The sequence below is a fragment of the Arachis hypogaea genome, chromosome 13, assembly GCF_003086295.3.
Source record: "Arachis hypogaea cultivar Tifrunner chromosome 13, arahy.Tifrunner.gnm2.J5K5, whole genome shotgun sequence".
Lineage (NCBI taxonomy): Eukaryota > Viridiplantae > Streptophyta > Magnoliopsida > Fabales > Fabaceae > Arachis > Arachis hypogaea.
In genome coordinates this window covers 61,768,247-61,840,335 of record NC_092048.1, presented here as the reverse complement: position 1 = coordinate 61,840,335, position 72,089 = coordinate 61,768,247, and the positions used below count along the sequence as shown (strand labels likewise).

Below are 72,089 nucleotides of genomic sequence, written 5' to 3'. Positions count from 1 at the left end.
TGATATCTGCCTCAAGTAGTCTGGTCACTTCCTTTTTGACAACCTCTTAGATAGTGGGATTCAGTCTTCTCTGGGGTTGACTAACAGGCCTTGCTCCCTCTTCTAAAAATATTCTGTGCTCACAAACTTGAGGGTTGATGCCTACTATGTCTGCCAAGCTCCACCCAATTACCTTCTTGTGTCTCCTCACCACACTAAGTAACTGCTCCTTGATGAGCGGATATTTTATACGCTTTTTGGGTATAATTTCATATAATTTTGAGTATGTTTTAGTTAGTTTTTAGTCTATTTTTATTAGTTTTTAGGAAAAATTCATATTTCTGGACTTTAGTATGAGTTGTGTGTTTTTCTGTAATTTCAGGTATTTTTCTGGCTGAAATTGAAGGAGCTGAGCAAAAATCTGATTCAGGCTGAAAAAGGATTGCTGATGCTGTTGGATTTTGACCTCCCTGCACTCAAAGTGGATTTTCTGGAGCTACAGAACTCGAAATGGCATGCTTCCAATTGCATTGGAAAGTAGACATCCAGGACTTTCCAGAAATATATAATAGTCGATACTTTGCATAAGGATAGATGATGTAAACTGGCGTTCAACGCATGTTCTCTGCCCAATTCTGGCGTCCAGCGCCAGAAAAGGATCAAAAGCTGGAGTTGAACGCCCAAACTGGCATAAAAACTGGCGTTCAACTCCACAAATGGCCTCTACACGTGAATTGCTTAAGTCTCAGCCTAGCACACACCAAGTGGGCCCCCAGAAGTGGATCTCTGCATCATCCATCATAGTCTACTCATATTTTGTAACCCTAGGCTACTAGTTTAGTATTTAAACAACTTTTAGAGACTTATTTTGTATCTCATGACATTTTAGATCTAAACTTTGTATTCTCTGACGGCATGAGTCTCTAAACCCCATTGTTGGGGTGAGGAGCTCTGCTGTGTCTCGATGAATTAATGCAAGTATCTCTGTTTTCCATTCAAACACACTTGTTCCTATCTAAGATGTTCATTCGCGCTTAACTGTGATGGAGGTGATGATCTGTGACACTCATCACCTTCCTCAATTCATGAACGTGTGCCTGACAACCACCTCTGTTCTATATACGATTGAATGAGTATCTCTTAGATTCCTTAATCAGAATCTCCGTGGTATAAGCTAGAATTGATGGCGGCATTCATGAGAATCCGGAAAGTCTAAACCTTGTCTGTGGTATTCCGAGTAGGATTCAAGGATTGAATGACTGTGACGAGCTTCAAACTCCTGAAGGCTGGGCGTTAGTGACAGACGCAAAAGGATAGTGAATCCTATTCCAACCGGATCGAGAACCAACCGGTGATTAGCCGTGCTGTGACAGAGCGCGTGAGCGTAGTTTTCACTGGAAGGATGGAAGGTAGCCATTGACAACGGTGATCCACCAACACACAGCTTGCCATAGAAGGACGTGCGTGCGTGAATCAGAGGACAGAGGAAAGTAGAGATTCAGAAGACAAAGCATCTCCAAAACTCCAACATATTCTCCATTACTGCACAACAAGTAACCTTTAATTTATGCTCTCTTGGTTATTCGTAATTCAACTGATAAACATAATTGACTTCCTGACTAAGATTTACAAGATAACCATAGATTGCTTCAAACCAACAATCTCCGTGGGATTCGACCCTTACTCACGTAAGGTATTACTTGGACGACCCTGTGCACTTGTTGGTCAGTGGTACGAGTTGTGAAAAGTGTGATTCATAATTCGTGCACCAAGTTTTTGGCGCCGTTGCCGGGGACTGTTCGTGTTTGGACAACTAACGGTTTATTTTGTTGCTTAGATTAGGAAAAATCTTTCTTTTTTTTTTTTTGGTTTAGAGTCTTTTATTATTTATCCCTTGTTAAAACACTTTAAATTTATAGCTCAATTAGTTAGAACGTGGTGTTTATGTTCATGGTAATTGGCTATCATATTTTTTAAAATCTTTTTCAAAAATAATTTTTTCTATTAAATCCTGTGCCAAACTTTAAGTTTGGTGTTTTCTTGTTGATTTCCCTTTGGTTTTCGAAAATTTTGGTTTGGTTTTGTAAAAATTTTAAGTTTGGTGTTCCTTGGTGTTTTCCCTCCAAAATTTTCGAAAACAAGGAGCATTAGATCTAAAAATTTTAAATCTTGTGTCTTTTTTTTTTGTGTTTTTCTCTTTCATCATAAAATTCAAAATTCAAAAAAAAAATAAATAAAATAAAATAAATAAAAAGGTAAATCAATCCAAGTTATATCCCTTTATCCATCATGGACATAAGTGGAAATGAACAGTCCAGGAGGACTCTGGGTTCATATTCTAAACCCTCTACTGCTTCATATGGGAGTAGCATCTGCATACCCTCCATTGGAGTTAGTAGCTTTGAGTTGAATCCTCAGCTCATTATCATGGTGCAGCAAAGTTGCCAGTATTCCGGTCTTCCACAGGAAGAACTTACAGAGTTTCTGGCACAATTTTTACAAATTACTGACACAGTACATGATAAGGAAATAGATCAGGATGTCTACAGACTATTACTGTTTCCATTTGCTGTAAAAGATCAAGCTAAGAGGTGGTTAAATAACCAACCTAAGGCCAGCATAAGAACATGGAAACAGCTGACAGAAAAATTCCTGAATCAGTATTTTCCTCCAAAAAGGATGACACAGCTAAGGCTGGACATCCAAGGCTTTAAACAAGGAGATAATGAATCTCTTTATGATGCCTGGGAGAGATACAGAGAGATGCTACGAAAATGCCCCTCTGAAATGTTTTCAGAGTGGGTTCAGTTAGACATCTTCTACTATGGGCTTGCAAAAGGAGCTCAGATGTCTTTAGATTACTCAGCTGGTGAATCTATCCATATGAGAAAGACAATTGAAGAGGCTCAAGAGCTCATTGATACAGTTGTCAGGAATCAGCACCTGTACCTAAGCAGCAACCCTTCCATGAATGAAGAGGTTAAAACAGTCAATACTGAATTCAGTACTGTAAAACAAGCTGCTGAATTCAATCAGCAATTGGATTTTCTAACAAAGCAGCTAGCTGAATTCAAGGACAGGCTACAAGAGACAAGGATAGCCAATATACATATGGACGAACAGTTTAAGCAAACAAAGCAGCAGCTATCAAGGCAAATAGCAGAAGAATGCCAAGCAGTTCAATTAAGAAGTGGGAAAACATTAAATACCCCACCTCAAGGCATCAAAAATTCAAGAAATGAGCAACCCACCAAAGATTCACCTGAGGACAGTAAGAGCCCAGGGAAAAATAATTCTGGCGCTAAAACGCCAGAAAATGGATGGAAGGCTAGCGCTGAACGCCCAGACCATGCCCAAAACTGGCGTTCAACGCCAGAAACAAGGCAAGATTGGCGTTCAACGCCAGAAATAGGCAAGAATCTGGCGTTGAACGCCCAAATAGGGCAGAATCCAGCGTTGAACGCCCAAAATGGGCACAGCTCTGGCGTTCAGACGCCAGAAGCAGACAAGGAGCTGGCATCCAGTTTCACTCCAGCTTCTGACTCTGGCACTCAATTGCCAGTGAGGGATCAGACACACACAAGTGCTGATAACAACCCCTCTAAAAAGGCTTCTTTAACCACTAAGGTTGAGGAATATAAAGCCAAGATACCTTATCCTCAAAAACTCTGGAAAGAGGAGCAGGATAAGCAATTTGCTCGCTTTGCAGATTATCTAAGGACTCTTGAAATAAAGATTCCATTTGCAGAGGCACTTGAGCAAATACCCTCTTATGCCAAGTTCATGAAAGAGATCTTGAGTCATAAAAAGGAGTGGAGAGAAACAGAAAGAGTTCTCCTCACTGAAGAATGCAGTGCAGTCATCCTGAAAAGCTTTCCTGAAAAGCTTAAAGACCCTGGGAGTTTTCTGATACCATGCATATTAGAAGGTGATTGCACCAAGACAGCTTTATGCGATCTTGGGGCAAGCATCAACCTAATACCTGCATCCACTATCAGAAAGCTTGGTTTAACTGAAGAAGTTAAACCAACCCGGATATGTCTCCAACTTGCTGATGGTTCCACTAAATACCCATCAAGTGTGATTGAAGACATGATTGTCAGAGTTGGGCCATTTGTCTTTCCCACTGACTTTGTTGTGCTGGAAATGGAGGAGCACAAGAGTGCTACTCTCATTCTAGGAAGACCCTTCCTAGCAACTGGACGATCCCTCATTGACGTCCAACAGGGGGAAATAATCCTGAGAGTCAATGATGATGAGTTCAAGTTGAACGCTGTCAAAGCCATGCAGCATCCAGACACATCAACAGACTGCATGAAAGTTGATCTTATTGACTCCTTGGTAGAAGAGATCAACATGGCTGAGAGTCTCGAATCAGAGTTGGAAGACATCTTTAAAGATGTTCAGCCTGATTTGGAGGATTCAGAGGACATGAAAGAGCCTCTGAAATTTCTTCTAAAAGAGGAAAAACCTCCTAAACCCTAGCTCAAACCATTACCACCATCCTTGAAATATGCATTTCTAGGAGAAGGAGATACTTTTACAGTGATCATAAGCTCTGCTCTAAGTTCACAGGAAGAGGAAGCACTTATTCAAGTGCTAAGGACACACAAGACAGCTCTTGGGTGGTCCATAGGTGACCTTAAGGGCATAAGCCCAGCTAGATGCATGCACAAAATTCTATTGGAGGATAATGCCAAACCAGTGGTTCAACCACAGAGGCGGCTAAATCCAGCCATGAAGGAAGTGGTGCAGAAAGAGGTCACCAAATTACTAGAGGCTGGGATTATTTATCCCATTTCTGATAGCCCCTGGGTGAGCCCTGTTCAAGTCGTCCCAAAAAAAGGAGGCATGACAGTGATTCATAATGAAAAAAATGAACTGGTTCCTACAAGAACAGTTACAGGGTGGCGCATGTGTATTGACTACAGAAGGCTCAATACAGCCACCAGAAAGGATCATTTTCCTTTACCATTCATAGACCAGATGCTAGAAAGACTAGCAGGTCATGATTATTACTGCTTTTTGGATGGCTATTCAGGCTATAACCAGATTGTAGTGGATCCCCAGGATCAAGAGAAAACAGCATTCACATGTCCATCCGGAGTGTTTGCTTATAGAAGGATGCCCTTTGGGCTATGTAATGCGCCTGCAACCTTCCAGAGATGCATGCTCTCTATTTTCTCTGACATGGTGGAAAAATTTCTGGAAGTCTTCATGGATGACTTCTCAGTATATGGAGACTCATTCAGCTCCTGTCTTGATCACCTGAAACTTGTTCTGAAAAGATGCCAAGAAACCAACCTAGTTTTAAACTGGGAAAAGTGTCACTTCATGGTGACTGAAGGAATTGTTCTTGGGCATAAAATCTCAAACAAGGGAATAGAGGTGGATCAAGCAAAAATAGAGGTAATTGAAAAATTACCACCACCTGCCAATGTTAAGGCAATCAGAAGCTTTCTGGGTCATGCAGGATTCTATAGGAGGTTTATAAAGGATTTTTTAAAAATCGCAAAACCTCTAAGCAATCTGCTAGCTGCTGACACACCATTTGTATTTGACACAAAGTGCCTGCAGGCGTTTGAAACGCTGAAAGCTAAGCTGGTCACAGCACCAGTCATTTCTGCACCAGACTGGACATTACCATTTGAGCTAATGTGTGATGCCAGTGATCATGTCATTGGTGCAGTATTGGGACAGAGACATGACAAGCTTCTGCATGTCATTTATTATGCCAGTCGCGTTCTAAATGATGCCCAGAAAAATTACACAACCACAGAAAAAGAACTACTTGCAGTGGTTTACGCCATTGACAAGTTCAGATCATACTTAGTAGGATAAAAAGTGATTGTGTATACTGATCATGCTGCTCTTAAATATCTACTCACAAAGCAGGATTCAAAACCCAGGCTCATCAGATGGGTATTGCTTCTGCAAGAGTTTGATATAGAAATAAGAGACAGAAAAGGGACAGAGAACCAAGTGGCTGATCATCTGTCCCGGATAGAGCCAGTGGAAGGGACGTCCCTCCCTTCTCTTAAGATCTCTGAGACGTTTCCTGATGAGCATTTATTCGCCATTCAGGAAGCACCATGGTTTGCCGATATTGCAAACTATAAAGCTGCAAGGTTCATACCCAAGGAGTACAACAGGATACAAAAGAAGAAATTAATTACTGATGCAAAGTACTACTTGTGGGATGAACCTTATCTCTTTAAGAGATGTGCAGACGGAATCATCCGTAGGTGTGTGCCTAGAGAAGAAGCACAGAGGATCCTGTGGCATTACCACGGATCTCAATATAGAGGCCATTTCGGAGGTGAGCGAACAGCCACCAAGGTCCTTCAATGTGGCTTCTATTGGCCCACACTCTATAAAGATTCCCGAGAGTTTGTACGTAATTGTGACAGTTGCCAAAGAGCTGGTAACCTGCCTCATGGTTACGCCATGCGTCAACAAGGAATCTTGGAAATTGAGTTGTTTGACGTATGGGGAATTGACTTCATGGGACCTTTCCCACCATCATACTCAAACACTTATATTCTGGTGGCAGTTGACAATGTATCAAAATGGGTTGAGGCTATTGCCACACCCACCAATGATACTAAAACAGTGCTGAAGTTCCTCCAGAAACATATGTTTAGCAGGTTTGGTGTCCCTAGAGTGTTAACCAGTGATGGGGGCACTCACTTCTGCAATAAACAGCTTTACTCTGCCATGGTTCGGTATGGAATTCGCCACAAGGTGGCCACTCCATATCATCCACAAACCAATGGGCAAGCTGAAGTCTCTAACAGAGAATTAAAGAGAATCCTGGAATGGACAGTAAATACCCGTAGAAAGGATTGGGCACGGAGCTTGGATGATGCTCTGTGGGCTTACAGAACAGCATTCAAGACCCCTATAGGGACCTCTCCATACCAACTCGTATATGGTAAGGCATGCCACCTGCCCGTGGAACTGGAACATAAGGCCTACTGGGCAACCAGATTCCTAAACTTTGATGCCAAATTAGCAGGAGAAAAACGATTGCTCCAGCTAAATGAGCTAGAGGAATTCAGATTCACAGCTTTCGAAAATGCCAAGCTTTATAAAGAAAAATAAAAAAAATAGCATGACAGAAAGCTGTCATCTAGAATCTTTGAACCAGGACAGAAGGTCCTGTTGTTTAACTCTAGACTCAGGCTATTCTCCGGGAAACTGAAATCCCGGTGGAGGGGACCATACGTGATTACAAGTGTGTCACCATATGGTTATGTGGAGCTTCGAGATATTGATTCTGATAAGAAGTTCATTGTCAATGGACAGAGAATCAAGCATTATCTTGAAGGCAACATCGAGCAAGAATGCTCAAGGCTGAAGCTAGATTAAAAGCTCAGCAAGGTCCAGCTAAAGACAATAAAGAAGCGCTTGCTGGGAGGCAACCCAGCCATGGGGCAACAATCCTCTAAGCATTTTGCCCTATTTCTATTTTTATTTTTATTTGTTTATTTAGAGTTCATTGACAACAAGGTAAATAATCATTTACAGAAGGCCTCGGCACACAAAATAGAGAAAAAGATCTCACTGGCAAGAAAACGCCAGTAAAAGAGAATTTTGGGCGTTCAACGCCCAAAATGGGCATCCACTGGGTGCTGAACGCCAGTGATGATAGCAGCTGGGCGTTCAACACCAGAAAGGGGCACCCACTGGGCGTTGAACGCCAGTAATGGCAGCAGCTGGGCGTTGAACGCCCAGGAGAGCAGCAATTGGGCGCTGAACGCCCAAAACAGGCAGTGTTTGGGCGTTCAAATGCCAGGAATGCAGGGAGGAGCCAAATTCATTTTTTCCACACGTATTTCCATTTTAATTTCAAATTTTATGCTTCAATGCATGATTTTTACATGAACATGTCAAGAACCCTGATTTCTAAATTCCATAATTTCTAAAAACCCTACCACAAAAAAATATCAAATGTATTTTAATCCATAAGCACCAGGCATCTTTGCAAATTCAATCCAACTCTTTTCAAATCTTTTCTGAAAACAAATCTATCTTTTCAACTAATCCATATCTTTTTCAAATCTCCATATTATCTTTTTCAAAATTTAGATTTATCTTTTTCAATAATCTATCATATCTTTGCAAAATTAAATTATATCTTCTATCTTATCTTTTTCAACTCAATCTTTTTATCTTATCTTTTCCAATTTTTCGAAAACCCACCCCCCCATCCTTTTAAATTTGGGTTCGGCCACCCCCTCCTCCATCAACAATTGCACCTAGCTCTCCTTCTATCCCTCTCCTTTCTTTTCTTTTGCTTGAGGACAAGCAAACCTCTAAGTTTGGTGTGTTTATCCGAGATCACTAAGATCATGGCTCCCAAAGGAAAACAACCCACTCCAAGAGGCAAGAAAAAGAGCGTTCCAAAACCACTTTGGAATCAAGGGAAGTTCTTATCTAAAGAACATTCAGACCATTATCTTAAAGTAATGGGTCTGAGATCAGTGATCCCGGAAGTTAGATTCGATCTGAAAGAAGATGAATATCCGGAGATCCAGGAGCAAATTCGAATCAGGAACTGGGAAGTCCTAGCTAATCCTGAAACGAAAGTAGGAAGGAACATGGTCCAGGAGTTCTATGCTAATATGTGGCAGACTGACAAGCAAAAACTATCTGGAACTGCCTTCTATGAATTTCGGACCATGGTCAGAGGGAAGATTGTTCATACCACCCCTGACAAGATCAGAGAGATCTTAAAGCTACCTCAGCTAAAGGATGATCCAGATTCCTTCAACAGGAGGATGATGAGAGCATACATTGACCTGGATAAGATTCTAGAGGACATATGTATCCCTGGAGCCAGGTGGACCACCAACACAAAGGGTGTTCCAAATCAACTCAAGAGAGAGGATCTCAAACCAGTCGCCAGAGGATGGCTGGACTTCATTGGGCATTCTCTGTTGCCCACTAGCAACCGTTCTGAAGTCACAGTTAAAAGAGCAGTGATGATCCATTGCATCATGATGGGGAAGGAAGTGGAGGTTCATCAGCTGATTTCAACTGAACTCTACAAAATTGCTAACAACTGATTTCTCTGCTCTGCAAGGACGCTGGATTAAGGATGGGAATAACTGAATATATCCTAATTGAAAAGTCAATCACCAAAGCATCAATGGAAAAACAACAAGCACAGGAGGATCCCATCAAGAAGAGAGCACAGGAATTCCTCCCAGAGATCCCTCAATCTGAATACTGGGAGTATCTTGAGACGTCCGTTACCAAGATACGGGAAGCTATGGAGCAAATAATAAAAGAACAGAAGGAACACAGTCAAATGCTGACCTATATGTTTAAAGAACAAGAGGAGCAGGGGCGTGACTTAAGGGAATTGAAGCGCCAAAAGTCTTCTCTTGTAGGACCAAGCACCCCAAGGATCAGAGGAACCCCCGTGCCCCCAGAATAAAGGTTGTTAATTTCCAATTTCTGCTTTAACTCTGTGACAGTGTCCTTATAAAAGTTTACCTTAGAAGTCATATAGTAGTAATTAGTATCTATTTTGATTTTATCTCCAATTAAGCTATAGTTTATTTTTCTCATCATCAGCAAACATGAATAAAGTAGTAGATTTTTTGAATAAGAGGCAATAAAATTTCGAGTTTAATAAGAGAAATTCTAATTAGTTAAATGTGGTGGCAATGCTTTCTGTCTTCTGAATGAATGCTTGAACAGTGCATATGTCTTTTGAATTTGTTGTTTAAGACTGTTAAATATGTTGGCTCTTGAAAGAATGATGAACATGAGACATGCTATTGATAATCTGAAAAATCATAAAAATGATTCTTGAAGCAAGAAAAAGCAGCAAAGAACAAAGCTTGCATTCAAAAAAAAAAAAAAAGCAAGCAGAAAAAGCCAATAACCCTTAAAACCAAAAGGCAAGGGCAAATAAAAGGGATCCCAAGGCTTTGAGCATCAGTGGATTGGAGGGCCTAAAGGAATAAAATCCTGGTCTAAGCGGCTAAACCAAGCTGTCCCTAACCATGTGCTTGTGGCGTGAAGGTGTCAAGTGAAAACTTGAGACTGAGCGGTTAAAGTCAAGGTCCAAAGCAAAAAGAAGAGTGTGCTTAAGAACTCTGGACACCTCTAATTGGGGACTTTAGCAAAGCTGAGTCACAATCTAAAAGGTTCACCTAATTATGTGTCTGTGGCATTTATGTATCCGGTGGTAATACTGGAAAACAAAGTGCTTAGGGCCACGGCCAAGACTCATAAAGAAGCTGTGTTCAAGAATCATCACACTGAACTAAGAAAATCAATAACACTATCTAAATTCTAAATTCCTATAGATGCCAATCACTCTGAGCTTCAATGGATAAAGTGAGATGCCAAAACTGTTCAGAAGCAAAAAGCTACTAGTCCCGCTCATCTAATTAGAATCTGAGCTTCAATCAAAAACTCTGAGATATTATTGCTTCTCAACCTATTAGTCTTCTATTTTATTTGTCTAGTTTCTTGAGGACAAGCAACAGTTTAAGTTTGGTGTTGTGATGAGCGGATATTTTATACGCTTTTTGGGGATAATTTCATATAGTTTTGAGTATGTTTTAGTTAGTTTTTAGTCTATTTTTATTAGTTTTTAGGAAAAATTCATATTTCTGGACTTTACTATGAGTTGTGTGTTTTTCTGTAATTTCAGGTATTTTTTTGGCTGAAATTGAAGGAGCTGAGCAAAAATCTGATTCAGGCTGAAAAAGGACTGCTGATGCTGTTGGATTCTGACCTCCCTGCACTCAAAGTGGATTTTCTGGAGCTACAGAACTCGAAATGGCATGCTTCCAATTGCGTTGGAAAGTAGACATCCAGGTCTTTCCAGCAATATATAATAGTCGATACTTTGCACAAGGATAGACGATGTAAACTGGCGTTCAACGCCAGTTCTCTGCCCAATTCTGGCGTCCAGCGCCAGAAAAGGATCAAAAGCTGGAGTTGAACGCCCAAACTGGCATAAAAACTGGCGTTCAACTCCACAAATGGCCTCTGCACGTGAATTGCTTAAGTCTCAGCCCAGCACACACCAAGTGGGCCCCCAGAAGTGGATCTCTGCATCATCCATCATAGTCTACTCATATTTTGTAACCCTAGGCTACTAGTTTAGTATTTAAACAACTTTTAGAGACTTATTTTGTATCTCATGACATTTTAGATCTAAACTTTGTATTCTCTGATGGCATGAGTCTCTAAACCCCATTGTTGGGGGTGAGGAGCTCTGCTGTGTCTCGATGAATTAATGCAAGTATTTCTGTTTTCCATTCAAACACGCTTGTTCCTATCTAAGATGTTCATTCGTGCTTAACTGTGATGGAGGTGATGATCTGTGACACTCATCACCTTCCTCAATTCATGAACGTGTGCCTGACAACCACCTCCGTTCTATATACGATTGAATGAGTATCTCTTAGATTCCTTAATCAGAATCTCCGTGGTATAAGCTAGAGTTGATGGCGGCATTCATGAGAATCCGGAAAGTCTAAACCTTGTCTGTGGTATTCCGAGTAGGATTCAAGAATTGAATGACTGTGACGAGCTTCAAACTCCTGAAGGCTGGGCGTTAGTGACAGACGCAAAAGGATAGTGAATCCTATTCCAACCGGATCGAGAACCAACCGGTGATTAGCCATGCTGTGACAGAGCGCGTGAGCGTAGTTTTCACTGGAAGGATGGAAGGTAGCCATTGACAACGGTGATCCACCAACACACAGCTTGCCATAGAAGGACGTGCGTGTGTGAATCAGAAGACAGAGGAAAGCAGAGATTCAGAAGACAAAGCATCTCCAAAACTCCAACATATTCTCCATTACTGCACAACAAGTAACCTTTAATTTATTCTCTCTTGGTTATTCGTAATTCAACTGATAAACATAATTGACTTCCTAACTAAGATTTACAAGATAACCATAGATTGCTTCAAACCAACAATCTCCGTGGGATTCGACCCTTACTCACGTAAGGTATTACTTGGACGACCCTGTGCACTTGCTGGTCAGTGGTACGAGTCGTGAAAAGTGTGATTCATAATTCGTGCACCACTCCTCTTGTTGGGAAGTGAGTTCCCTTGCAATGATTACTGGGAGCATCTGATCATCCTCAAGGTAAGCATACTTGAGGTGGGGTGGTAGAGGCTTTAATTCTAATTTCTGCTCCTGATCAGGCACTGGGTCTTCTGGAGCTGGTGAAAATGGCAAGGTGTCCTCATTGTGTTCAGTGGGTTTCCCCACACTTGGACCTTGCTCCATGTGTATCTCTTCTATCTCTTCCTGATGAACTGCAGCTACAATCTCATCAATGATGTCGCATTGGAAGACGGAATGATCTTTCGAAGGGTGCTTTATGGCTTCATTCAGATTGAAGCTTACTGCTCGGCCGTCTATTTTAAAAGAGTAGGTTCCTGAAAAGGCATCCAGCTTGAACTTTGAAGTCTTCAGGAATGGTCTTCCAAGCAGGATTGATGACGGCTTCCCTGAGTTATTTTGGGGCATCTCCAGGATATAAAAGTCAATGGGAAATGTGAGCCCCTTAATGCCCACCAGCACGTCCTCAGCAATTCCAACCACTGTAATAATGCTCTTATTTGCTAACACAAAACGAGCTGCTGACCTTTTTAAAGGAGGGAGCCTCAAAGCATCATATATGGACAAAGGCATTATACTAACACACGCGCCTAAATCACACATGCAGTCAGAAAATATTACACCCCCAATGGTTAAGTTAACTATGCATGGTCCTGGGTCACTACATTTTTCAGGTATATCCCCATTAAAGCAGATATGGAACTACCTAAAGGAATAGTTTCTAATTCATTAATCTTATCCTTATGTATGCACAGATCCTTTAGAAATTTTTCATATTTAGGTACTTGCTGAATAACATCAAAAAGGGGAACAGTTACCTCAACCTTTTTGAAGATTTCTACCATTTTAGGGTCAAGTTCCATCTGTTTCCTGGATTTCTTTGCAAGGTGTGGAATGGGATAGGAATAGCGTCTCTTACGACTTCTGCTTCTTTTGGTTCTCCATTCCTTGGTTGAACTGCTTTTTCTTCAACCATGTCTTGTATTTCATCTTCCTCTTCCACATCCTCCACTTCAACCATGTCTGCATCTAGGGCGTGTTCCTGTGGGCTTGGCTCCTCCTAATTCCTCTCTTGCAGTGTAGTTCCGGACCTTAGGGTGATGGCATTGATGCCACCCTTTGGATTGGGTAAGGGTTGAGAAGGAATTCCACTGGAGCTTGCAGGTTGAGTGTTAGAAGTGCTGGATGATCCCATCTGAGAGACGAGAGCTTGTATAGTGGATGTTAGACCGTTGAGTGTACCTTCCATGTTCTTTTGTCCTTGTGCAATGGACTGAAGCAATTCGTCATTGGAAGAGGAGGGGTAAGTGATTTGAGGGACCTACTGTTGGTTGTTCTGAGGTGCTTGGGCTTGCCTTAGGTGAGGTGCTCTGTAAGGCTGATTCTGGTTCTGCTGTCTGTTGTTGTTATTATTCCACCTCTAATTTCCCTGGTTGTCTCTGCCTCCTCTGTTATAGTTGTCCCTCCAGCCATGGTTGGAATTATCTCTCCAGCTAAGGTTGGAGTTGTCTTGCCAACTCTAGTTATAGTTCCCACCTTGGTTGTAGTTGCCGCCTTGTTGGTAGGAGCTTTGATTTGGGTGGTCATAGAAATTGTGAGTGGCTGCCAAGGTGTTGTCCTCTTGTTGGAGCTATGGACACTCATCAGTATAATGACTATAATCAGCGCATATGCCACATACCGTATGAGGAACCAGTTGTTGACTATGTTGGGGTGAGGGAGGTTGAGACTGTTGTTGATTCAGGTTTATCTGCTTCAGTAGGTTGGTCACCTCTCCCAGAGCTTTAATGAAAGCAGCAGTCTCACCACTAGAGGACACCTCCGCAACAGTCTTAGGATGGTTGGTCCTGTGTCTAGTGTTCCGGGTAGATTCAGCCAGATCAGCGATCAGCTGCCACGCTTCTGTCGTCGTCTTATACTTCTTCAGAGAGCCATTACTTGCAGCATCTAATGCAGTTTTATCTTGAGGCTTCATACCTTGTGTAAAGTAACTGATCAACACCATCTCATCAATCTTGTGGTGGGGACATGAATCCAAGAGGTTTCTGAAATGTTCCCAATATTCGTAGAGGGTCTCTAATTCTCCTTGGATAATGCAGGAGATCTCTTTCCTTAGTCTGTCTGTAACTTCAGTTGGAAAGTATTTGTCCAGAAACTCCCTCCTGAGCGCGTCCCAGTCGATAACTACTGCCTCCGGTTGAGTGTAGTACCACTCCCTCGCCTTTCTCTCAAGAGAAAACGGGAAGGCCATAAGCAAAATAGTAGTTTCATCTGCACCATGATGCTTAACAGTAGAACAGGATGTCTGGAAATCCCTGAGGTGCTTTATGGGCTCCTGAGCAGGTAAGCCATGAAACTTGGGTATCAAGTTGATTAGCGACGTCTTCAGTTCAAAATCTGCAGCCAGATCTGGGTGACGCGCTTGATACACTTGCAGGGTAAAATCTAGGGCTCCTGCCTCCTGGAGGGTAATCCTCCTAGCTGCTACCATGTCACCTGCACGTGAATCAACTGAATCAGTAGTAGAAGAGCTTGTTTCCTCCTCAAATGGCAGTCCAGATTTGCTCTCAAATAAGACTGGTGAATTGGCAACAACCACTTCACCACCCTCAGAGGCTAACCGACGCCGAGCTCGCCTAATACGGGAAAGAGTTCTTTCAATTTCAGGATCAAAAGCGGCTGAGCTTGGATCAGGCAGTGACTGCATCATTCAATGAAAGAAATATACAGCTCATGGTAACAAAATAAAATAACATAAAATGCAAATAAATAAATTTCAACCAATAAATTAGCACTCTATTGCAACTCCCTAGCAACGGCGCCAAAAATTGGCGCGACAGAAATTTGCAGATTAAGAATTATTAAGAAAAATGGCATTGCAAGTGCAGCTCTTAACCAACAAAAATCCACTTGTCAATTTAGAAAAGAGTTGTCACAAATTTTAGAAATAAAATACTGGGAGTATGAGTCCCAGGTCGTCTCCCAATGAGTTGCAGGAAGATGTGCTATTTTACTAATCAAAGGTTTTCCAAAATGTTTTTTTTTTTAGTTTGATAAACAGGAAATTAAATTAGAGAATTTATGTAATTTAAATAAAAACTCGACCGGGAGAAGATTAATCGGAAGTTCTATCCTTGTTGGAATTTTCTCAAGAACAATCAATAATTAGTAGTTGTTTCCACTTAGTTAACCCTCAACGAATGAGGGAAAGTCAAGTTAAAAGTCAACTTCTATTCACAAGTCCTAATCCTCTCCCTTGGGAAGGATTAGAGTTAGTGACTAACAAGCCAACCAACAACGAACCAATTATAATTGAACTCTTGAGTATTCCAACTCAAGGTTCTCCTTTTAATCAACTCCCAATCAAGTTGGGAAACTACTCCATTATCATAAATGTAGACTTTACAAAATAAAAAGGGAAAATAAAAAGAGACATAATAAACAATAATCAAAGAGATCAATTAAAATAAAAACAGTCTTGCATTAATGAACTCTAAAAGTAATCCAATGTTAACTCTGGACAGATTAAGGATATGAAAGAGTAAGGAAAAAGTAAGTAAACAAACTAGAATGACCAAGTCTGGAGGTAGACTCTTCTCAATAACCAAAGCCAAAAGCTTCAAATCCTCAAATATGAGTATATAGAAAAACCTAGGGGAAGAGTGAAAATCAGATCTAAAAAATAAAAATTATGCGGAATGAATGTCGTCCTTTGTCTCTGCATGTTTCCTGGCTCTAATTTACGTTTCTGGGCCGAAAACTGGGTTAGAACGCAGCCCAGAATTTACGCCAGCGACTTCTGTAAATTCTGCAGATCGCGCACACCACGCGACCGCGTCATCCATGCGTTCGCGTCATCCGACATTTTTCCGTGCCACGCGTGCGCGTTGTCCACGCATTCGCGTCACTTGTGCATCTTCCAATCCACGCAGTCGCGTCAGGCACGCGAGCACGTCACTGCGACTTTCTCCAATTCGCGCGGTCGCGTAAGCCATGCACCCGCGTCACTTTTCACTAGTCATCTCCTCAACTTCTTGTGTTCCTTCCATCTTTGCAAGCTTTTTCTTCATTCTCTAAGCCATTCCTACCCTATGAAACCTGAAACACTTAACACACAGATCACGGCATCGAATGGTATAAAGAAGGATAAAATAAAAAAAATATACAATTAAAAGATCTTTAGGAAGCAAGTTTTCAATCATAGAACATTTTTAGGAAGGATTTGTAAATACATGCAAATCATATGAATAAGTGGGTGAAGACTTGATAAAACCACACAATTAAACACAATATAACTCATAAAATAGTGGTTTATCAGTACGCGTCGATGCTTGCGCGTGACTCACTTAAAGGCAAAATGCTGGGGGCGATTTCTGAGCTGCCAGGGCCCAAATCCAGCTTGTTTCTGAGGGTATTTCATACAGAATTGAAGATTGAGCAAAGGGGGAGCACTTAGTTAGTCAACATGAGCCTTTAGTTAGTTTTCTAGAGAGAGAAGCTTCCTCTTCTCTCTAGAATTAGGTTAGGATTAGGTTAATTTCTCTTAGATCTAGGTCCAATTTCATGTTTTCATCTTGTTTCCTTTATGATTTCTTGTTTCTACTACTTGATTCTCTTAGTTTTCATGTTAATTTCCCTTTTTATGCTCTCTTTTATATTGATGAACCATTGTTGGATCTTGATTTCTTCTAATGCAATTTTATGTTTCCATGTCTTCTTTTATGTTCATCTCAATTGTTATTGTTGATTTCTTGCTTATGATGGTCATGGACCTTGTTAATTCTTGCATTTCGTGATGTTTACTTTTCTTGCATTCTAGGTGTTTGATAGAATATTTCCTCTAGTTTTTGAGTAGTTTCTTTTAATTGTGGCCTAGGCTAAGGGAGTTGAGTGATCTTGAGTCATTGTGTCTCATTGAATTGGTGATTTGAGAACCCTTAGTGGTTAATTTGATAACCATTGACTCTAGTCTACTACTAAGTCAATTAGTAGCTAGGTTAGGACTTATGGATTGATGTTGATCAATCCATTTGACGTACTCCAAGTCTAGGAGTAGATATTACGTACTTAAGGCTTTAGTGAGTAGACCTAATGAGCTCGGTTCCTCATAATTGTCAATGTATGGTTTGTAGACAAGGATGTTGATCTCAATTTTCCATTTCTTAGCCAAGAGTTCTTCCCTTTATTTTAATAGTTCTTGTTGTTTACTTTCTTGCTTTTATATTTTCTTGCTCATTTACTTTTCTTGTCCCTTTATAAATCAAACCCCCTTGCATCTTCATAGCCAATAATTGACCACTTCATTGCAATTCCTTGTGAGACGACCCGGAGTTTAAATACTTCGATAAATTTTCATTTGGGGTTTGTACTTGTGATAACCAAAATTTTTTATTGGGAGGATTCTTTGTTGGTGTAGAACTATACTTGCAATGAGAATTCATTCAATTAAGGAAATTCTATACCGTACAAGAAATTTGAACATCAAAAATGGCGCCGTTGCCGGGGATTTGCAATGGTGCTTTGTTATTGACTATTGAATATATTGTGAATAGCTTGATTTTTGGTTTGTTTGTTGGTTTTTGATAGTTTAGGATTTGGTTTTATTTGTTTCTTGTTAGCATTTGTTTTTGTTTTCTCTTATCACCATGAATTCTCACCCCTTTGGCTATGAGTTTGGTTCAAACTATGTTGTAGGAAATGGAAGCTTTAATGAGGAATTGCATCAAGAATTTGGAGATCAAAGTTTAACAAGAGTGCTTAGGGAGATGACTACTCTCCTCACGGAGATGCGCAAGGACCAAAAGGCATTTTATGCTATCCAAGCCGTTCAAGCGCCACCCCAACATGACTACTCTTTGGATTCTTATGGGTATAATCCTAATCCTAATGCATACCAATCTAATGTATGTGATGACCCTTATTGTAATTGTCAACCACAACCACCACATACATATGATCCCCCTCCTCAACATAGCCCTCAACAACCATACTCACAAGCCTCATACCACCATTCACCTCTATATGATCCCAACTCATACCCACCATACCAACCACCATTTGAACCATACTCCTAAGAGCCACAAATTCCATGTACAACACCTCAAGACTCTCACCAATATGAACCACCTTCCAACAATAACACCTCTCCCTCAAACAATGCACCCTCTCTTCCACCACCACCCCCCGATGAAACCCTCACGCAAGAACTAAGAGATCTTGAATCTCATATCATGAGGCAACAAGAGAGGACGAAAAAGGAGTTTAAGGAGATAGAAGCCAAGATGGCTATCATAGCAGAAGCCATGAGCCACATAACCTCCCACCTAAGCTCATGCTCCCCAAGTACTCCCATTGTTGAATGTGGAGGAGCAACCAAGGAGCTTAGTGAGGGAGTGAATTTGGAGCTCCAAGATAAGGAAGATGAGTTAAAGCAAGAAGTGCAACAAGAGGAGGAGGTAGAGATTATTAAACAAAAGGAAGTAGTGGTTGGGTACTTAGAATATGTTGATTACATAGAGGAATCTCAAGTTGAAGAGCCTTCTTCCACGGAGTTAGGAAGGGATGTTAAGGAAGTGGATAGAGAGTTGAGGGATATTGATCAAGAAATGGATTCTATTATTAGTGATTGTTTGTCCACATTGATCAATCCCCTTGATGATCTTATTGAGCCTTCTTCCATTGGATTAGAAAGCAATGTTGAGGAGGATGTGCAACCTCCAAGGCATATTGTGAGCAAAGAATTGGAAGAAGTGTTCCAAGCAACAAGCCCTCCTATATATGATGATTCCACATCAACACATGATCCTTTTGAGCTTGATGAGTCCTTCCCCGTTATGCTTGGAATTGATGTTGAGGTAGACTTCACTAAACCTCCTATTTATGGTTTGAGTGTGGGGATGAAATAGAAGAAGTTGGTGAGCAAAGAATTGAAATTGAAGAAGCTTGCAAAGAGGTGGAAGTTGCAAAGGAAGACCACAAGGAAATGGATCTTGCATTGGCCAAGTGTGGGGAGGTCGTCCTCCCTAAACCACCATCATTCAACACAATATTCAAGTGGATAAAATTCCTATCCATAAGCTTCACTTTCTCACTTGAATATGGTTTGCTTGAAAATGATGGTCAACTTAGAGCCCTTTGTGGAGTTAAGAGTATGGGAGAGTTGTGTAGTGGTTGGAGACATCCCTCTAAGTTCATTATGGTTGGAAGCTCGAAATTGAGGAGCACGGATTGGTGTAGTGCTCAAATGAATGGGTCTAGGAGAATGCTTTGGTGCTCACATGAGAATTCGGATCACTTGCCACCCAAATGGAATTGTCTTGATCAACTAGAAGATGGGTGTGAAAATAAGATATGGGATCCCGGATCACAACATGAAGACCAATTTTGGGAGCTCATATCTTGGGAAGAACTTCCCCCAAGCTTGGTGAAGATGGTTGGAAGTTCTAACAACCAATTGAAGAGCAAGCATTCTTGGAGGTTCAAGGATGAATACAAGTATAAGCCACCTTGACAATGAGCCTCCCATATGTCCAACTTAAGTACTTAAACTAAAAGTGATTGGTGGGAGACACCCCACCATGGTAAACTCTTTCCATTCTCTTATAGATATAATGAATGAATGAATTGAGTCGCCATTGTAGGTAGCTTCTTTACTCTTTAGTATATTTTATCTTGCTTGCTAGGTTGTTTATACACTTTACGCATTAAATAAGGATAGTTCTTTGAATTTGAGTTTTTGCTTCGATTGCAAGTTTCCTCAAGTTGTTTGAAATATTCTCAAAAATTCAAAAATATGGTTAATTTAACATTTTGGCTGGTTTTTGAGTCATAGAGAAGGATAGGAGATTTGTAAGCTGTTTGTAGTGTTGAAAAAAAATAAAAGGGGTAGGGACGCGTGCGCACGCTGTACGCGCACGCGTCGACCCGAGAGTTGCGTGCACACCACGCGTGCAATGTGCTTCTTGCGTAAGTTTCATCCCACGCGGACGCGTACATCACACGTACGCGTCGGCATAAAATTCCCCTTCCACGCTTAAGCACACCTGCTGCTTGCACGTCCACTCCTTTTATGCCATCCCACGCGCACGCGTACCGTACGCGAACGCGTGGATTCAAAACTATAACCCCCATCCACGTGAAGAACCCTAGCGCAGTCGCGTACTCCTCTTCTCTATTCTTCAATGTTTTATATCTTCTCTCCCTCCATTACCAGCCTCCAAATTCTGCAACACCCACAACCGCCCCTGTCCGGCGACCTCGTTCTACCGCCGACCCACCGTCGACCACCGCAACCATTCCTTCCCTCTTGCGCCTCTGCTTCTTTCTTCCCCCTCTCACTTCTCCCTCTCTCCCTACTCTCAGCCAACGCCACCGCGGCCAGCCATTGCCGCCGGCGAGCACCCAACCACCGTCACCACTCACAACTCTTCCCCCCTTTTCCCCTCTATCTCTTCGAGACTTCACCACTTCTCCACCTGAATCCATGCCTTTGCCCTTGCTCTGTTTTTCTGCTCGACACCCTTGCCTCACCACCCTCTGCTCCGCCACCGTATCGCTGCCTTTCTTGGACGTTACTGTAGCTCTGTAACTTCTTTCTCCTCTCAGCCTCATTTATTTTCTGTTCTGTTTCCAGGTTCCCCTGCCATAGCTCTGTTCTGTACTTCCTTTTATTAATTCTGTTTATTAATTTTAGTTAGAATAGTTGTTTAATTTTTGCTTGTTAGGCTAGATATAAATGCATGCTGTTAGGTAGTTAGGATGTGGTTAGAAGATTCTAGGCCTGATAAGTGCTCCGTTCTTGTTTACTTTTCGAATAGTGCATGCTTTGCTGAATAATGATTGATGTGATGATTTCTGTTTTGTATGCTATTACCTACTGCTGTTTTGCTGCGATTGAATTGTATGATTGTGTTTGATGCTACCTGAACATATGTAAATCCATGCTCTTACCATGCTTTGTGCAAGTTTTGGATTCATATGACTATTTTTGCTGCCGTTTGCTATCCGAGAACGTCTAATTTACTACCGGAATGTTGCCCGAATTTCTGAAAATTATTCTATACTTTGACTTGCAACATAAGAATTGAACTTCACACTTTTTGAACTGAGTTTTGCCTGCCCTGAACTTTCAACAAGTTCACTTCATAGGTTGCCTGGGTTGGCATTTCCGTGCTTATTTGTGTTTCCCATGATATGCATTGGAATGGTTAGTTCAAGGAGTTGTTTGTTGGATTTCTGTGACAAATAATGCCTTGCCTAACTCATCTATGTGAACCTTCATGTTTTTTCAATGCCAAGTTAAATCAGATGCCTTTTAACTCGTACTAAGTTTACCATTTAACTTTAACTTGCATTTCCCTGAATATGGTTCATTCACTTGCGATGTTTGGTGCATTCACTAGTGTAACTCTTTTTAATTCAAAATGATTTTCAACTTGCTTTCGGTTATACCTAGTGCGTATTTTACTCTTTCAACACCAATTGTTGCAAAATTTTGTGACCATGACATTGTTGATGACTTGTTTCTATTATATGCTTTGATACAATTTCATAATTCATCATCAATGACTGCATCTTTTTCATGGATGTGAGTATGCTTATTGGCCACACTTTGTGTTTTTCCTTTGAATTGAGCCAAGAACCGTCGTACCACTAATCTTTGAACCGATTTTCTAACTTCTCACTCGTTTAACCAACTAACTTTTTGTTTTTGTTTTCAACTTAACTCCTTTAATCATTCTTTTGGGTATGATGTTTCTTGGGCTTAATAAACAAAGCATTGTGCAAATACGGCTTGAATTCTTGGTTTGTGGCTTTGTTTGACTTTTGAATTATGTTTCTTGCATTCCAAGAATTCTTCTCTCTTGACTCACTTCATGGTCATATGTCAATCCTCTTTGTTTTTGATTAGGTCACTCCTTGCTTTGTTTTCCTCTACGTGTCTTAATTGCTTATATCCTGTATATCTCTTTTTCAGGATGGCCGACAGAGAAAAAGCCAAGGTCACTTTAAAGAAGAGGAAGAAATCTCAAGCCTTCACTGCTTCTCCTTACTATGATTATGCCAAGAACCCTCTTAATGAGGAGGACAAGGCTAAGCAACAGCTTCCGCCTACAGATACTCACCGGTTCCCTAACCTCTATTGTGAGCTCCGGTTCCTTACATACCGGAAGAAGAATCTGAAAATAGAGAAGAAATTGGCCATCCCCACTGACCTGAGGCAATCCATTCATGCCCGTATTGAGGGAATGGGCCTGGGCTTTATTAATAGGGAGCTCGGTAGGATAAACTCATCTTGGGTGAAGGAATTTTACTGTAACTTCTTCAGACACACCCTGGATTCAGTCCCCCTGAGAGGCGATCAGATATTGGTTATGGAGGTAGCTATTCAGGATAGGCTCGGTTGTCTGCCTAGGACCGGTGGCACAGATGCCATTGAGCAGGCAGAGAATGCGATACATTGTATGACCTTTGATTATGCTGCTCTGAGGGATGTTATTGCCACCCCGGATGCCCCTTGGGTGATGGATGCTAACAACAGGAAGCCCAAGGTTATGCTGTTTACTCATCTTTCGAGGGAGGCCAGGACGTGGCAACAGATCTTTACCCATTACGTTATGCCTACCATCTACTTTACAGAGATTCCAGTGGACATGCTCGTCCTGATTGGATGTGTTATGGAGGGAAAGGAGGTCTACTTCCCCCGGTTGATCAGGCGATACATGTGGTGAGCACATGTCCGTGGCATACTTCCATTTCCCACTTTGGTCACTGAGATGATTCAGCTGGCCGGTGCCCCATTGGACGCAGATGATGTATTACCATCCCCGGATGATGAAAAGGAGGACATCATTCCGTGGGGGACATAGGTGAACGAAAAGCCCCCATCTCGGCGCCCATCTAGAGCAAGAGCAGTAGCAGTCGGACCTTCTTCTTCATCAGCTCCAGCAGGACCATCAGCACCAGCAACATCTACAACACCACTACCACCAGCACCCCAGCCGACGTATCTTTTAGTACAGCATCTGATCCGCTTCATGGAGTGCAATGAGCGCCGTATCATGCGGGGCCTGGACAGAGTGGATCAGATGTTTGTGGCGCTGGGCGTGGAGGTACCTCTTCTTCCAGACTCTTCCGCATCCAAGGAGGAGGAGCAGGAGGAGGAGCTAGCTCAGACAGAGGCGCATTTACAAACACATGCCATCCCAGAGGCCCAGCAGCCCCCTGCGGACCCTCAGCCAGATCCTCAGCAGCCTCTTGAGCAGCCACAACCTCAGTTCCAGCAGCCAGATGCGACTGTTGACCCCCATCCTAAGCCCGATCAGTAGCATCGAGGACGATGCTTAATTCTAAGTGTGGAGAGGTCACCGTCATCGCCGTCGGTGGGATTACAACTTTGGGTGATAAGTTCGGACATTTATCTTTTATTTTGTGTTATTTCTAGTATTTTGCACTTTGTTTTACCGCACTTCTTGGATCATTATATATATTTGTCATTTTGATCCTTTTATTTTAGTTGTTGCATTTTGCACCATAGTTTGGATATACTCTTCATTTTAGATTTTTAGTTGAATTTACATTTGTAGTTGATAGTGTATATATATGTAGTTGCTTTAGTAGTGATTATGATTTGAAAAATATGGATTATTGGAGCTTCGTTTACCCTTTTTACATATGAAATTTGGTTTGATTGAAAAAGTGGTAAACTAAGAAAATTTTTTAAAATTTTCTCAATCACAACGTTACATCAATAAGCTTAGTCAAAATGATGAAATTTTCCAAGAAATTTAATTCTAGGGCACCACCCTAATTGATTGAAAAATTTTTTTTAGAACTTGCTTGAATTGTACACTTTGTGGATCATGTTTTGAGCTAAGAACACAAGCATGTAAGTTTTGAGCCTTAACTGTGTGGCTACATCATATAACCACTTATTTTCATTCTTGTGTGCATTATTCTCTTCCTATGATTGTGATCTTTGATTTGTTTGATTCTTTATGTCCATTATCTTGTGTATACATGCACTTATATGATTGAGGCCATTGTTTCAAATAGCTCACTTACCCATACAGCCTACCTTTTATCTTCCATTGATTAGCCAATTTTGAGCCTATGCTTAACCCATTTGTTCTTAATTGTAGCACATTACAAGCCTAAGTGAAAAACAATAAATGTCCCTTAACTTGGATCTTTGATTGGCTTAGGCTAGTGAGAGTGTTCATTATTTGATTTTGGGAGAGTTGGGAACATTGGGTAGAGATAAAAGTGTGTTTGTGTTTTTGTTGAAAAATCTTGGGAATTGGGTACATAATCATGTGTAAATCATATGCATTGATGTTCTTGTATATATTTTAGTAATATATATATATATATATATATATATATATATATATATAGAAAAAGAAAGAAAAAAGAATTGCAATAAAAAGGGGACAAAAATGTCCCAAAGTCCAAAGTTTAATAAGAATCAATGCATATGTGTGGTGATCAAAATAAAATGCATGTGTGTGAAAAAATGAAGAATGGTAGTTAGGTTTGTTTAGAATTGTATAGGTTGTCATAGGTTAGGTGGGAAGTTTAAGTTGACAAAGATTCAAATTTCAAGCTCACTTAACCATATGCATCCTACCTTAACCCTAGCCCCATTACAACCTATGGGAAAGTCCTCATGATATTTGTATGCATGCATGAAATAATTGTTGATTCTTAGATGAAAAACAAATCTTAGAAAGCATGATTAGGGGAGAATTGAGTGAATCAACCCTATACACTTGAGTGCCTAGAGCGGATACACATCCAGTGAGGGTTCGATCGCTCAATTACATGTTTCCACCCATGATCATCATTTCTTGCAAGTTTGTAAAATCTTTCAATGATTCAATTCAATTGAGGGTTTGCTTTGATTGCTATTGCTTTAGCCCTTGTACTTGTACATGTATTCTTGGAAATTGATTTGTTTTGACCAAGTAGATGCCTTCATTTAGATAGATTGCATATAGATAGGTTGTATATAGTTAGTTTGCTTTGAATAAATGTTGATACCCTTTGCTTCTTTCTTGATTTTAGCATGAGGACATGCTTAGTTTAAGTGTGGGGAGTTTTGATATACCCCAATTTTATGGTTTATCTTGTGCTTCTTTTGAGGGATTTTATCACTTTTTCCCACATTTATTCAATGAAATAGCATGGTTTTGTAATTCTCCCTTAATTTGCGCTTAAGTATAAAAACATGTTTTTTAGGCCCTTAAATTGGTGATTTTAATTCACTTTAATTCCATTCCATGCCTTGATGTGTTTGTTGAGTGATTTCAGGTTCATAAGGCAAGTATTGGATGGAATAAATTAAGAGAAAAGCATGCAAAGTGGAGAATGCATGAGGAAACAAGGATTTAGAGTACATCAATCCAAGCGTACGCGTGGAAGTGAAGTTGCATGGCGACGCGTATGCGTACATGACGCGTACACATGGATGGGAAAATTGCCAAGCGACGCGCACGCATGACCCACGCGTACGCATTGATGCTCGCACGTGACTCACTTAAAGGCAAAATGCTGGGGCGATTTCTGAGCTGCCAGGGTTCAAATCCAACTTGTTTCTGAGGGTATTTCATGCAGAATTGAAGATTGAGCAAAGGGGGAGCACTTAGTTAGTCAACATGAGCCTTTAGTTAGTTTTCTAGAGAGAGAAGCCCCCTCTTCTCTCTAGAATTAGGTTAGGATTAGGTTAATTTCTCTTAGATCTAGGTCCAATTTCAAGTTTTCATCTTGTTTTCTTTATGATTTCTTGTTTCTACTACTTGATTCTCTTAGTTTTCATGTTAATGTCCCTTTTTATGCTCTCTTTTATATTGATGAACCATTGTTGGATCTTGATTTCTTCTAATGCAATTTTATGTTTCCATGTCTTCTTTTATGTTCATCTCAATTGTTATTGTTGATTTCTTGTTTATGATGGTCATGGACCTTGTTAATTCTTACATTTTGTGATGTTTACTTTTCTTGCACTCTAGGTGTTTGATAGAATATTTCCTCTAGTTTTTGAGTAGTTTCTTTTACTCTTGGCCTAGGCTAAGGGAGTTGAGTGATCTTGAGTCATTGTGTCTCATTGAATTGGTGATTTTAGAACCCTTAGTGGTCAATTTGGTAACCATTGACTCTAGTATACTACTAAGTCAATTAGTAGCTAGGTTAAGACTTATGGATTGATGTTGATCAAGCCATTTGACGTACTCCAAGCATAGGAGTAGATATTACGTACTTAAGGCTTTAGTGAGTAGACCTAATGAGCTCGGTTCCTCAAAATTGTCAATGTATGGTTTGTAGACAAGGATGGTGATCTCAATTTCCCATGTCTTAGCCAAGAGTTCTTCCCATTATTTTATTAGTTCTTGTTGTTTACTTTCTTGATTTTATATTTTCTTGCCCATTTATTTTCTTGTCCCTTTATAAATCAAACCCTCTTGCATCTTCATAGCCAATAATTGACCACTTCATTGCAATTCCTTGTGAGATGATCCAGAGTTTAAATACTTCGGTAAATTTTAATTTGGGGTTTGTACTTGTGACAACCAAAATTTTTGATTGGGAGGATTCTTTGTTGGTGTAGAACTATACTTGCAATGAGAATTCATTCAATTAAGGAAATTCTATACCGTATATGAAATTCAAACATCATGCGTCCATTCAAGCATCACTTAGTGTGCGTGTGCACAACCTCCTGTGCGTACGCACGGGTCGAGATTTTTCGCAGAGTGTGCGGACGCACAAATCTGTGCTTCCGCACAGGTGGACGCACATGCCTTCATTAAAATAGCACGTGACTTGCGATTTTGGTGGATTTGAGGCCCATTTCTGAAGCCATTTAGCTCATAAGGAAGGGAGAATGAAGACAATAGTATATCATAGCATTAGAGTAGCTTAGGAGTAGTGGTAGATAGTTTTTAGTGTAGTTTTTGTTTATGTTTTTCATCATCTTCTCTACTAGGGTTTTTACATTCAAGTGCCATTTCAATTTTGATCTTGGATTTTGCTAATTCCCATTGTAAGTATCTCTTTATCATTACTCTTTATAGTTACATTATTCTTACACTTTCTTATATTTCAAGTTATAGTTCAATTTCACTTCTCTCTTGCAATTTCTATTTCTTGTTGATGAATTTTATGTTTGATGATTGTTACATTCTTTCTTGAGTCTTTATTGTTGATTAAGATTATTTGTTGCTTTTGGTTTCAAGCCTTTTCTCATTTTTCCCATGTTTAAGCTTTTTGCCCACCAAGTGTTTGACAAAATGCCAAGCATGATTTTGGCCTAGTTTTCTATCTCTTGGCTTGGGCAAAGTGAGCCATTGGGTTCCTAGAGTTGGAATGTCCAACATTTAGTGTCAATTTTGGATTGTTAATTGTTCTTGTTCCCACTAATGCTATGTTGTTGCTAAGTTAATTAGCAAGCAATTTACGATTTGTGGGTTAAGAACACTTATGCTCATTTAACTTACTTTCCGATGTGAGAGTTAATCAAGTGAGATTGATCCATTCTATTTGGCATAGTTGTGGTTCCAACAAGGAAAGGACCCTTAGCTCACTTCAAGCCAAGATGCTTTTTTTAATTCAATTTCTTTATACACATTTACATTAGCTCTTTTTATACTTTACTTGTCTATATTGCATAGTTACTTCATTAATTCCTTTATTAGTCCATTTATTACAATTTTGCATGTTCTTTCATTGCTTTATATGTTCATCCCTTTATTGAAAACCCCATGATCCTCACAACCAAGATTGCACACTCATTGGTCTCAAGTGTCCTTGGGAGACGATCCGGGAATTGAAACTCCCGGAATTGAATTGGTTTTGAATTGTGACATATCCTTTAGATCAAACATTTGATTTGGGTATTAATTGTTGGTCTAGGCTATACTTTCAACGATAAGATTCTAATTTGTGAAAACCTAGATCAACGGTGTAATCTGGCCCAACATCAAATTTGGCGCCGTTACCGAGGAATCACTTTAAGTGCAATGAGTACTAAAATTTTGGTTGTTGTGAATATGTAAATAATGTGAATTTTTGTTTTTATTTGCTACTTGGCACTAACTTTGTAGATATTGTCTCTATCTAGCTAGTCTTGGTAGTTGTTAATTGTTAGGTTGGTTTATGTTTGTTTGTATATTTTGGTTTTGGCTTTTCATAATTGCATGCTTCTATTGTTTCCTTAGTTGAATGACACGGTCGCTTCCAGACCCAAGCTTGGCCCCTTTTGATCTGGAAATAGAAAGAACTTTAACTCATATAAGGCAAGCTCGACGCCAGTTAGCATTTGTGAATAGTAAATCGGGTTTGCTTGAAGAGCACTCCAATTCACTATCACCATCAATCCGTGACTATCATTCATCAATCAACGAGGAAACTTTATATTCATCTGTAGGTAGTGCTAAAATCTCTGTGAGTGACTCAGGTAACAACACCATGGTGGATCCACCTCGTAGAATCACCATGAGGGAAGCCAGAGCTCCTGATATTAATTTGCAACCGATACAAATCCGGTATTCGGCTTTGGATCCAAATTTTAAGCTTAAGACTGGCACAATCAACTTGCTTCCCAAGTACAATGGACTACCCGGGGAAGATCCTCTTAAGCATCTCAAGGATTTTCAAGTTGCATGCTCCACTGCGAGAAGACATGGTGCAGATGAAGTAGTAGTTTTGGTGTTTACTTTCCCTTTCTCTTTAGAGGAAAAAGCAAAAGAATGATTTTATACTCACCCGGGAGACGTGATTTCCAATTGGGACTTATTGCGTAAGGAATTTCTGGAAAAGTTCTACCCACCACAAAAGACAGACAAGTTGCGAAAGGAAATATCTTGCATTATGCAACGAGATGGGGAGACTCTTTATGAATACTGGAAGAGATTCAAGAAGTTGTTGGAAGCTTGCCCCCACCACCATATTGATGAGTTGGTACTTATTAGCTATTTTTTTCAAGGGATGAATCCCCAAGATAAGCTTCTCCTAGATGCCTCTAGTAGAGGATCCCTTACAAAAAACAAGACCGCCGAGGAAGCGTGGGAGATCATAGCGGATTTGGCGGACTCCACTCAACACTCAAGGGCAAGGAATCCATAACCAAAAGCTTTAAGTGAAGTTTCTCTCTCCGGAGATGCCGTTTTGACAAAGACCCTCGGTGAGATGATAATTTTGTTGAGACAAATCACCCAAGGGCAACAAATTTCCCAAGCCTTGATAGCTCCTCCACCTCAACCTCCAAGAATTGAAGGACCACCAAGAGCATGTGGTATTTGTGCTTGTAACAACCATTACACTGATTAGTGCCCTCAACTCCAGGAGGACACTACATTTTCGGTAGCCAATTCATACCCACAAACACCCAACTACAATCAACATGGAGGAAATCAAAACCAAGGGTGGAGGGATACGTCTAATCAAAAGTGGAACCAAGCCCCACAAGCTTAGCCTTACCCAAGCCAAAAAGCCTACTATCATCAAGCTCCTCAAGGTCAACCACAATACCAACAATCTTACCAACACCCTTCACAATCTCAACCTCAAGGGAGGTATCAACATCCAAATAGTAATAGTAGATCCAACCCTTCTCAAGGAAATCAAGGCCCTCCTCCTAATCAACCCTACATGAATGACACACTCCAAACTTTTATGTAAGAGCAACGGGAATTTCACAAGAAACAAGAAGCTTATATGGCTACAATTGCCGAAGCCCTCACCCGTTTGACTCTTTCCCCTCCTCCTACACAAAATGCCCAACAAGCCTCAACTTCTAGTGGTTTGCCCTTACAACCTCAACCGAATCCTAAGGGAAGCATCAATGCTATCACCCTTAGGAGTGGCACCAAGTTGGATGAAATTGGTGTTGTGCCTACAAGTTTGAGTGAGAAAACCCACAAGGAAGGGGTAGGAGAGGATATGGGGGTGATGAAGGATGAAGAGGAAGATGTTGAGAAGGATGATGAGGAACCACTCAAGGGCAAGGAGCCAAAGAGGAAAAATCCAATTGAAAAGCATATGCCCATTCCATTCCCAACTTTGGCAAAGAAGGCAAAGAAGCAAGAACAACTTGACCCCAACCTGGTGGAAATTTTTAAGAATGTTGAAGTCACCGTCCCTCTATTTCAAGCCATTCAACAAGTGCCCAAATATGCCAAGTTTCTCAAAGATGTTTGCACTCACAAGGAGAAAATTGGCGAACTTAACAAAAGGCCGATAGATGATTCTATCTCTTCTTTAGTTCCTGAAAAATGCAATGATCCCGGCCCATGTTTGGTTACTTGCTTGATTGGTGGGTTTAAGTTCACAGACTGTATGTGTAATTTAGGGACATGCGTAAGCATTATGCCACTCCCCATTTATAAGAGATTGAACTTGTCACCCTTAAAGAGGTCCTTGGCGAGATTCGTGTTGGCCGATAAGAGCATTGTATCAGTTGTGGGGATTACAGAAAATGTTCTGGTTGATATCCAAGGTTTATTTTTCCCGGTGGATTTCCCCATTTCGGAGACTCCTCCCATTGACTCAGACAAGCCATCATCTATTCTACTTGGAAGGCCGTTTCTAAAGACATCCCGATCCAAGCTTGATGCACATTCTGGAGTCTATTCTTTTGAGGCCGATGGCAAGGTAGCAAGATTCACATTAGAAGAGTCAAGGAAACCTATCCTCAAAGCTTATTCTATCTTTGGGTGCGATATAATTGAAGATGAAGTGATTGAGGTTGGCAAGGAACAAGAAGAAGAGAAGGTTACCAACAAGTTTGATTCAAGAGATAACACTCAACCCAAGAATGCCAAGGAGTTGGAGATATTCCTCCTTGGAGAAGTTTAAAGTGACCAATGAAGCCATGCATAGTCCAACTTAGAACTCTAAACCAAAGTGCTTGGTGGGAGACACCCCACCATGGTAACATTGTTCCAACTTTATCTCTTTGTTTATAGCTTTTTGAATTAGTTGTTTTCTTATGGTATGATGATTAGCTTAGTTTTGATTTGGTATTTTTGGATTGAATAAGTTGAATTGCTTGTGGATCATGAATTTATGCTTGTTTGAATAAATTGGGGTTGGTATGTTGCTATGTTATAGGAGGGAACCTTAGTTTTGAAAAGAAAAATTTTTGTGAAACAAGGCACCTGTGCATGCGCACCACCCTATGCGTGCGCACGCAACTGCGTTTTTCACCTTCTGTGCGTGCGCGCTGCCCTGTTTTCTGAGCCCTGTGCGTGCACACTTCCTCGTGCGTAAGCACATAGCCCCTTTATCGTGCTTCTCGTGCGGCCACACAGATGTGTGCGTCCACACGCTAATTGACAACCCCTCTAGTGGGAGCGTCATCACGAGCTGTGCGTGTGAACAACCTTCCATCTTTGCCCTTGTGCGTACGCACGGATCTATGTGCGCATGCACGCCTGACTCTGTACGTCAAGCGTTCTATAAAAAAAACTCTCTGTGTGATCGTGGTGCATGGAATTGTGATCACACTTTTCACAACTCCGGTACAACTAACCAGCAAGTGCACTAGGTCGTCCAAGTAATAAAATCTTACGCGAGTAATGGTCGATCCCACGGAGATTGCCGACTTGAAGCAAGCTATGGTCATCCTATAAATCTTAGTCAGGCGAATTCAATTGGTTATGAGTTTTGATAATTGAAAGATAAATAAAACGTAAATTAAAATAAATATACTTATGTAATTCATTGGTGGAAATTTCAGAAGCGTTTGGAGATGCTTTCTTGCTTCTGAACCTCTTCTTTCCTATTGTCTTCATCCAATCATGCGTGCTCCCTTCCATGGCAATCTGTATGTTGGTGGAACACCGTTGTCAATGGCTACCATCTGTCCTCTTAGTGAAAATGGTCCAAGCACGGTTTCTGTACGGCTAATCAACTGTCGGATCTCTCGTCTCAGATGAAAAATACCAGGCACAGCTACCGCACGGCTAATTATCTGTCAGTTCTCACTTGTGTCGGAATAGGATCTCTTTATCCTTTTGCACACTGTCGCTGCACGCAACATTCGTGAGTTTGAAGCTCGTCACAGTCATCCTGTCCCAGATCCTACTCGGAATACCACAGACAAAGTTTAGACTTTCTGGATCTCAGGAATGCTGCCAATTGGTTCTAGCCTCTACCATGAAGGTTCTAATCTCAGGATTTGAATGCTCTGTTGTCAGGAGAGGCAAGTCAAATCCGTGGATCAGAGACCCAAGAGATTATACTCTTGCTGTCGTCCAATGACTATGTTGAACATCATGTAGACCGCTTGTGGTTGTCAGGCACGCGAATCTTGGCTAAGCGAGTAACGGAGATAGTGGGTGATTGTCACGGGTCACCCATTCATTCTGACTTAACTGAATTAAGTACAAGAGTATATCTTGGAGAAGAAGTAAGCGTGAATTGAAAGAGAAATAGTAGTACTTGCATTAATTCATGAAGAACAGTAGAGCTCTGCACCTTAATCTATGAGGTGTAGAAACTCCACCGTTGAAAAATACATAAGAGAAATAGGTCTAGGCATGGCCGTGTGGCCAGCCTCCAAATGTGAAAAATGGCATAAGCTTCCTGAACACAATAGTAAAAAGTGATATTTATACTAAACTAATTACTAAGGATTACAGAAAATAAGTAACTAAGTGCAGATAGTGCAGAAATCTACTTCCGGGGCCCACTTGGTGTGTGCTTGGGCTGAGCATTGAGCTTTACACATGCATAGGCATTTTCTAGAGTTAAACACCAGCTTGGATGCCAGTTTGGGCGTTTAACTCCAGTTCTGGCGTTTTACGCCAGAAAAGGGTCTCTGGCTGGCGTTTAAACACCAGTTTGGGCCATCAAATCTCGGGTAAAGTATCTACTATTACATATTGCTGGAAATCCCAAGATGTCTACGTTCCAACGTAATTGAGAGCGCGCCAATTTAGCTTCTGTAGCTCCAGAAAATCCACTTCGAGTGCAGGAGGGTCAGAATCCAACAGCATCTGTAGTCCTTTCTCAGCCTCTGAATCAGACTTTTGCTCAGGTCCCTCAATTTTAGCCAAAAAATATCCGAAATTACAGAAAAACACACAAACTCATAGTAAAGTCCAAAAATGTGATTTTTGCATAAAAACTAATAAAAATATAATAAAAAGTAACTATAACATATTAAAAACTATGTAAAAACAATGTCAAAAAGCGTATAAATTATCCGCTCATCACAACACCAAACTTAAATTGTTGCTTATCCCCAAGCAACTAAAAAAATAATAGGATAAAAAGAAGAGAAAATATAATAAATTTCAAAATATCAATGAAGCTTAGTTCCAATTAGATGAGCGGGACTAGTAGCTTTTTGCTTCTGAACAGTTTTCGCATCTCACTTTATCCTTTGAAGTTCAGCAAGATTGGCATCCATAGAAACTCAGAATTCAGATAGTGTTATTGATTCTCCTAGTTTAGTATGTTGATTCTTGAACACAACTACTTTATGAGTCTTGGCCGTGACCCTAAGCATCTTGTTTTCCAATATTACCACCGGATACATAAATGCCACAGACACATAACTGGGTGAACCTTTTCAAATTGTGACTCAGCTTTGCTAGAGTCCCCAGTTAGAGGTGCCCAGAGTTCCTAAGCACACTCTTTTTGCTTTGGATCGTGATGAGCAGATAATTTATACGCTTTTTGGCATTGTTTTTACATAGTTTTTAGTATGATTTAGTTAGTTTTTAATATATTCTTATTAGTTTTTAAATAAAAATTACATTTCTAGACTTTACTATGAGTTGGTGTGTTTTTCTGTTATTTCAGGTAATTTCTGGCTGAAATTGAGGGACTTGAGCAAAAATCAGATTCAGAGGCTGAAGAGGGACTGCAGATGCTGTTGGATTCTGACCTCCCTGCACTCAAAGTAGATTTTCTGAAGCTACAGAACTCCAAATGGCGCGCTTTCAATTGCGTTGGAAAGTAGGCATCCAGGGCTTTCCAACAATATATAATAGTCCATACTTTGCCCGGGTTTAAATGACGCAAACTGGCGTTCAATGCCAGTTCCATGTTGCATTCTGGAGTTAAACGCGCAGAAACAGGTTGCAAAGTGGAGTTAAACGCCAGAAACAGGTTACAAACTGGCGTTCAACTCCAAGAGAAGCCTTTACACGTGTAAGGCTCAAATCTCAGCCCAAGCACACACCAAGTGGGCTCCGGAAGTGGATTTCTGCATCATTTACTCATTTCTGTAAACCCTAGTAACTAGTTTAGTATAAATAGGACTTTTTACTATTGTATTTACATCTTTAGTTACATCTTTGGATCATCTTTGGATTATCTTTTGATCCTTTGATCATGTTTAGGGGGCTGGCCTCTCGGCCATGCCTAGACCTTGTTCTTATGTATTTTCAACGGTAGAGTTTCTGCACACCATAGACTAAGGTGTGGAGCTCTGCTGTTCCTCATGAATTAATGCAAAGTACTATTGTTTTTCTATTCAATTCAAGCTTATTCCTATTCTAAGATATTCATTCGCACCCAAGAACATGATGAATGTGATGATTATATGACGCTCATCACCATTCTCACTTATGAACACGTGCCTGACAACCACTTCCGTTCTACATGAAGATGAGATAGAATGAGTATCTCTTAGATATCTAATACAGAGGATCGAGTCCGATATATTAGAATCTTCGTGGTATAAGTTAGAACCCATGGACGGCCATTCCCGAGATCCAGAAAGTCTAAACCTTGTCTATGGTATTCTGAGTAGGATCTGGGAAGGGATGGGTGTGACGAGCTTCAAACTCGCGAGTGCTGGGCGTAGTGACAGATGCAAAAGGATAGTAAATCCTATTCCAGTATGATCGAGAACCGACAGATGATTAGCCATGCAGTGACAGCGCATTGGACCATTTTCACAGAGAGGACGGGATGTAGCCATTGACAACGGTGATGCCCAACATACAGCTTGCCATGGAAAGGAGTAGGAATGATTGGATGAAGACAGTAGGAAAGCAGAGGTTCAGGAGGAACGAAAGCATCTCTATATGCTTATCTGAAATTCTCACCAATGAATTACATAAGTATCTCTATCCTATTTACATTTCAATCATATTTTAATTATCAAATCTCCATAACCATTTGAATCCGCCTGACTGAGATTTACAAGGTGAGCATTGCTTGCTTCAAGCCGACAATCTCTGTGGGATTGACCCTTACTCACGTAAGGTTTATTACTTGGACGACCCAGTGCACTTGCTGGTTAGTTGTGCGGAATTGTGACAAAGTGTGATTCACGTTTGAGAGCTCCAAGTTTTTGGCGCCATTGTTGATGATCGCAATTTCGTGCACCAAGTTTTTGGCGCCGTTGTCGGGGATAGAACGAACAACAATTTCACATTTGTTTCCAGCAACAACAGTGCCAAGTTTGGTCCGGCAACAACACCAAGTTTTTGGCGCTGTTGCCGGGGATTGTTCGAGTTTGGACAACTGACGATTTATCTTTTTACTCAGATTAGGTAAATTTATTTTAATTTTAAGCTTTTTGTTTTTATTATTCTTAATTTCAAAAAAAAAAAAGAAAATAAATATTTTCAAAAATATATTTTTCTTCAGAATTTTTAAGAATGCATTCTAGTGTTTCATGATGATTTGTTGAATCCCGGCTAGCTGTAAGCCATGTCTAATATTTTGGACCGGGATTTCAACTTATCATCACAAGAGCTTGTTGATCTTCACCCATTTGGCAGTTACACACATAGCTGTTGTATACATGGGAGGTGGGCAATATCTGCTGAAGCTTGGCTGGCCATTGGCCATGTCTAATTCCTGGACTGGAGCTTTAGACTAACATTGAAGATTCCTGGAATTCTTATTAAAAATTTTGAAATCCTTAGTTTTCTTTTTCCAAAATATTTTCGAAAAATATCAAAAATTTTAATAAAATCATAAAATCAAAAATAATTTGATGTTTCTTGTTTAAGTCTTGTGTCAGTTTTTAAGTTTGGTGTCAATTGCATGTTTATCTCTTTCTTGCATTTTTCGAAAATCCATGCATTGCATTCTTCATGATCTTCAAGTTGTTCTTGGTAAGTCTTTTTGTTTGATCTTTAAAATTTCTTGTTTGGTATCTTTTCTTGTTTCTCATATGCATTTTCGAATTATTAATGTCTCAACATTGAAAATTTCTAAGTTTGGTGTCTTGCATGTTTTTCTTTTCTTAAAAATTTTCAAAAATAAGTTCTTGGTATTCATCTTGACATTCAAAGTGTTCTTGGTGTTCATCTTGACATTCATAGTGTTCTTGCATGCATCATTTGTTTTGATCCAAAATTTTCATGCATTGAGTCTTTTTTATGTTTTTCTCTCTCATCATTAAAATTCAAAAATAAAAAAAAATATCTTTTCCTTATTTCACTCATAATTTTCGAAAATTTGATTTGATTTAGTCCAAAGTTTTAAAAATTTAATTGTTTCTTATGAGTCAAATCAAATTTTCAATTTAAAAATTCTATCTTTTTCAAATCTTTTTCAAAGAAATCAAATCTTTTTCATTTTTCCTTTCATAATTTCGAAAATTTCAAATTTATTTTCAAAATATTTTTCTTATTTCCATTTCATATTTTTGAAATTAATGCTAACAATTAAGGTGATTGATTCAAAAATTTTAAGTTGTTACTTGCCTATTAAGAAAGTTTCAATCTTTAAATTTTCAAATCATATCTTTTTGTTTTTTGTTAGTCAAGTAATCAACTTTAATTTTCAAAATCAAATCTTTTTTAAATTTCTTTTTCAAATCTTTTTCAAAATAAGATTCAATCACATCTTTTTCAAAATCAATTTCAAAATCTTTTCTAACTTATTTTCTAGCTTCTTATCTTTTCAAAATTGATTTTCAAATCTTTTTCAATTAATCTTATCTTTTTGTTTGATTCATATCTTTTTCAAAACTACCTAACTAACTCTCTCTTTCTAATTTTTGAAAATCCCTTCCCTCTTTTTCAAAATTCCTTTTTTATTAACTAATTGTTTTAGTTTTTACTTTAAATTAATTTCATTTTTCTTTTTTGTATTTTCAAATTCTAACTTTAAATTTAATTTAAAACAAAAATATTTTTTAATTTAATTTATTTAATTTTTGAATTCTCTCATCTCTCATCCCCTTCTGTTTATTTATTCATCTACTAACACCCCTCTTTCACCAAAGAATTCGAACTTATTCCTCTCCCTTGTGTTTGGATTCTTATCTTTTCCTTCCTCCATTATTCTCTTCTTATACTTACATAAGGAATCTCTATACTGTGACATAGAGGATTCCATATTTTCTGTTATCTTCTTTTTTATATGAGCAGGAATAAGGATAAGAACATTCTTGTTGAAGCTGATCCTGAAACTGAAAGGACTTTGAAGAGGAAGCTAAGGGAAGCTAAAGCACAACTCTCTGGAGAAAATCTGATAGAAATTTTTGAAAAAGAAGGAGACATGGCCGAAAATAATAACAATGCAAGGAAGATGCTTGGTGACTTTACTGCACCAAATTCCAATTTACATGGAAGAAGCATCTCAATCCCTGCCATTGGAGCAAATAATTTTGAGCTGAAACCTCAATTAGTTTCTCTGATGCAACAGAACTACAAATTTCATGGACTTCCATCAGAAGATCCTTTTCAGTTCTTAACTAAATTCTTGCAGATCTGTGCAACTGTTAAGACCAATGGGGTTGATCCCGAGGTCTACAGGCTTATGCTTTTCCCGTTTGCTGTAAGAGACAGAGCTAGAATATGGTTGGATTCTCAACCTAAAGATAGCCTGAACTCTTGGGATAAGCTGGTCACTGCTTTCTTAGCCAAGTTCTTTCCTCCTCAAAAGCTTAGTAAGCTTAGAGTGGATGTTCAAACCTTCAAACAGAAGGAAGGTGAATCCCTCTATGAAGCTTGGGAGAGATACAAGGAACTGACCAAAAAGTATCCTTCTGACATGCTTTCAGAATGGACCATCCTGGATATATTCTATGATGGTCTGTCTGAACTATCAAAGATGTCACTGGACCATTCTGCAGGTGGATCCATTCACCTAAAGAAAACATCTGTAGAAGCTCAGGAACGCAGACATGGTTGCAAATAACTAGTTCATGTACACTTCTGAAAGGAATCCTGTGAGTAATGGGACGCCTCAGAGGAAGGGAGTTCTTGAAATTGATACTCTGAATGCCATATTGGCTCAGAACAAAATATTGACTCAGCAAGTCAATATGATCTCTCAAAGTCTGAATGGATTGAAGGAATCATCCAACAGTACTATAGAGCCATCTTCTGAAGAAGAAGCTTATGATCCTGAGAACCTTGCAATAGCAGAGGTGAATTACATGGGTGAATCCTATGGAAACACCTATAATCCCTCATGGAGAAATCATCCAAATTTCTCATGGAAGGATCAACAAAAGCCTCAACAAGGCTTTAATAATGGTGGAAAAAACAGGTTTAGCAATAGCAAACCTTTTCCATTATCCACTCAGCAACAGACAGAGAATTCTGAGCAGAACCCATCTAGCTTAGCAAATATAGTCTCTGATCTATTTTAGTCCACTCTGAGTTTCATGAATGAAACAAGGTCCTCTATTAGAAATTTGGAGGCACAAGTGGGCCAGCTGAGTAAAAGAGTCACTGAAACTCCTCCTAGTACTCTCCCAAGCAATACAGAAGAGAATCCAATGAGAGAGTGCAAGGCCATTGACTTGACCATCATGGCCGAACCTACAAGGGAGGAGGAGGTTGTGAATCCTAGTGAGGAAGACCTCCTAGGACATTCAGTGACCAATAAGGAGTTTCCCTTTGAGGAACCAAAGGAATCTGAGGCTCATCTAGAAACTATAGAGATTCCATTGAACCTCCTTCTGCCCTTCATGAGCTCTGATGAGTATTCTTCTTCTAAAGAGAATGAAGACGTTACTGAAGAGCAAGTTGCTAAGTACCTTGGTGCAATCATGAAGCTGAATGCCAGTCTATTTGGTAATGAGACTTGGGAAGATGAACCTCCCTTGCTCACTAATGAACTAAATGCATTGGATAGGCAGAAATTGCCTCAAAAGAAACAGGATCCTGGCAAATTCTTAATACCCTGTACCATAGGCACCATGACCTTTGAGAAGGCTCTGTGTGACCTGGGGTCAGGAATAAACTTAATGCCACTCTCTGTAATGGAGAAACTTGGGATCTTTGAGGTGTAAGCTGCCAGAATCTCATTAGAGATGGCAGACAACTCAAGAAAATAGGCTTATGGACAAGTAGAGAATGTATCAGTAAAGGTTGAAGGCCTTTACATCTCTACTGATTTCATAATCCTAGACACTGGGAAGGATGAGGATGAATCCATCATCCTTGGAAGACCTTTCCTAGCCACAGCAAGAGCTGTGATTGATGTGGACAGAGGAGAGTTAGTCCTTCAACTGAATGAGGACAACCTTGTGTTTAAAACTTAAGGATCTCCCTCTGTAACCATGGAGAGGAAGCATGAAAAGCTTCTCTCACTGCAGAGTCAACCAAAGCCCCCAGAGTCAAACTCTAAGTTTGGTGTTGGGAGGCCACAACCAAACTTTAAGTTTGGTGTTGAATCCCCACATTCAAACTTTAAGTTTGGTGTTGGAAGGTTCCAACAATGCTCTGAACATCTGTGAGGCTCCATGAGAGCTCACTGTCAAGCTACTGACATTAAAAAAGCGCTTGTTGGGAGGCAACCCAATGTTATTTAATTATATTTATTTTATTTTTATTTTTATTTCGTGTTTTATTAGGTTGATGATCATGTGGAGTCACAAAAACTACTAAAAAATCAAAAACAAAATGAAAAACAGCATTAAAAACAGCACACCCTGGAGGAGGAGTATTCAAACGCCAGAAACAAGCATCTGTCTGGCGTTTAACGCCAGAAACAAGCACCAAGCTGGCGTTTAACACCAGAAACAAGCATCTACCTGGCGTTAAACGCCAGAAACAGGCTACATTTGGGCGTTTAACGCCAGAAACAAGCAGCAGTCTAGCGTTAAACGCCAGGATTGCACAGCAAGGGCGTTTTACACGCCTAATTGGAGCAGGGATGTTAAGTCCTTGGCCCCACTGGATCTGTGGACCCCATAGGATTCCCACAGGATCTGTGGACCCACAGGATCCCCACAGGATCCCCACCTTTTCTTCTATCCTCTTTACACCTTTTCATAACCCTCTTCCCCAAATACCCTTCACCAATCACCTCCAATTCCCCTCCAAAACCATCATACACCCACCTACACCCACCCACTCAAATTCAAACCATCACTCCTTCCTTTTCACACATCATAACCACCTTAAATCCCTAGTGGCCGAACCATTCACACACCCCCATCTCCTCCATTTTCTTCTTCTTCTACTACTACTTCCTTTCTTCTTTTGCTCAGGGACGAGCTAACGTTTTAAGTTTGGTATGGTAAAAGCATTGCTTTTTGTTTTTTCATAACCATTTATGGCACCTAAGGCCGGAGAAACCTCTAGAAAGAGGAAAGGGAAGACAAAAGCTTCCACCTCCGAGTCATGGGAGATGGAGAGATTCATCTCAAGGGTCCATAGCTCAGTAGTAGAGCATTTGACTGCAAAACAAGAGATCATGGACCTCAACAACAACATGAGCAATTCCCTCACCAAGAAATCCTTGAGATACCTCAAGGGATACATTTTCCTCCACACAACTATTGGGAACAACTAAGGGTGGAACACCAAGAGCAGTCCATCATTCTCCATGAGATTAGAGAAGATCAAAGAGCTATGAGGGAGGAGCAACAAAGACAAGGAAGAGACATAGAGGAGCTCAAAAGCACCATTGGTTCTTCAAGAAGAGGAAGACGCCATCCTCACTAAGGTGGACTCATTCCTTAATCTCCTTGTCTATTTATTTTACTGTTTTTCAATTTTTGAGCTTTATGTTTTATTTATGTTTGTGTCTTCACTATATGATCACTAGTGTCTAAGTGTCTATGCCTTAAAGTTATGAATGTCCTATGAATCCATCACCTCTCTTAAATGTAAAAAATGTTCTAAAAACAAAAGAACAAGAAGTACATGGTTTTGAATTCATCCTTGAAACTAGTTTAATTATTTTGATGTGATAACAATACTTTTTATTTTCTGAATGAATGCTTGAACAATGCATATGTCTTTTGATATTGTGGTTTATGAATGTTAAATATGTTGGCTCTTGAAGAATAAGGAAAAAGGAGAAATGTTATTTGAAGATCTGAAAAATCATAAAAATGATTCTTGAAGCAAGAAAAAGCAGTGAATAAAAAAGCTTGCGAAAAAAGAAAGAAGAGAAAAATAGCGAAAAAAAAGAGAAAAAGAAAAAGAAAAAGGAAGCAGAAAAAGCAAATAGCCCTTAAAAACAAAAGGCAAGGGTAAATAAAAAGGATCCAAGGCTTTGAACATCAGTGGATAGGAGGGCCTAAAGGAATAAAATCCTGGCCTAAGCGGCTAAACCAAGCTATCCCTAACCATGTGCTTGTAGCGTGAAGGTGTCAAGTGAAAACTTGAGACTAAGCGGTTAGAGTCAAGGTCCAAAGCAAAAAAAAAAGTGTGCTTAAGAACCCTGGACACCTCTAATTGGGGACTTTAGCAAAGATGAGTCACAATCTGAAAAGGTTCACCCAGTTATGTGTCTGTGGCATTTATGTATCCGGTGGTAATACTGGAAAACAAAGTGCTTAGGGCCACGGCCAAGACTCATAAAGTAGCTGTGTTCAAGAATCAACATACTGAACTAGGAGAATCAATAACACTATCTGAACTCTGAGTTCCTATAGATGCCAATCATTCTGAACTTCAATGGATAAAGTGAGATGCCAAAACTATTCAAGAGGCAAAAAGCTACAAGTCCCGCTCATCTGATTGGAGCTAAGTTTCATTGATATTTTGGAATTTATAGTATATTCTCTTATTTTTATCCTATTTGATTTTCAGTTGCTTGGGGACAAGCAACAATTTAAGTTTGGTGTTGTGATGAGCGGATAATTTATACGCTTTTTGGCATTGTTTATACATAGTTTTTAGTATGATTTAGTTAGTTTTTAATATATTCTTATTAGATTTTAAATAAAAATCACATTTCTAGACTTTACTATGATTTTGTGTGTTTTTCTGTGATTTCAGGTAATTTCTGGCTGAAATTGAGGGACTTGAGCAAAAATCAGATTCAGAGCCTGAAGAAGGACTGCAGATGCTGTTGGATTCTGACCTCCCTACACCCAAAGTGGATTTTCTGGAGCTGGAGAACTCCAAATGGTGCGCTTTCAATTGCGATGGAAAGTAGACATCCAGGGCTTTCCATCAATATATAATAGTCCATACTTTGCCCGAGTTTAGATGACGCAAACTGGCATTCAACGCCAGTTCCATGTTGCATTCTGGAGTTAAACGCCAGAAACAGGTTGCAAAGTGGAGTTAAACACCAGAAACAGGTTACAAACTGGCGTTCAACTCCAAGAGAAGCCTCTACACATGTAAAGCTCAATGCTCAGCCCAAGCACACATCAAGTGGGCTGCGAAAGTGGATTTCTGCATCATTTACTCATTTCTGTAAACCCTAGTAACTAGTTTAGTATAAATAGGACTTTTTACTATTGTATTTACATCTTTAGTTACATCTTTGGATCATCTTTGGATTATATTTTGATCCTTTGATCATGTTTAGGGGGCTGGCCTCTCGGCCATGCCTAGATCTTGTTCTTATGTATTTTCAACGGTAGAGTTTCTACACACCATAGACTAAGGTGTGGAGCTCTGCTGTTCCTCATGAATTAATGCAAAGTACTATTGTTTTTCTATTCAATTCAAGCTTATTCCTATTTTAAGATATTCATTCGCACCCAAGAACATGATGAATATGATGATTATGTGACGCTCATCACCATTCTCACTTACGAACACGTGCCTGACAACCACTTCCGTTCTACATGAAGATGAGATAGAATGAGTATCTCTTAGATATCTAATACAGAGGACCGAGTCCGAGATATTAGAATCTTCGTGGTATAAGTTAGAACCCATGGACGGCCATTCCCGAGATCCGGAAAGTCTTAACCTTGTCTATGGTATTCCGAGTAGGATCTAGGAAGGGATGGCTGTGACGAGCTTCAAACTCGCGAGTGTTGGGCATAGTGACAGACGCAAAAGGATAGTAAATCCTATTCCAGTATGATCGAGAACCGACAGATGGTTAGCCATGCAGTGACAGCGTATTGGACCATTTTCACAGAGAGGACGGGATGTAGCCATTGACAACGGTGATGCCCAACATACAGCTTGCCATGGAAAGGAGTAGGAATGATTGGATGAAGACAGCAGGAAAGCAGAGGTTCAGGAGGAACGAAAGCATCTCTATACGCTTATCTGAAATTCTCACCAATGAATTACATAAGTATCTCTATCCTATTTATATTTCAATTATATTTTAATTATCAAATCTCCATAACCATTTGAATCCGCCTGACTGAGATTTACAAGGTGCCATTGCTTGCTTCAAGCCGACAATCTCCGTGGGATCGACCCTTACTCACGTGAGGTTTATTACTTGGACGACCTAGTGCACTTGCTGGTTAGTTGTTTAGAATTGTGACAAAGTGTGATTCACGTTTGAGAGCTCCAAGTTTTTGGCGCCATTGTTGATGATCACAATTTCGTGCACCAGATCGTGACTTTAACCCCTCAGTCTCAAGCTTTTCACTTGAACCTTCATGACACAAGCACATGGTTAGGGACAGTTTGATTTAGCTGCTTAGGCCAGGATTTTATTCCTTTGGGCCCTCCTATCCATTAATGCTCAAAGCGTTGGATCCTTTTTACCCTTGCCTTTTAGTTTAAAGGGTTATTGGCTTTTTCTGCTTGTTTTTTCTTTTTTCTTTATTTTTTGCCATTTTTTTCGCAAGCTTTGTGTTTTTCACTACTTTTTCTTGCTTTAAGAATCAATTTTATGATTTTTCAGATTATCAATAACATTTCTCTTTTTTTTCATTATTCTTTCAAGAGCCAACAATTTTAACACTCATAAACTTCACTATAAAAAATATGCACTGTTCAAGCATTCATTCAGAAAACAAAAAGTATTGCCACCACATCAAAATAATTAAACTATTTTCAAGATAGAATTCAAAATTCATGTACTTCTTTTTCTTTTTTCAGAAAACATTTTTCATTTAAGAAAGGTGAAAGATTCATGGAACATTCATAACTTTAAGACATAGACACTAAACACTAATGATCATGTAATGAAGACACAAACATAGTCAAAACATAAAGCATAAAAACCGAAAACAGAAAAGAAAAGAAAATAAACAAGGAGATTAAAGAACGGGTCCACCTTAGTGATGGTGGCTTCTTCTTCCTCTTGAAGAACCAATGGAGTTCTTGAGCTCCTCTATGTCTCTTCCTTGCCTTTGTTGCTCCTCTCTCATGGCCTTTTGGTCCTCTCTGATTTTATGGAGGATGATGGAGTGCTCTTGGTTCTCCACTCTTAGTTGCTTCATGTTGGAACTCAATTCTCCTAAAGAGGTGTTGAGTTGCTCCCAATAGTTGTGTGGAGGGAAATGCATCCCTTGAGGCATCTCAGGGATTTCTTGATGAGGGACTTCCTAATGCTCTTGTTGAGGTCCATGAGTGGGATCTCTTATTTGCTCCATCCTCTTTCTAGTGATGGGCTTTTGAGATGAATCTCTCCATCTCCCATGACTCAGAATTGGAAGCAACTGCCTTCCCTTTCCTCTTCCTAGAGGTTTCTCCGGCCTTAGGTGCCATTAATAGTTATGGAAAAACAAAAAGCAGAGCTTTTTTCCACACCAAACTTAAAAGGTTTGCTCGTCCTCGAGAAAAAGAAGAAAGAAAGGTTTAGAGAAAGAAGAGATGGAGGAGATGGAAGTGTGTGAATGGTTCGGCCAAGGGGGTTTTAGGTGGTTATGATGTGTGAAAATAAAGGAGTGTTGAGGGGCTTATATAGGAGTGGAGTGGAGAGGGAATTCTTGTAATAGGGGTTGGGTTTGAGTGGGAGATGGTTTGAATTTGAATGGGTGGGGGTAGGTGGGTTGTATGATGGTTTTGGAGGAGAAATGGAAGTGATTGGTGGAGGTTATTTTAGGGAAGAGTGTTATGGAAAGGTGTGAAGAGGAGAGAAAAAGAGTTGGGGTAGGTGGGAATCCACAGATCCTGAGGTGTCAAGGAATTCTGCTCCCTGCACGTTTCTGGCATATAACGCCAGCTCTGCTGCCTTTCCTGGCGTTAAACGCCAGGCTGATACCCCTTTCTGGCGTTTGATGCCAGCCAAACACGCTTTTTTGGCGTTCAACGCCAGTCTGTCTGCCAATTCTGGCGTTTAAACGCCAGTAAGCCTGTCCTCCAGGGTGTGCTATTTTTTATGCTATTTTTGATTCCGCTTTAATTCTGCAGCTATTTTTGTGACTCCACATGATCATCAACCTAAAGAAAACATAAACTAACAATGGAAAATAAAATGAAAAAGTAATTAACATAGATAAATAAGATTGGGTTGCCTCCCAATAAGCGCTTCTTTAATGTCAATAGCTTGACAGTAAGCTCTTACAGATCTTCACAGATACTCAGAGCATGATGGTGGCCTCCGAACACCAAACTTAGAGTTTGAATGTGGGGGCTTGACTCTGTATTAAGAGAAGCTTTTCATGCTTCCTCTCCACGGTTACAGAGGAAGATCCTTGAGCCTTAAACACAAGGTAGTCCTCATTCAGTTGCAGGACTAACTCTCCTCTGTCCACATCAATTACAGCCCTTGCTATGGCTAGGAAGGGTCTTCCAAGGATGATGGATTCATCCTCATCCTTCCCAGTATCTAGGATTATGAAGTCAGCAGGGATGTAAAGGCCTTCAACCTTCACTAAGACATCCTCTACAAGTCAATAAGCCTATTTCATTGATTTGTCTGCCATCTCTAGTGAGATTCTTGCAGCTTGTACCTCAAAGATCCCTAGTTTCTCCATTACAGAGAGTGGTATGAGGTTTATATTCCCTGACCCCAGGTCACACAGAGCCTTCTCAAAGGTCATGGTGCCTATGGTACAAGGTATTAAGAACCTTCCGAGATCTGGTTTCTTCTGAGGTAATTTCTGCTGAACCAAGGCATTCAGTTCATTGATGAGCAATAGAGGTTCATCCTCCCAAGTCTCATTACCAAATAACTTGGCATTCAACTTCATGATTGCTCCTAGATACCGAGCAACTTGCTCTTCAACAATATCTTCATCCTCTTCAGAGGAAGAATACTCATCAGAGCTCATGAATGGCAACAGTAAGTTCAGTGGAATCTCTATGGTCTCTGTATGAGCCTCAGGTTCCTTTGGTTCCTCATTAGGGAACTTCTTAGTGGTAAGTGGACATCCATTGAGGTCTTCCTCACTGGAAATCACTGCCTCTTCCTCCTCTATAGGTTTGGCCACTTTGGATATATTGATGGCCTTGCACTCTCTCTTTGAATTCTCTTCTGTATTGCTTGGGAGAGTACTAGGAGGGATTTTAGTAACTCTTTTACTCAGCTGACCCACTTGTGCCTCCAAATATCTGATGGAGGACCTTGTTTCAGTCATGAAACTGAGAGTGATCTTAGATAGATCAGAGACTATAGTTGCTAAGTCAGAGAAGCTCTGCTTAGAATTCTCTATCTGTTGCTGAGAAGATGATGGAAAAGGCTTGCTATTGTCAAACCTATTTATTGAAGCCTTTTTTAGGCTTCTGTCGATCCTTCCATGAGAAATTCGGATGATTTCTCCATGAAGGATTATAGGTGTTTCCATAGGATTCTCCCATGTAATTCACCTCTTCCATTGCAGGATTCTCAGGGTCATAAGCTTCTCCTTCAGAGGAGGCTTCTTTAGTATTACCGGATGCAGCTTGCATTCTAGTCAGATTCTGAGAAATCATATTGACTTGCTGAGTCAATATTTTATTCTGAGCCAATATGGCATTCAGAGTATTAATCTCAAGAACTCCTTTCTTCTGAGTCATCCCATTATTCACAGGATTTCTTTCAGAAGTATACTTGAACTGGTTATTTGCAACTATTTCAATGAGTTCCTAGGCTTCTGCAGGTATTTTCTTCAGATGAAGAGATCCACCAGCAGAGTGGTCCAATGACATTTTAGACAATTCAGACAGACCATCATAGAATATACATAAGATGCTTAATTCCGAAAGCATGTCAGAAGGACACCTTCTGATGAATTGCTTGTATCTTTCCCAAGCTTCATAGAGGGATTCACCTTCCTTCTGTCTGAAGGTTTGGACTTCCACTCTAAGCTTGCTCATCTTTTGAGGTGGAAAGAATTTTGCCAAGAAAGCATTGACTAACTTTTCCCAAGAGTTCAGGCTTTCTCTAGGTTGTGAGTCTAACCATATCCTAGCTCTGTCCCTTATAGCAAAGGGGAAAAGCATAAGTCTGTAGACCTCGGGATCAACCCCATTGGTCTTAATAGTGTCACAGATTTGCAAGAATTCAGCTAAGAACTGATGAGGATCTTCCAATGGAAGTCCATGAAACTTGCAATTCTGCTGCATTAGAGAAACTAATTGAGGCTTAAGCTCAAAGTTGTTTGCTCCAATTGCAGGAATTGAGATGCTTCTTCCATAAAAGTTGGAAGTTGGTGCAATAAAGTCACCAAGCATCTTCCTTGAATCTCTAGCATTGTTGTTGGGTTTGGCTGCCATGTCTGCTTCTTTTTCAAAATTTTTTGTAAGGTTCTCTCCGGAGTGTTGTGCTTTAGCTTCTCTTAGCTTCCTCTTCAGAGTCCTTTCAGGTTCAGGATCAGCTTCAATAAGAATGTCTTTACCCCTGTTCCTGCTCAGATGAAAAAGAAGAGAGCAAAGAGAGAAGAGGAATCCTCTATGTCACAGTATATAGATTCCTTTATGTGAGTAGAAGAATAGAAGAATAGAAGAATGAGGTAAAGAGAGGAGATGAGTAATTCGAACAGAGAGAAGAGAGAGGGGTTCAAATTATGAGTAGAAGAGAGGTATTAGTAATTAAATAAAATAAATAGAAAGAGATGAGAGAGAGTGTGTTCGAATTTTAAGAAGAGGGAAAAGAAAAATATTTTTATTTTTATTTAATTAATTAAATTAGTTTCGAAAATATTAAAAGAAATAAAATAAAATTAGAATTTAAAACAATTAGTTAATTAAAAAGAATTTTGAAAAAGTGGTTAGTGATTTTTGAAAATTATAAGTGGAAAAGTGGTTAGGTGGTTTTGAAAAAGATAAAAAATAGTAGACTTTTTAAAATTAGAACAAACAAGTCAAGTAGTTAGTTGACAAAGAGTTGAGAATAAGAGAAATTAAAAAGATTTGATTTTTTTAAATTAAAGTTGATGACTTGACTAACAAGAAACTAAAATATATGATTCTAGAATTTAAAGATTGAACCTTTCTTAACAGGAAAGTAACAAACTTGAAATTTTTGAATCAAAACAGTAATTGTTAGCAAGGATTTTCGAAAATATGAAATAGAATTAAGAAAAAGATTTTGACAAATTAGTTTTAAAATTTTCGAAAAAATTAAAAGAAAAAATGAAAAATATTTTGAAAAATTTTAAGAATGAAATTCGAAAATCATAAAAAAAATGAAAAAGTATTGATTTTGAAAAAGATTTGAAAAGATAAAGTTTTTAAATTGAAATTTTGACTTGACTAACAAGAAACAACTAAATTTTAAAAATTTTTGACCAAACTCAAAATTTCAAAAATTATGAGAAGAATAAGGAAAAGATATTTTTTTTACTTTTGAATTTTTAATGAGGAGAGAGAAAAATAACAAAATGAAACAAAACATAACAATTTAAGATCAAAACAAATAATGCATGCAAGAACACTTTGAATGTCAAGATGAACACCAAGAACACTTTGAAGATTATGATGAACATCAAGAACATATTTTTGAAAATTTTTAAGAAAAGAAAGACATGCAAGACACCAAACTTAAGAACTTTTGTACTAGGGATACTAACAATTCAAAAATGCACAAGAAAAACAAGAAAAGACACAAAACAAAAAAAATTAAAGATCAAACAAGAAAAATCATCAAGAACAACTTGAAGATCAAAGAAGAATACAATGCATGAATTTTCGAAAATCTAAGAAAAATTAAAAACATGCAGTTGACACCAAACATAAAATTTGACACTAGACTCAAACAAGAAACACAAAATTTTTTTGGTTTTATGATTTTATTAAATTTTTTTTTGTATTTTTTTTCGAAAATAAAAATAAAAAGCTTAAACATAAAATAAAGTTACCCAATCTAAGCAACAAGATGAACCGTCAGTTGTTCAAACTCGAACGATCCCGGCAACGGCGCCAAAAACTTGGTGCACAAAATTGTGATCACACTTTTCAAAACTCCGGTACAACTAACCAACAGGTGCACTGGGTCGTCCAAGTAATAAAACCTTACGCGAGTAAGGGTCGATCCCACGGAGATTGCCGGCTTGAAGCAAGCTATGGTCATCTTGTAAATCTTAGTCAGACGGATTTAATTGGTTATGAGTTTTGATAATTGAAAGATAAATAAAGCGTAAATTAAACGTAATAAAGATACTTATGTAATTCATTGGTGGGAATTTCAGATAAGCGTTTGGAGATGCTTTGTTGCTTCAAACCTCTGCTTTCCTATTGTCTTCATCCAATCATGCGTGCTCCCTTCCATGGCAAGCTGTATGTTGGTGGATCACTGTTGTCAATGGCTACCATCCGTCCTCTCAGTGAAAATGGTCCAAGCACAGTTTCTGTATGGCTAATCAACTGTCAGATCTCTCGTCTCGGATGAAAAATACCAAGCACAGCTACCGCACGGCTAATCATCTGTCGGTTCTCACTTGTGTCGGAATTGGATCTTTCTATTCTTTTGCACACTGTTACTGTGCCCAACATTTGTGAGTTTGAAGCTCGTCACAGTCATCCCGTCCTAGATCCTACTCGGAATACCACAGACAAGGTTTAGACTTTCCGGATCTCAGGAATGCTGCCAATTGGTTCTAGCGTCTACCACGAAGGTTCTAATCTCACGGATTTGAATGCTCTATTGTCAGGAGAGGCAAGTCAAATCCATGGATCAGAGACCCAAGAGATTATACTCCGGCTGTCGTCCAATGATTGCGTTGAACATCATTTAGACCGCTTGTGGTTATCAGGCACGCGGATCTTGGCTATGCGAGTAACGAAGATAGTGGGTGGTTGTCACGGGTCACCCCTTCATTCTGAATTAACTAAATTAAGTACGAGAGTATATTTTGCAGAAGAAGTAAGCGTGAATTGAAAGAGAAAGAATAGTACTTGCATTAAATCATGAAGAACAGCAAAGCTCCGCACCTTAATCTATGAGGTGTAGAAACTCCACCGTTGGAAAATACATAAGAGAAAAAGGTCTAGGCATAGCCGTGTGGCCAGCCTCCAAATGTGAAAAATGGCATAAGCTTCCTTAATACAATAGTAAAAAGTGCTATTTATACTAAACTAGTTATTAAGAATTACAGAAAATAAGTAACTAAGTGCAAATAGTGCAGAAATCTACTTTCGGGGCCTACTTGGTGTGTGCTTGGACTGAGCATTGAGCTTTATATATGCATATTCCTTTTCTAGAGTTAAACGCCAGCTTGGATGCCAGTTTAGGCGTTTAACTCCAGTTCTGGTGCCAGTTCTGGCATTTTACGCCAGAAAAGGGTCTCTGGCTGGCGTTTAAATGCCAGTTTGGGCCATCAAATCTCGGGTAAAGTATGGACTATTATACATTTATGGAAAGCCCAAGATGTCTACTTTCCAACGAAATTGAGATCGTGCAAATTGGGCTTCTGTAGCTCCATAAAATCCACTTCGAGTGCAGGTAGGTCAGAATCCAACAACATCTGCAGTCCTTTCTCAATGTCTGAATCAGACTTTTGCTCAGGTCCCTCAATTTCAGCCAGAAAATACCTGGAATTATAGAAAAATACACAAACTCATAGTAAAGTCCAGAAAATGTGATTTTTGCATAAAAACTAATAAAAATATAATAAAAAATAACTAAAACATATTAAAAATTATGTAAAAATAATGCCAAAAATCGTATAAATTATTCGCTCATCAGAGCGCACGCTTTTGTGCGCCCACACGCATTGTTGCAACCACACGCTCTGTGCACCTGCATCCCTCCCCCATTTTCTCGTTCTGTACGTACACACCAGCTTATGCGTACGCACACACCCCTCTATCTTGTGACCCCTGTGCGTGCGCTCCCTGCTGTGCGTCCGCACACGCTTATACACCTCTTCTAGTTGCGGCGATCGCATGCTGTGTGTGTTCGCATCCCTCTTAATCTTTGCTTTCTGTGCGTTCGCACAGGCCTCTGTGCGCCCGCACGCGACTCGTTTTGGGCATTATCAGGGCAACCTGCCCTATTGAGCAGCAGTTTTCTTTTTCTTCTCTTCCTCACAGCTGCTGCTCCCCTCCATCACTCAGTCCCTTCCAGGCGACCCTACCGCCGGCCACCGCCGCCGTTAAGCCGCCCCCATCTCTCTCTCTCTCATAACTTCTCTCTCTTACTTCTCTTTTCTCTTCCTTTTTCTTTTCTTTCTTTCTTTCCTTTCTCTTTCCTTTTCTTCACCACCGGTGAGCTTTTTCTCTCCGGTGTTTTTCCGTTGAACCCAACCGCCATAAGTCGCAGTGGCTATAAAGAGTGCCATTGTTTCCTTCCCCATTCTTGCTTGTTTGCACCTTCAATTTTTAGGTTCATATTTTTCCCTTTTTCCTCTTTTGTTGTTAATTTTTGCAATTATTTTGATTTTCTTTTCTTGTTGCTTAGATTAATTTTATTACTTTTCTTCGTCTCTTTGTATTGCAAGTGCTGATATTTGATTATGGGTTGATTATGATTGAGATTAAGAATCAATTTTGTTAAGCTTGCACATTACATACAACATGTTTGATGAATTACCTCAATGAACATTTTGATTGATTCATATGACTTGGCCATCATATGTGTTCAATTTATCTCTTGTTAGGCATATTGTATGAATTGTGCAACTTAATTTATGACTTTTGATGGTAGTTAAATGAATTCACCAATGTATTTCCTTGTTTGTTGATGTGCAATTTTGCCTACAAATACATTGTGTTGTATGAAACTCAATTGTCATTGTTCATCTCGGATTTTTAATTTGGAAATCACTTTACAATTGTTCAACTTTAGATGATGTCTTGATCAAACATCTTTTGGCCTTAACTTAAAACGTTCCACATGTGGTTACCACTTCTTGAGGATGCACAATTGACACTTCACTTTGAGTGAATGGTTATTGTTGTTGTACACCCTTTTGCTAATGAAATTTCTTGCCAACAACCTCAATGACCATTACATTCAAAGCGTGTTAATGAATCAATTGGTGCGAGCTTGAAGTTGCTTTTATGTCCATGCTTTAGCCTTGCAACTTAAGCATTTATTTGAGAAGTAGTGAGCTTTGACTGTTAAACAATGGGGTTGCCGTGGTATCCGGCTGGTGTGTGTGTTCCAACCGCGCGCAGCATTGTAATATAGACACCATGTTTTCGTAAATCACACTATTTTAAGATGTTCTTTTAACCTTGTTAGTGCTTCCTCAGTAATTTTTATATTATTGTTGCCCTATAATCTCGAAAATCTTTGTTTTATTTTCAGGATGCGTAAGAAGGGTAAGGCACTGATTACTTCACCGGTTAGGCAAACTACCACTCGCTTCCCTGATGTTTGGTGGGATCGCCAAGGTGATAAACCGAATACCTTGGTTAACCGAAGAGCCGACTCGCAATACGAGGCTATTGAGAAGCGCACTATTCATTGGGAGCGGCCATTGAAAGTTCCAAGCCAATGCAAGGCGCCTATTCACCAAAGGATTGCCTCGCTTCATTGGGAGTTTCTCGAGCGAGAACCCATTGAAGTAAATAAGACTATACTGCGGGAATTCTATGCAAACTACCAAGCTTGGAACCGAAGTCAGCATTCCTCCGGGGAAGGATGTTGGATACATCCAATCAAGCTCTAGAAGCTATTTTGAACATCCCCCACATTCCACTTGAGAATGATGACTATTTCAATATAAAAGTGGATGTCTTCAAAGGAAGAATATCTTTGACTCCCATTCTTGAGAGAATAGGCCATCCTGGTGCATCTTGGAAGTATAGCAAAGGGAGAAATTATGTTCCCACTAGTATTGCATACTCTGATTTGAATGCTGAAGCTCGTATATGGCATCAGATTGTGGCAGACTATATCATCCCGAGCATCCATACTACCCATGTGAGATTTAGAATTTCTTTTCTACTGGTGCACGAAATCACAATCACACTTTTGTAATTCTGCACAACTAACCAGCAAGTGCACTGGGTCATCCAAGTAATACCTTACGTGAATAAGGGTCGATCCCACGGAGATTGTCGGCTTGAAGCAAGCTATGGTTATCTTGTAACTCTTAGTCAGGATATCAGTAATTTTCAGATTTAATTGTAAAAAGTAAAAGAACATGAAATAAATACTTGTTATGCAGTAATGAAGAACAGGTTGAGGCTTTGGAGATGCTTTGTCTTCTGAATCTATGCTTTCCTACTATCTTCTTCTTCATGGACACAAGGCTCTTTCCATGGCAAGCTTTATGTTGGGCATCACCGTTGTCAATGGCTACTTCCCGTCCTCTCAGTGAAAACGTTCCAAATGCGCTGTCACCGCACGACTAATCATCTGTCGGTTCTCGATCATGCTGGACTAGGATCCATTGATCCTTTTGCGTCTGTCACACGCCCAACAATCGTGAGTTTGAAGCTCGTCACAGCTATCCCTTCCCAGATCCTACTCAGAATACCACAGACAAGGTTTAGACGTTCCGAATCTCGGGAATGGCCACCAATAATTCTAGCTTATACGACGAAGACTCTGATCTGAATCATGAGGCTAAGAGATATGCATTCAATCTAAGGTAGAATGGAGGTGGTTGTCAGACATGCGTTCATAGGTAATAATGATGATGAGTGTCACGGATCATCACATTCATCAGGTTGAGGTGCGAATGAATATCTTAGAATAGAAGTAAGCGTGATAGAATGGAAAATAGTAGTAATTGCATTAATTCATGAAGAACAGCAGAGCTCCTCACCCCTAACAATGGGGTTTAGAGACTCATGCCATGGAGAACACAACAAGAAACGTGTAAAGTGTCATGAGGTACAAGATGAATCACTAAAAGTAGTTTTTATAGTAAACTGGTGACCTAGGGTTACAGAAAATGAGTAAGCTAGGGTGTTTAATGTAAAAATCTACTTTCGGGGCCCACTTGGTGTGTGCTTGGGCTGAACATTGAAGCTTTCATATGTAGAGACTTTTCTTGGAGTTAAACGCCAACTTTTGTGCCATTTTGGGCGTTTAACTCCAGTTTTTATGCCAGTTCTGGCGTTAAACGCCAGAATTCTTGAGCTGACTTGGAATGCCTGTTTGGGCCATCAAATCTCGAGCAAAGTATGGACTATTATATATTGCTGGAAAGCCCAAAATGTCTACTTTCCAACTCAATTAAGAGCGCGCTAATTGGGCTTCTGTAGCTCCAGAAAATCCACTTCGAGTGCAGGGAGGTCAGAATCCAACAACATCTGCAGTCCTTTTTCAGCCTCTGAATCAGATTTTTGCTCAGGTCCCTCAATTTTAGCCAGAAAATACCTGAAATCACAGAAAAATACAAAACTCATAGTAAAGTCCAGAAGAGTGATTTTTATTTAAAAACTAATAAAAATATAATAAAAACTAATTAAAATATACTAAAAACATACTAAAAACAATGCCAAAAAGCGTATAAATTATCCGCTCATCAGCTACTATGGGCTATTATGGAAGGAAAGCATATAGCCATTATTCCTTTGTTGTGCAAATCGATTTGGAAATTGGTTGAGTTGAAGAATATCAACATTCTATTTTCGTCGATGGTAATGCGCTTAGCAACCGTAGCGGGGTAGAGAGGCAACCAATGGATATCATGTTCGAGTTTCCAAGAGGCAACAAGTTCATTCCGAGGGGAGAATTAGATGGATCATCGAAAAGACACCCTCGAAGAGGAAGGCACCAGTAGCACCACCATCAAGTCTACCAAGCTCATCGACTCCTTTACCGGTTCTCTGGTCACTTCCAGATTTATTCCGAAACATCTTGCACGATATCCACCACATGGAGCAATTAGAGCAGAAGCATTTTGAGTGGATAGCGGCAAAGTGAGACCCCGGCCTAGCTCCTGAGGCTTCATCCGAGCTAGTTGGGGAGGAGTATGATGAAGGTGACCCACCCGTTCCTGATACCACCAGCTGAAGGTGGCCCCGAAGTTCTCATTCTCCCGGATCCTAAGCAAGCACAGAGGACCGTGCAAGAACTAAGTGTGGGGGAGGATCAACTTCGTGGGGGTAAAAAATTTCTTTTCTCAAAACACTTTGCAGTACTCTTAGTTGTGTTTGTATATATCTCTTTATAGTTCATAGTTATATGGTAGTTAATGCTTGCATGTTGCATACTAGAATGAATAAGTTTGGTGAAACACCATGGAATTTCCATGAAATATTTCTTAGGGTATACCATCCGTTGAATTGAAAAATTTTGTGTTTTCTAACTTGCTTGAAGTTTTCTGTTTGTGGAACATAGGAAAGAGCTAGAATAACATACCTTGTAAGATTTGAGCCTTGACAGATGGTTGCATTTTTCAACCATAATGTTTGTTCTGGTGTGATTTTACTCCTTTTTTATTGTGATAATTGATTTGCATAATTCTTTATATCCTGTATTTATTGTTTGGATGCATTTAGCATGATTGAGGCCATCTTTGATGTTAAACTCACTAACCTATATGGCCAACCTTGTACTCACCATTGTGAACCCCTGTCGAGCCTGTAATTCCCTTTTGTTATGATTTTAGCACATTATTACCCCTTAAGCAAAAAACCATTGATGTCCTTGAATTACTCTTTGATTAGCTTAGGTTGATAAGTGTGTATATTTTAAGTGTGGGGGAGAATTGTTGGGAAGCATTGGTGATAGAGGCATCAAACTTATTGTGAAAATTGGCAATTGAAAAATGCTCATGTGTTCTTTATTTTAGGTCATATACATCTCTTATGCTAACAAAGCCAAGAAATAACAATTTCAAAAAAAAATTGTGCATAATAGAAAGTGAAATAAAAAGTTTAAATAAAAGATGCATATGTTCATATTTTGAAAAGGAGATGCATGAGTAAGGTGAGATAGGAGGAAAACTTGGGTAGCTAGGTTGCATTGTTATGAGTATATAGGAGATATAAGATTAGGTGGACACTTAAGCTAATCAAAGAACTAATTCTTTAAGTCCACTTAACCATATTTATCCTACCAAATCCTGGCCCCATTACAACCCTCAAAAGACCTCATGATATTTGTCTTTCATGCATCAAATGCTAGTTGATTGTTAAATGAAGATCAAATCTTTAAAAAGCATGATAAAAGGAGAATTGAGTGGTTAAAACCCTAAACACAGAGCGAATTGAGTGAATACACATCCGGTGAGGGGTTCGATCAATCAATTCTATGTTCTTGCATTTCATGTTGTATATTCTTGCAAGTTGTGTGTTGATTAGTCTTGAAAAGTTCAATTCAATCCTTTGGATATTGATTTTAGTGCATAAACTCTTTGCATTTGCCCCAAAACCTTCTTGTGATGGATTGGAATTTCATGGTTTGTTTTACCAACTCTTTGCATAGTACATATTGGTAGTAACCTTTAGGATAGTTACATGCATTTAGGTAGTACTTAGAATAATTCGTTTTCCTTTCATCTATCTCCTTTGAATATGTTTAGCATAAGGACATGCTAATGTTTAAGTGTGGGAAAATTGATGAATCCATATTTGATGATGATTTTTGGTTGAAATTGAATGAATTTTATCATATAAGCTTGCACTTATTCTGCTAAATAGCATGCATTTGAACATTCTTCCTAATTTGTGCTTGATTATGAAAATATGCTCTTTTGTGCCTAATTTGATTAGTTTTATTCCATTTTCCTTCCATTCGATGCCTTGATGTTATTTGTTAGTGATTTCAGAGGTATAAGGCAGTAATGGCTTGGAGAAAATGGAAGAAGAGCATTCAAAGTGGAGGAAGCATGAAGAATCAAAGGAGAAGAGCTCAGCCTAGTGTGCGTGCACACAGTCCTGCGTGTGGACGCACAGCCATCGGATCAGAGCCACGCCAGCGCGTGAGCTGCGTTGCGCGTCCATTCAGGCATCGCTTAGTTTACATGCGTACAACCTCCTGTGCGTACGCAGGGGTCAAGATTTTTCGCAGAGTGTGCGAACGCACACGTCTGTGGATCCGCACAGGTGGACACACATGCCTTCATTAAAATAGCATATGACTCGCAATTTTGGTGGATTTGAGGCCCACTTCCGAAGCCATTTAGCTCATAAGGAAGGGAGAATGAAGACAATAGTATATCATAGCATTAGAGTAGCTTAGGAGTAGTGGTAGATAGTTTTTAGTGTAGTTTTTTTTTAAGTTTTTCATCATCTTCTCTACTAGGGTTTATACTAGGGTTTTTACATTCAAGTGCCATTTCAATTTTGATCTTGGATTTTTCTAATTCCCATTGTAAGTATCTCTTTATCATTACTCTTTATAGTTACATTGTTCTTACACTTTCTTATATTTCAAGTTATAGTTCAATTTCACTTCTCTCGCAATTTCTATTTCTTTTTAATGAATTTGATGTTTGATGATTGTTACATGCTTTCTTGAGTTTTTATTGTTGATTGAGATTATTTGTTGCTTTTGGTTTCAAGCCTTTTCTCATTTTTCTCATGTTTAAGCTTTTTGCCCACCAAGTGTTTGAGAAAATGCCAAGCATGATTTTGGGCTAGTTTTCTATCTGTTGGCTTGGGGAAAGTGAGCCATTGGCTTCCTAGAGTTGGAATGTCCAATATTTAGTGTCAATTTTGGATTGTTAATTGTTCTTGTTCCCACTAATGCTATGTTGTTGCTAAGTTAATTAGCAAGCAATTTAGGATTTGTGGGCTAAGAACACTTATGCTCATTTAACTTACTTTCTGATATGAGAGTTAATCAAGTGAGATTGATCCATTCTATTTGGCATAGTTGTGGTTCCAACAAGGAAAGGACCCTTAGCTCACTCCAAGCCAAGATGCTTTTTTTACTTCAATTTCTTTATACACATTTACATTAGCTCTTTTTATACTTTACTTGTCTATATTGCATAGTTACTTCATTAATTCCTTTATTAGTCCATTTATTACAATTTTGCATGTTCTTTCACTGCTTTATATGTTCATCCCTTTATTGAAAACCCCATGATCCTCACAACCAAGATTGCACACTCATTGGTCTCAAGTGTCCTTGGAAGACGACCCAGGAATTGAAACTCCCGGAACTGAATTGGTTTTGAATTGTGACATATCCTTTGGATCAAACATTTGATTTGGGGATTAATTGTTGGTCTAGATTATACTTTCATCGATAAGATTCTAATTTATGAAAACCTAGATCGACGGTGTAATCTGGCCCAACATCACGAACCCGGCCCTTATGCCTACCAAACAATAACTCATCAATCTTGATGATATCCACAATCAATCAGGCTCAATATCTTATTTCAAAATCATTCTTGGCACATTTACTTTTAAATAACAAACGTATTCAATTCACATATTTCTAAGAATCACTTTTCAAAACAGAGCCACTTTCCACATCTTTCCAAAACTTCGAAACAATTTCAAAACCATGCCAAATTCAAAATCTCTTTTGAAAGACTCAAAATCATTCATTTCTAAATCAGGATTTGGTCATAAAATTCCTCAACGGAGTCTCAAGACTTCAGGGGAGAATAACTTAACTCATTTCCTTAAATTCATTGAAAACCTCTGAAACCTTAACTTCTTGATTTGAATAAATAAAATAGAATTTAAACCAAAACCAAGTCTTGTATCCAAATATTCCGAACCAATTTTGAAAACCAACTTACTTAAACCAAAACCAAATCATTTAAACCAAAAATCAATTTCAATTTCATTCTTAAATTTGTTTCCAAAGGCTCGGAAATTGTTTCAGTTTTACTAAATCAAAGTTTTAGAGAATACTTCAAACTTTTCCTAAAATGTCGTGAAGTGAAATTAGTTAATCAAAATCCAAGTTTCTTTTAAATCCATTAAAACTCCTCCAAATTTGCTAACTTAATCAAATTCCAAAACATAATTATTTTCATCTTTAAATCGACTTTAAAACATAATTCTTTTCTAAAATAGTTTACATTCAAAATATAATAATTTTCTTAATAAAAGAGTTCAAACCTAATTCATTTATCAGTAATCTAATTCAAGGCATAATTCATTCTTTTTAAAATATCGTTTCAAATAAAGTTTCGGATTTTATAGAAATTTCGGCACAATCTCCCCTAAAACTTGAACTTTGCCACCCTTTCCGGGTCCCAACCAAACCAATCATCAACCCTTCTCAACGGGTTCAAGACCAAATTAGTTTCCAATAAAACCAAATCCAGACCTTTAAATATAAAGATCATTTTAAATCAACCCAATCAGAAATCTCAATATTAATAAAATTAGACATTATTTCAATCAAGCAAACAACCATATTCATCCAAGATAAATCAGACAATGCATAAGACTTACATAATCACCAGAAATACATTTCACACGTCATATCTATTTATAACAATTCCAATTTAAAATGAATTAGGCTTTTATAAATAGCCCCTATCTCGACAAGTTGAAACCATAACCCAAAATGCGTCGACGAGACCTTTTCTCTCAACCTGAAACCAAAAGCAACCACAAACTCAGTCCTTAATCGCTTTCACAACACTCACAGCAACTTAAAAGCGACATGCAACGCTCAGAACACGACCCTACATTACTAGAACCTCAGAGTTTATAACCAAACATGATAGAATACTAATGCAGAGGTTTCCGAAATATAAATACTTACCAAACTAAGAAAATAAAACAGCGGCGGTTACTGAACCGGTTTAGCGGCAGCCCCGGCAACCACCTCGAGCGGTAGCGGCCACCAGAACTCCGGCGATGATGACTATAAGAAACATGCAGTGATGATAAAGCTCCTGAAAACTCAAAGAAAATGAAAACCAACTTAAAACCCTTACCAGTAGTGGCTATTGGCAACAACAGTTTCGTTCACCGGCAACAGGGGCTTGCCCAGCGGCTAGAGGCTCAAGCAATGGCGGATCTGGCGGCGACGGGTCCTCCAACGACGGAAGAACGCGGCAACTCTTCTCTTTCACATTCTGGCTCCTGATGGCAACGCACTTCACGGCGGCAGAGCAAGCATGAACGGCGACGACGGGGGCTGGATGTGACAGCGCGAACGGCGGCGATGCCTTCCTCTTCTCCCCGTCGCTCTCCTCCTCCTCTAGTGTGCGACGATGACGTGGCTACGGTGGCTTCTCCCCTGCTCACGTCTCTGCTCCTCAACGACGGCCAAGGCGACGCGACGGCGTGGCCCACCAGCTCCGGCGCCCCTCCACTGGCGCTCCTTCTGTAAGAACTGCGAATTAATTAACCGATTAATTAATATAAAATAATAATAATTTAATTGCCCGAATTAGGTTCAAAATTTTAGAATATTAATTAGAAAATTTTAATATGATATTTAGACTCAGTAGATTTTTCTGAGTTGGAAAATATAATTTCTGGGAAAAATTGCATAAAAACGCGTACCGGTAATTTAACCGACAGTACTGGCTTAGATTTGTCCGGTACTGTGCGAGCGCAGTGAAACCAGTAGAAAACTTAGGAAATAAATTAAAGTTGGAAACCAGGCACTAAATTTAAAGGTTTGATATGAAATTGGGCAAAACGGGCCAAAAACGCTAACGGGTTAGACCAGGCCCAAGTTGGGCCCAAGCCCATCATATAAATACACTCACATGAACCCTAACAAGCCCATAACCTCATTAAACACCAAACTTCCAGCTGCATTGAGAGGAGAGGGAGAAGAGAGCTAAAATACTATTCACTCATCTCTTCTGGTGGCCATATCTCGAGCTACGGTGCTCCGATTCGCATACCGTCAGCGGCTACATGAAGCTCTCGCCGAGCCCGTTAGTTCTATCCCACTTGTGTAGGTAAGAACTTGAAATTCCCTTCCCAGTTTCGTACCCTTGTAAAATTCAAATTTTGGGGTTTTGATTTTGAGTGAAATCTTGTGTTTTGGGTGTTTAGGTACACTCTAGCACTTGATTACTATTGGGCTTTGCTTCCAAAACTATTGGGTAAGGTAAGAGTATCTTGAAACCTTGTGAAATTGTGATTAAGTTGAATCCTAGGTTGATTGGTTATAAAATTATGTGTATATATAGTTTGAAGTTGTGATTATTGGCATTTACTTGGAGCTTGGAGTTGAAATGATGGCTTGATTGAGTTTGAGAACTTGTGGAAGCTTGGTTGAGGTCAACTTGGTGATTTAGTGCATATTGGGCATCGGCTAAGGTATGGTTTCGATTTTCTCTATGTAATATATAAAATTTCTTGACACTTAGGCTAGTGACCCATAAGATAGGTTTGAATTGATATGGTTGTTGATTTTTATTGGTTGATGATGTATGATGAATTGATGTTGTTAATACTGTTAAATAATATTGTTGATGTATGATGTAAGATGAATTTGGATGAGTAATATTGTTGATTATTGATATGGAGTATGAATGAGGTTGATGATAAAGATTGATAGTAATAGAATGACGATTGATGAATGTGTTGGTGGAGGAATAATTATAGTGTATATATTTGATATTTGAGGATGAGAATAATGAAGTGTGAATGAAAATTTGGTATGAATAGTGAATTTTGACACAAAGGGTGAGTTATGAGGTAAATTGGAGTTTGGTATGGTTTTGGTTTTGGTTTGATTTTGGTTGAGAATTTTGGAAAGTTGAGAACTTGTGACTTTTTAGTAAAAATGAGTTTTGGACTAATTTTGACGGATCATATCTTGAGCTACGGTTATTGAAATTTGATGCATTTTATATCAAATAAAAGATAATTTAACAAGGTTTTAAATGGTTTAAATTTTGTGGAAATATAAATTTTGTAAAGAAAGATATGATCATTCAAAGTTTGGTGTTAAAATCTGAATTCTGTGCATGCTGCAGAATTGGTGATTTCTGGTTTGTGTGTGCACGCACAGCCTTGTGTGCACGCACACCCCATGAATTTTTGGACTTGTGCGCACGCACACACGGGGACATGGCTACTGATGGGAGCACTAGCACGCTCTGTGCACGCACATAACCAACGAAGTTCTGCAAGCTATGCGCACGCACAGCCCTGTGCGCACGCACACGTTGGAAGGTGCATTCTGTTGAGGGCGTTCGCACGCCTTGTGCAAGCGAACAGAATTGGAAAATTTTACACTTGTGCATATGCACACCTCTATGCATACGCACACATTTTGAAAATCCTCCTGGGCATGCGCACACACATCCCTGTGTGTACGCATATGCCCTGTTTTTCAACTAAACTCTTGTTTTTAACTGTTTCACCTTTCCAACAAGCTTGTAAACTTCTATGACACCTATTTAAGACTTTTGGCTTGGGTGGAATTATTTGGTATTACCTAGAAAAGTTAGAGAACAGAGGCTTAGGTTTCTGGTGTACTGAGTATGGGTTTGGTGGAGAGAGAAAGAAGAATAATATATGAATTGAGAAACTGATGAACTAATGAGTTCGTAATGGGAATTATGAATTGACAGTGGTTGAGATGAGTCAAGGACTTGGAGTTGCAGTGATGAAGCATTGATATAATAAAATAATGAATTTTTTAAAAACCACTGATGTAACATTTTTAAATTGAGATTGTTGAGACGCTATGCGCCTGCCAGGGACGGTTTGGTTGGATCCCGCCTGTCGAGGTAGCGGTAGCAGCGTAAGGGCGGTGGTTCGTCCCGCTTATGTTGAGATGTGAGGTCCGTGGCAAGAGTATCCCGCTCGCATCCCTTCGGATCACTAGAGTGTGCAGGCACAAAATCTTGGACGATGTTCCAAGCACCATATCTCGGGGGTTCCCAATTATGATTCCGAAGGGCAACATCTCTGATAAACCACTATTTTATGGTTTATCTTGTGCTCAATTGAATGGATTTTATCAACTTTTTACCCACTTATTCATACTATTTGCATGGTTTTACATTTGCCTTCCTAATTATGTGCTATGATTGAAAACGTGCTTCTTTGATCTTATATTTGCTTATTATTAATCCTCTCTTATTACCATTAGATGCCTTAATATGTGTGTTAAGTGATTTTAGAGATTACAGGGTAGGAATGGCTCAGAGGATGGAAAGGAAGCATGCAAAAGTGGAAGGAATACAAGAAGTTGGAGAAATTGCTAAGCTGTCCAGCCTGACCTCTTTGCACTCAAATGGCTATAACTTTAGTTACAGAGGTCTAAATGACGCGGTTCTAGTTGCGTTGGAAAGCTAACGTCTGGGGCTTCGATTTGATATATAACATGCCATAGTTGCTCTGACGCTAGGTGACGCGACCGCGTGCTCCATGCAGCCGCATTGCAGTGACGAAAATTAGCGTGTTTGAATTCGCAACCAACGAATTCTGAGCTGTTTCTGACCCAGTTCTCAGCCCAGAAAATATAGATTAGAGGCTATAAAGTAGAGGAATTGTATCCATTCAAAGAGAAGCTTTCTAATTCACAATTTTAGGATTTAGATGTAGTTTTTAGAGAGAGAGATTCTCTCCTCTCTCTTAGGATTAGGATTTAGGATTTTTCTTAGTTTTAGGAGTGACTCTCAATCCCAGGTTCAATGTTCTTTTTATATATTTTTCTAATTTAATTTATGAACTTTTCCATGTTAGAATTGATATCTTCATTTAATATAATTTGAGGTATTTCAGAATTATGATTGTTCTCTTTAATTTATTAATGCTCTTTGTTTATCCAAATTATTTTCATTCAAGTTGACTTTTTTCCCTTTTGGCTTTGGTTGAGTCATTGGAGACACTTGAGTTATCAAACTCATTGTTGATTGAAAATTGGATTTCTTCATTTCCTTAATTCAAGTTCCAATAACTCTAGCCTTTCCCAAAGAAAGACTAGGACCTGAGGAATAAAAATTAATTCATCCACTTAACTTACCTTCATAGTTAGAGGTTAACAAAGTGGGAGAAAAATCCAATTCTCATTACAATTGATAAGGATAACCAGGATAGGACTTCCAGTTCTCATACCTTGCCAAGAGTTTATTTTATAGTCATTTATTTATTTTTATTGCTTTGAAAATATACCTGTGCCCATTGCCCAAACTCCAGAACCCCAATTTACAAACTCATAACCAATAATAAGAACATACCTCCCTGCAATTCCTTGAGAAGATGACCCGAGGTTTAAATACTTCGGTTATCAATTTTAAAGGGGTTTGTTACTTGTGACAACCAAAACGTTTGTACGAAAGGATTTCTGTTGGTTTAGAGACTATATCTACAACGCGACTATTTTTATAAAATTCTTTACTGGCAAAAATCCCAACATCAAAATGGCACCGTTGCCGGGGAATTGCAAACGTGTGCCTTATTATTGGTTATTGTAAATATTTGCTTTTTGCTTGTTTATTTGTTTTCATTTTTGTTTTTATTTTTGCTTTTTCGTAAATTAAGAGGTTATTGGTTTTATTTAGTTATTAAAAATTTTTCAAAAAAATTTGTTCTGTGTTCATCTTGATCTTCAAGTTGTTCTTCGTGTTCATCTTGACCTTCAAGTTGTTCTTATTTATTTTTTTCGTTTTGATCTAAAAATTTTAAGTTTAGTGTGATTTTATTACTTTTCTATGTCCTCATTAAATTCAAAAATTCAAAATTTAAAATTCAAAATTTCAAATTTCAATTTTCAAAACTCAAATTTAAATTTCAAAATTCAAATCTTTTTCAAAAAATAATATCTTTTTCAAAATTTTATCTTATCTTATTTCAAAAATCAAATTTCAAAATTCAATATTTAAATTTCAAATTTCAAATTTCAAATTTCAAATTTCAAATTTCAAAAATTCAAAATTCAAATTTCCAAATTTCAAATTTCAAAATTTAAAAATTTAAAATTCAAAATTTAATTTTCAAATTCAAAAATTTAAATTTCATATAACCTTTTAATTTCAATTTGTTTTTATTTTCATTTTTAATTTTTAATTACTATTATGAGTTCTCACCCCTCTCGCTTTGAGTTTGGTTCTAATGTTGTTGCAAGGAATGGAAATTATAACAGGAACATGCATCAAGGTCAAAACAATCAGAGATAGAAGGAGCCACGAGGATCTGATCGACCCTTCCGGCAACAACACCTTCCACAGTACCACAGACAAAGACCATTCCACGATGCATACCAAGACAATAGCTATGGTGGACCCTTCCCTGACAACCAACATCCACCAAATTACTATAGTCAAGAGCCATTCCAGGGGGCATACCAAGATGATAGATATGATGGACCCCCATCATATGCCTATGAACCTCCTCAACACAACTTTGAACCACCATATTCACAAGCCCCTTTCCACCATTCACCTCCATATGACCCTATCCCGTATCCACCATACCAACCACCTTATGAGCCAAATGAACCATACACAGAACCACCACCATTCCAACACAACTACTCTCATGAACCACCACCTCAATATTTACCATCTCCATATCATTATCAAGATGAACCACCTTCCTATTATGAACCCCTCTCTCCCAACCAATGAATCCTCATATCCACCCCAACCTCCAATGGATGACAGACTTCGTGTTATTCTTCAAAGGCAAGAAAGGATGAATAAGAGTGTGCTAAATTTTGCGACCGCCTTAGGCGAGTTAGTAAATATAATAGCTTCCCAATATCTGAGCACTCAAAGAACTCCCATGGCTACATGTAGAGAATCAAAAGAAGAGCAAAGCATGAAGGAGACACTAGAAACTGCAGTGGACAATGAGGAACATGGCTTTGTATTGGAACAAGTAGAGGAAGTCATAATAGTTGCAGAGGAAGAAGTGGTTGAAGACTTAGGAGATGCTGAATCTCCATGGGAAAGTCAAGACATAGAACCTCCTTCCAAGGCGATTGAAATTGATGCTGAGGAGGGTGTACAACCTCCAAGGCATATTGACGCCAAGGCATCTTAGGCGAGTTTCACTAGCATTTTTCTGTTAGTTTTAGTTGTTTTATGCACTTTCTTGAGCTTAAAGTAACCAAGAATGGTTAAATGAATAACAAAGCAATGAACCATCCAAACAGTATGATTTTTATGCAAATTTCATGAGTTTTTAGTTATATTACTTGAATGCTATGAATGGAAGATTCTCATGAAAATTTGCAAGACTTTGATGCAGTTGTTTGGATGATTTCAGGGAAGAAGAGGCTAGGCAAGGAAGCAACAAAAATCAATAAAGGAAGCTTGAATATCACATGTGGAGTTTAAGTTCCAGTTTAAGCTTAAACTGGAACTTAAACGGCCAAAATCATGAAAGCTGAGAAAAGGGTGAAAGTGGCGTTTAACCTCCAGAAAGTGGCGTTTAACCTCCAGTTTAAGTTTAACCTTAAACTGGAAGTTAAACGCCAGAAATGGGAAATGCACCAGGGAGCCATTTCCACGTTTAAGCTCCAGTTTAACCTTAAACTGGAGCTTAAACGTGTTCGACCAAGTTTTCTCCTCCAGGGTTGCTTTCTCCATTTCCACGTTTAAGCTCCAATTTAACCTTAAACTGGAGCTTAAACGTGTTCGACCTCCAGGGCTACCTTTCTCCGCTTCCACGTTTAAGCTCCAGTTTAACCTTAAACTGGAGCTTAAACGTGTTCGACACCTCCAGGGCTACCTTTCTCCGCTTCCACGTTTAAGCTCCAGTTTAACCTTAAACTGGAGCTTAAACGTGTTCGACCTCCAGGATGGCTTTCTCTATTTCCACGTTTAAGCTCCAGTTTAACCTTAAACTGGAGCTTAAACGTGTTCGACCTCCAGGGCTGCCTTTCCTATCTCCACGTTTAAGCTTCAGTTTAACCTTAAACTGAAGCTTAAACGTGTTCGACTACGTTACCCTCCAGGGCTGCCTTCTTCCATTTCCACGTTTAAGCTTCAGTTTAACCTTAAACTGAAGCTTAAACGTGCTTCCACAAAAGGCATCACTGGAAGTGTCTGGCGTTTAAGCTGCAGTTTAAGCTTAAACTGCAACTTAAACGCCACTATTGGAAAAGGTTTCTGGGCCAAAAATATTGCAGTTTAAGTTAGCTTTTGAGCACAAACATTAACTTAAACTTACTCTGGTATGAAACCCAATTGAATATCATGGTTTATGGGATTGGGCCTGAAGGATTGATGAGTCTGGAATTTCAATTTGTTGAGTCATGTGTCATTACTTGATTATCACTAAGTTGGCTCAATGAATGTTACAGAATGTGGATCAGCAGCCTCATCAAGATTATGGATCATAAACCCAAAGCAAAAGGAAAGCAGGGAGAGGCCTCAAAGCCCAAGAAACACAACAGAAGCTCAATATAGAAAGTGTATAAATAGGATAGAATTTAAGTTACGACTACTTTGACCTTTTCATTTTGCTAGTTTTCATACCTTTGTAATTGAATTCAGAGCTATGACTCACTAAACCCCCTTTCATTGGGTTAGGGAGCTCTATTGTAATTCAATGAATCAATAATAGTTTATCTTCTTCTTCAATCTTTTCTCTTGAATTTTGTTAGAAAGCTTCTCGATCTAATTCCATTGGGTAGTTGTCTTGGGAAAGAAACTACCCATAATTGGAATCCTTCGGAACCTTGGGAAAGGAATGGAGGATTCATGCTAGAGAAGCTTTCTCACAGTGAATTGGATTGGGGTTTGGATGGATATTGTGACATGTAATCCTACCAAATTGTGGTTCATGAAACTGTGTGGTATAATCAGTGATCGAGCATCATCTCTTCTTATGAACATTTAAACCAAGGGATTGGGAATTTGTTTGTTTTTAGAGAGAATTGGTGAGCCAAGGGATTGGGATCCAATCATATAAGATTGCCAAGCAAAATTCAATGAACGCATTGGTTGAGGAAGAGATAAACATGTTTTGATTCGGAGATCTCAATATCTCCTATAACCCAATGAATTCCCCATCTCCGATTTCCACTTTCTCTTTACATTCTGCAACTCAATTCATGCAATCACCCCCATTCCCTTTTAATTTCAGCAATTTGGCTTCTGCTCTTTAATTCATGCAATTTAAGATTCCGCCATTTCAATTTCTTGCCATTTACGTTTCCCGCCAATTTTACATTCCGCAATTCTCATCTAATTCTTGATTCCGCTCAACTAGACACACTTCTAATCCGAATTGCTCATTCAACCAATCCTTGTGGGATTCGACCTCACTCTATTGTGAGTTTTTACTTGACGATAACCGGTGCACTTGCCGGAAGGAATTTTGCCGATCGTGCAATTTCCTAAATCGTGGCATAACTAGTTTATGCGCATCACATATCATGATTAAGGACTTGGAAGAGGTCGGTCAAGAGATGGAGATTAAAGAAGAAGAAGCACAGCCTCCCATGCCCTTGGTAAGTAATGAAGAAGAGATTGAATTGGAAGAAAGCTACCAAGAGAAAGAGGTTGAAATTAAAGAAGTTTGTAAAGAGGTGGAAGTTGTCAAAGAGCACAAGGGAGTGGAGATTGAAATCACCTTGCCAAAGTTATTGGAGACTCCTCCCCCTAAGTTGCCATCATCCTTCACAACATTCAAGTGGGTAAAATTCATATTCCTTAGCTTTCTAATCCCACTTGAATATGGGCTACTGGAGACAAATGGTCAACTTAGAGCTCTTTGTGGCATTAAGAGTAAGAGGAAGATGGCCAGTGGTAAGAATTGTCCTGCAAGGTTCATTATGGTTGGAAGCTTTAAGTTTAAACGCAAAGGTTGGTGTAAAGCTCAATTGAATGGGTCTAGGAAGCTGTTTGGATGCTTCAATGAGAATTCTAAAGCTGAACCACCCGGATGGAATCATGATAATCAACTTGAAGACGGGTGTAGAAACAAGATTTGGGATCCCGGAGGTTACTGGAAGTACAAACACTGGTGGGGATTCCTGGATGAATACAAGCATAAGCCACCATAACAGGGAGCTCACCAAATGTCCAACTTAAGGACTCTAACTAAAAGTGCTAGGTGGGAGACAACCCACCATGGTATGATCGTTCCTTTTTTATTTTTATTCAGTTTTATTTGTTTTCGAGTTTTATTTTATTTTGTTATATTGAACCTGGTGTTTTGCATCACATTCATATTAACACTGCATTCTGTATTTTTTTTAGAATAAAAAAAAAAACACGCATGCGACGCGGTAGCGTCGCTGACGCGTCCGCGTCACTAGTGCATTGGGAAGAAAAAAATCGAACAGAGAGTCACGCGATAGCATGGCTGGAGGCGTGCCTTTGGCACAAATTGATCCACGCGACCGCGTCGCTGACGTGTCCGCGTCATTTGAAAAATAGCTTCCCCACGCGTCCGCGTCACCCATGCGACCGCATGGCCCTGTAAATCGACGTAAAAAGGTGTATGGCCGAAAGTTGAGCTAGAATTGGGATGGACTCGTGCTGGAAGCCTAAACCCTACCACGCGAACGCGTTCCCCACGCGTCCGTGTCATTTTTAAAAGAAAGGCCATCCACGCGATCGCATCAACCACGCGATCGCGTCACCCCAAATTTTGGCAATAAGCAAACTGAACAGAGAATTGCGCGAACGCGAGGCTGCACTCGCGCCAATCGCACAAATCAGGCCATGCGATCGCATGACCTACGCGTCCGCGTCACCTGACCTTATCGCGCACCATGCGACCGCGTCACCCACGCGTCCGCGTCGCCTGCCGCACAACTTATCCAGATCAACGCCAAATATCATATCTTTTCTTCCCCCAAATCCTAATTTTTCTTTTTCATTCTTATTTCTTTCTTCTTTTCTTCTTCCTTCTTTAATTTCATTCTCTTTTACTTAATTGCATACTTTCATTCATTGCATTTTAATTTGGTGCATATTTTCTTTTCTAAATTTATTATTTTTTTTCCATTGGTGTTACAATTTTCTTATTCAACTGTTGCATCTTTTCTTGAATTTATTTTGGTGCTCAGTGACTTGTTTTACACTGTTGGGTAATATTATTTAAGTTAATGCTAATCTTTTATGATACTTGTATTAATTTTGCATTGACATTAATTTATATTGTCTTGCACTCTCTTCTCCTTTGTTGCAAATTCTGCACCACTGGTATGCCATGACTTCTATTGTTTTCTCACGTACATGTTGAAGCTTCCATGTAAATGAGACCCTTATCATTTGGCATTAACCCAACCATACTTCATTTATTTTCTTATCTCTATTATTGCGTTACCTTTCTTCCCTTTTTCTTTCAGGATGGCCACCAGGAAGAGAACCGGAAGACGTTTACATGAGGAGACAGACAAGTCCATCTGCAAAATCTTCGGAGAAAAGCGCCAGTTGGAATAGCCCGTCCACCTGCACATCTTAGCATGCACCGAGGACGGTGCAATCTTTAAGTGTGGGGAGGTCGATACCGATCTCCACGGGTTAGCCATATTCTTTTCAACACCATTGTTTTATTTTCTTTATTTGTTTATTGTTGCATCTGCATATTTGATTGCATATTTGTTTGATTTTATGCATTTAGTTACTACTTGGTTAAAGTAATATTTTCTTTTTCAAGAAATTTTATAGTATTTCACTATTTTAAAATCAAAATTTTTGTGTTAAATTTGTTTGAAGTTGTATTTGGAACATGATTTTTGAGCCAAAGAACACACAACCTGTGAGATTTTGAGCTTATTTATATGGTTACATTATTTAACCATAAATTTTTATTCCTGTGTGTTTCCTTCTCTATGATTGTAATCTATATTTTGTTCCAACCTATATGTCCATTATTTAGTGTATTTACATGCTTGCATATGATTGAGGCCATTGTTTGATTTTAGCTCACTTATCCCAAATAAGCCTACCCTTTAAATCACCCTTGTCAGTCACTTTGAGCCTTTTAATCCCCATTTGTTCTGTATTTTACCACATCACTAGCTTTAAGCAGAAAAACAATTAAATATCCTAATTGAATCTTTGGTTAGCTTAAGATAGGGATTGTGCAACAATTAAGTGTAGGAAAACTGTAGGAACTTGGGTTAATAAGGGAATGTATCATGTTTCTAATTTTGAATATTGGAAAATTTGGGTACCTACTCATGTAAAATAGAAAATTAAAAATTCCATATGCATTGATATGTTATTCTAGTTTTTATGTCTCTCTAAAAAAAAGAGAAAAAGAAAAAGAGAAAAAATATATAATATAAATAAATAAATAAGGGGACAAAATTACCCCAATGTTAAGTTAGTAAAAGATCAATGCATACGTGATAAAATTAAAGAAAAATTGATACATGAGTATGTAATGCAAAAGTGAAGACTATGGGTAGCTAGGCATGATTCTAGAGTTATATAGAGTATATGTATGTTAGGTGAAAGCTTAGGTTAATTAAAGATTCAATTTATAAAGCTCACTCAGCCATATACATATACCCTTACCCTTACCTTAGCCCCATTACAACCTTGAAAAGACCTCGTGATGTTTGCATTGGTATATTAAATATTGTTGATTGGTTAGGTGAAGAACAAATTTTAGAAAGCATGACTAGAGAAGAATAGAGTGATTGACCCTAGACACTTGAGAGTTAGAGTGATATACACTGCCAGTAAGGGTTCAGTGCTCAATTCTATGTTCCCTGCTTTCATGAGCTATCTTCTTACAAGTTTACTTGTCTTTTATTGTATAATTTGAATTAGTGAAATCTGATTTATGTTTGTCTTGGAGAACTTATTTATTTTTTTAACCAAGTAGGTAG

The 72,089-nt window shown here is 39.1% G+C and overlaps 3 non-coding genes across 3 annotated transcripts; 1 reads left to right on the top strand and 2 right to left on the bottom strand.

Annotated features, from left to right (window-relative positions):
- Positions 1-28,925: 28,925 nt before the first annotated feature.
- Positions 28,926-29,032, bottom strand: LOC112739053 (small nucleolar RNA R71). Its single transcript, XR_003169993.1, has one exon. It is a non-coding gene; the product is annotated as a small nucleolar RNA R71 (small nucleolar RNA).
- An 8,920-nt stretch (positions 29,033-37,952) lies between these two features.
- On the bottom strand, positions 37,953-38,060 carry LOC112739925 (small nucleolar RNA R71). The gene has a single exon (XR_003170859.1). It is a non-coding gene; the product is annotated as a small nucleolar RNA R71 (small nucleolar RNA).
- Positions 38,061-47,305: 9,245 nt separating this feature from the next.
- On the top strand, positions 47,306-47,413 carry LOC112738758 (small nucleolar RNA R71). The gene has a single exon (XR_003169701.1). It is a non-coding gene; the product is annotated as a small nucleolar RNA R71 (small nucleolar RNA).
- The last annotated feature ends 24,676 nt before the right edge of the window (positions 47,414-72,089 follow it).